This window comes from Nicotiana sylvestris, chromosome 3 (genome assembly GCF_000393655.2).
Source record: "Nicotiana sylvestris chromosome 3, ASM39365v2, whole genome shotgun sequence".
NCBI lineage: Eukaryota > Viridiplantae > Streptophyta > Magnoliopsida > Solanales > Solanaceae > Nicotiana > Nicotiana sylvestris.
Genome location: NC_091059.1, coordinates 123,949,771 through 124,021,859, shown reverse-complemented (window position 1 = coordinate 124,021,859; position 72,089 = coordinate 123,949,771). Strand labels below are relative to the sequence as shown.

Sequence of the window (72,089 nt, the reverse complement as noted above, 5' to 3'; positions counted from 1 at the left end):
GCCCGAGGGGCGGATTTGTTGATATTGTGCCTGAGGGGCAAATTTCTATTTGTTTACTTACCTATCAATTACTTGTTTTATTTGGTGAGAAAGGGATTTTCACTTGAATTTTCATTGTTTTACTGTTTTAAGTGATTTTACTGCTTTAGTATGGAATGCCTTGTGCTTTACATGATTTCTTACTTTCAGTCATTATTTATATTTGTTACTCACTAGGTCGGAGTAGTCACATTACTCCCTGCACCGTGTGTGTAGATTCAGGCATTGTTGGTTTCGCTCCTGAGTGCTGATTCCTCCAGTTCCAGGCGGCTTTTAGGGATTACGAGGTAGTTGTTGACGTCCGCAGCCTCATGTCTCCATTATCTTGTCATTTCTATTCCTATCGAACATTGTACTAGTTATTGGATCTAGCAGACTTGTATTATGACTCGTAGATGCTCATGACTTGTGACACCCCCTGTTAGGGCTGCGTCGGGTTGGATTTTCCGCATTGTTATCGATATTTCTTCTATTTAGTATTATTAATCATGTTTAGACTATTTTGTGTTGATTAGCTTCTTTAAAAGATGAACTGGGTTAAACTGGCTTGCCTTGTCTTCACTAGAGGCGCCATCACGACCGAGTTCAGGGTTAGGGTCGTGATAAGTTGGTATCAGAGCCAAGGTTACATAGGTCTCACGAGTCATGAGCAGGTTTAGTAGAGTCTCGTGGATCGGTACGGAGACGTCTATATTTATCCTCGAGAGGCTACAGAACCTTTAGGAAAAATTTCACATTCTTGAATTCTTATCATGCGTCCTTGATTTAGCTTGAAAAGTAACTCTTTGAATTCTTTCTACGCGTTCGTATGCGTGTATGAGCGCTCGATATTGGATATGCATCGATGGCTTGTGATTCCCTGATCGAGGGGCGAGATGTGATCTCTGTGCGTTGATGTTGGGCTAGTCTGGAGGACTCGAGGCTGGTTGCCTATAGCTTAAGCCCTGAGCTGTTGATTTTGTGAGCGCATATTTCTGGATCCATATGTTCTGTTGTGTCCCTATTAAGGGAGGTGATGACTGGATAGTTACGTGATGAGTGTGATATGAGTGCAAGATGTATTCATGTGATTTGGGAGCGATGAGAAGGGTCCGATGGAGGATAGAAGGACTATTAGGTGCTTGATTTTCATCTTGATTTGAGGTATAGGCACGAGTTATGGGTGTGTGAAGAATCTTTCCATGTTTCCTAGTTGGGAGTGGAGTAAATTTCATGTTGTGGTCTGAGTTCAGACTCAGGAAGTTAAGTGACTGTGTAATGTTTATGACGGTGGAAGGTATACAGAAATGTTAGTTTGAGGCAAAACGGGTGGGGTTATCTCCTGCGGATTGTTCTGAAGTTTGCATAATCCTTTGTGTTATTTATTGGAAGATTTCATTTACAAGTGAAATATATGTGTTGCAATTTAAGTCTGGGTCACTTAAGAAAGTGGGTTTAACTGTTACAAGAGTGAATGCGAGATTTGCATAAGAGTTAAAGTACAGATGGTCTGTGTTTCATGAATTTATGAGGGATCGAGTTTAATCTCCCTATGGTATTATGGCAGCAATAAAGTATATGCATTATGAGTTATTGTGAATGTTTTGGTCTATGGCTTCGAGCTAACTGGGGAAGTCCACTATTAATTAGTCGATTGCACTGTTATGTGCTATGTTGGTTCCAGTTTGAGGCGTTCGAGAGAATCAGTTATGGCTTACAAGGATTTGATATTGAGGATGGATCGAGTAAAGGAAAAGGTTATGTTATGCTTCGTAGGTGTATGAGAATCACGGAATATCTCGATTTGTTTTGAGTATGGTGAGATGGGTCATATATGGAGGTTGTGCCCTCGTCGTTTTGCTAGTTTATCCCAGCAGAGAGGTCAGTCATCGGCTTCAGCGCTAGTTGCATCATTACCACCCGCTCCACCAGCTCAGGATGGAGGTCAGTCAGCTAGGGGTCGCCCTAGAGGTGGAGGTTGATCAGGGGGCGGTCAGGCCCGTTTCTATGCACTCCCAGGCAGACCCGATGTTATTTCTTTAGATACTATTATTACAGGTATTGTTTCAGTTTTCCACAAAGATGCCTTTTATTATTTGATCCCAGTTCCACCTTTTCTTATGTGTCATCATACTTTGCTCGTTATTTAGGTATGCCCTGTGAGTTTCTTGCTTTACTTGTTTATGTATCTACCCTGGTGGGCGATATTGTTGTTGTAGACCGTGTGTAACGGTCGCGTGTGGTGACTATTGTGGGTCTGGAGACCCGAGTGGATCTATTATTGTTGAGCATGGTGGATTTTGATGTCATTTTGGGCATGGATTGGCTATCTCCGTATCGTGTTATTTTAGACTGTCATGCTAAGACAATCACATTGGCTATACCGGGTATGCCACGGATCGAGTGGCATGGTGTGACTAACTATGTTCCCAGTAGAGTGATTTCATTCTTGAAAGCCCAGTGTATGGTTAGGAAGGGTTGTCTTTCATATCTAGCGTTTGTGAGGTATGTCGGAGCTGAGACTCCCAGTATTGATTCTGTCCCAGTTGTGAGGGATTTTCCCGATGTGTTTCCTGCAGACCTGTCGGGCATTCCACCGGACAGGGATATTGATTTTGGTATTGACCTGGTGCCGGGCACTCAGCCTATTTCTATTCTGTCGTATCGTATAGCACCAGCGGAGTTGAAAGAATTGAAGGAGAAGCTTTAGCAACTCCAAGATACGGGGTTCATTCGGCCTAATGTGTCACCTTGGGGTGCACCGGTTCTGTTTGTGAAGAAGAAGGGTGGCACAGTGAGAATGTACATTGCTTATAGGCAATTGAACAAGGTAACAATTAAGAACAAGTATCCTTTGACTCGCATTGATGATTTATTCGACCAGCTTCAGGGAGAGAGGGTGTTCTCCAAGATTGATCTCCGTTCGGGTTATCACCAGTTGAAGATCAGGGATTCGGATATTCTTGAGATGGCTTTCAGGACCCGATATGGTCACTATGAGCTCTTGGTGATGTCTTTTGGGCTGAACAATGCCCCAGCAGCGTTCATGTATTTGATGAACAGCGTGTTCTGGCCTTATCTCGACTCATTCGTCATAGTCTTCATTGATGATATTCTGGTGTATTCACGTAGTCAGGAGGATCACGCGGAGCATTTGAGAGTTGTGTTGCATAGATTGAGGGAGGAGAAGCTTTATGAAAAATTCTCCAAGTGTGATTTTTGGCTCAGTTCATTGGCTTTCTTGGGGCACGTGGTGTCCAGCTAGGGTATTCAGGTTGATCCAAAAAAAGATAGAGGCGGTTCAGAGTTGGCCTAGACCATTCTCAGCCACAGAGATTCACAGCTTTCATGGTTTGTCAGGTTATTATTGCCGTTTCGTTCAGGGATTCTCATCTATCGCATCGCCCTTGACCAAATTGACTCGGAAGAGTGCTTTATTTGTATGGTCGGACGAGTGTGAGGAGAGCTTTTAGAAGCTCAAGATAGCTTTGACCACAGCTCCAGTGTTGGTCTTGCCATCAGCTTCAAGTTCATATACCATGTATTGTGATGCTTTAAGAGTTGGGATTGGTTGTGTGTTGATGTAGGAGGGTAGAGTTATTTCTTATTCTTCTCGTCAGTTGAAGCCCCATGAGAAGAACTACCCCTTCATGATTTGGAGTTGGCTGCCATAGTTCACGCATTGATGATTTGGAGGCATTACTTGTATGGCGTAGCTTGTGAGGTGTTCACTGATCATCACAGTCTTCAGCATTTGTTCAAGCAAAGGGATCTTAATTTAAGGCAGCGGAGATGGTTGGAGTTGCTTAAGGATTATGATATCACTATATTGTATCATCCGAGAAAGGCCAACGTGGTGACCGATGCTTTGAGCCAAAAGGCAGTGAGTATGGGGAGTTTGGCATATATCCCAGTTGGGGAGAGACCTCTTGCAGTTGATGTTCAGGCCTTGGCCAACCAGTTCGTGAGGTTAGATATTTCGGAGCCCAGTAGGGTATTGGCTTGTGTGGTTTCTTGGTCTTCCTTAAATGATCGCATCAGAGAGCGCCAGTATGATGATTCGCATTTGCTAGTCATTAGGGACAGAATTCAGCATGATGATGTTGGAGATGTGACCATTGGTGATGATGGGGTATTGAGGATGCATGGACGGATTTATGTGCCTAATGTAGATAGGCTTCGGGAGTTGATTCTTGAGGAGGCCCATAGCTCGCGGTATTCCATTCATCCGGGTGCCGCGAAGATGTATCAGGATTTGAGGCAGCACTATTGGTGGAGAAGAATGAAGAAAGATATTGTGGGATTTGTAGCTCGGTGTCTCAATTGTCAGCAGGTGAAATATGAGCATCAGAGACCGGGTAGCTTTCTACAGCATATGGATATTCTTGAGTGGAAGTGGGAGAGGATCACTATGAACTTTGTTGTCAGACTCCCACAGACTTTGAAGAAGTTCTATGCTATTTGGGTGATTGTGGAATGGCTGACCAAGTCTGTGCACTTCATTACTGTGTGTACTACCTATTCTTCAGAGCGGTTGGTAAGGATTTATATCCAGGAGATTGTTCATTTGCATGGTGTTCCGGTTTCCATCATTTCAGATAGAGGTACTCAATTTACTTCGCAGTTTTGGAGGGCCGTGCAGAGAGAGTTGGGTACTCAGGTAGAGTTGAGCATAGATTTTCATCCTCAGACGGACGGGCAGTCCGAGCGTACTATTTAGATATTGGAGGACATGTTGCGTGCTTGTGTCATTGATTTCGGAGGATCATGGGATGAGTTTCTACCGCTTGCAGAGTTTGCTTATAACAACAGCTACCAGTCGAGTATTCAGATGGCTCCATATGAGGCTTTGTGTGGGAGGCGGTGCAGATCTCCAGTTGGTTGGTTCGAGCCCAGTGAGGTTAGGCTATTGGGGACTCACTTGGTGCAGGACGCTTTAGAAACAGTGAAGGTGATTCAGGAGAGGCTTCGTACAACGCAGTCGAGACAAAAGAGTTATGCTGATAGGAAGGTTCGAGATGTGTCCTACATGGTGGGCGAGAATGTTCTGTTGAAGGTTTCACCCATGAAGGGTGTTATGAGATTCGGGAAGAAAGGAAAATTGAGTCCTCGGTTCATTGGGCCTTTTGAGGTGCTTCGGAGGATTGGGGAGGTAGCTTATGAGCTTGATTTGCCACCCAGCTTGTCGAGTGTGCATCCGGTATTTCATGTTTCTATGCTCCAGAAGTATATTGGGGACCCGTGGATTTTAGCACGGTTCAGTTGGATGGTGATTTGACTTATGATGTGGAGCCAACAGCTATTTTGGAGCGTCAATGCTGAGTAGATATCCTCACCTGTTTGAGGCTTTAGGTATGTTTCTTGACTCGTTCGAGGATGAACGTTTGTTTAAGTTGGGAAGATGTGACGACCTGGCCAGTCGTCTCATGAGTTACCGCTCCGTTTCCCCTATTTTAGCTTCTTTATGCTTCGTTATCCGTGTTTTTGTGGTATCGGGTTGGTCAGATCGAGTCCAGAATGAGTTTGGTGAAGTTTGAGCCACATAGTCTCTTTTAAGAAGGCTTAAGTTAGAAAAGTCAACTGGATGTTGACTTATGTGTTAGAAGGCTCGGAAGTGAGTTTCGATGGTTTGGTTAGCTTCGGGGGGTGATTTGTGACTAGGAGCACGATCGGAATGGGTTTTGGAGTTATAGAAAAGATTTAGGCTTAAATTGGTGAAGTTGATATTTTGGCGATTTCTGGTTGATAGGCGAAATTTTGATATAGAGGTCGGAATAGAATTCCGAGAGTGACAGTAGCTTTGTTGTGTCATTTGGGATGTGTGTGCAAAATTTTAGGTCATTCGGACGAGATTTGATAGACTTTTTGATCGAAAGCATAATTTAAGAGTTCTTGGAGTTCTTAGGCTTAAATCCTATGTTAAATTAATGATTTGATGTTGTTGTGAGCGTTCCGAAGTTTTGAATAAGTTTGAACGATGTCATGGGATGTGTTGGTACAATTGGTTAGGAGTTCTGGGGATTCCATGTAGGTTCCGAGATGTTTTATGCTAAAATTCATAGCTGTTGCAGGTCCAAAAGGGTTGCAGGCCTCGAAACCCACCAGCGCGGTCAGGACAAAATGAAGTGCGGTCGCGGTAGGTGTTGTGCGGACCGCACAAAATGTAGTGCGTCCGTGGTGGGAAACATTTCACTGGTCCTACTTCGGAAGCTCATATCTTTTGATCTACAAGTAATTTTGAGATGATTCAAAAACAAAAGTTGTAGTCCTTCGTGTCTAGTTTCTAGAAAGATAAAGATATCGCAATTTGGACATTTTTAGCGAAGGTTATGGCCAAAATACTAAATTCTGTCACTGCAGATGAAAACCTGTGCGGCCGCAATCGTTTTTGTGCGGACCGCATTGGTTTTGTGAGGACCGCGATCGTTTTTGTGCGGTCCGCAGAGGTGGAAATCTGTGGGGTAATCTATAAATACAAGGTTTTGTATTTTATTTAATATTTTGATCTAGAGAGCTCGGATTTTGGCGATTTTTCGAAGGTTTTTCAAGAAATTCATTGGGGTAAGTGATTCTAACTCAGATTTGGCTAGAGTACATGAATCTATCATTGAATTCATCATTTAATTCGTGATTTGGGATGGAATTTGAGAAGAAAATTTGTGGAATCTTCCAAAAATATAATATGATAATTTGAAGGACCAAATGGTACCGGAATTGGATAATTTTGGTATAGTTAGACTCGTGAGGGCATGAGGATTCTGAAAATGTATATTTTACTCGATTCTAAGACGTGGGCCCGGGGCTCGGGTTTTGGTAATTTCGGGAATCATGCCCTTTGTTGATTGTTTTCGTTTGGGCTTTGTTCCCTTAGCATATTTTGACGTCCGCGTTCTAATTTTGGATAGATTCGACGTACGTGGAGGCTGATTTGAGGGGCAAAGGTGTCGTGAGCTAGAGATTTAGCCGGTTCGAAGTAAGTAATGATTGTAAATGATGTCCTGAGGGTTTGAAACCCCAGATTTGCACATCGTAGTTCTATATTGAGGTTAGACACACGCTTGATGACGAGCGTGGGGTCATGCACTATTGGGGATTATGACTTGGTCCATCCCGATTGATGATTTTACCGTGTATTTGACTGAAACTTATTTGCTATCATTATGATTTGGGTTGATTGCCATATTTGGGCTTTGTGCCAACTATTTGAACCCTTCAGGGATTTTTATTACTATTTCCTCACTGTTTTGACTTATTACTTGAACTCGGTCATGTTATTTTCCAATGTTTTACTACTCAGCCATTTTACTCAGTTTTGAGACTTAAATGATATTTTTAAATGATGTTTTGGGCTGAGAAATACTATTTTACTATTGCCCGAGGGTCTTGTGATGATTTTTGGACTGAGTAAGGCCGAAGGAATAGTTGTGGGGATACATTGATACTTAATGAGGCCGAGGGCCTGATATACATAAATATGGCACGAGGTGTCTTGATTGATATGAGGCCGAGGGCCTAGATTTGATGCCACGAGATGGCTTGATATTGTGCTTGGGCCGTAAGGGGGCCATCCCGAAGTTTGTACACCCCCAGTAAGCACGGGGTACCCATTGTGATGTGAGATTGAGCACGAAGGGCTGGTATTGTTCTGAGATTTGAGCCCGATGGGCTTGTATTGTACTGAGATTTGAGCCCGATGGACTGGTACTGTTCTGAGATGTTGCCCGAGGGGCAGATTTGTTAATACTGTGCCCGAGGGGCAAATTTCTATTTGTTTACTTACCTGTCAATTACTTGTTTTACTGGGTGAGAAAGGGATTTTTCACTTGAATTTTCATTGTTCTCATGTTTTAAGTGATTTTACTGCTTCAGTATGGAATGCCTTGTGTTTTATGTGATTTCTTACTTTCAGTCATTATTTATATTTGTTACTCACTAGGTCGGAGTACTCACATTACTCCCTGCACCGTGTGTGCAGATTTAGGCATTGTTGGTGTCACACCTCCTTTTTCACCCGCGCCGCCCGTGAAAGGACGCGGAAGGGAGTTTTTCCAATTAAAGGACAATCGAAATGGGATTTATTTATTTATTTCAGAGTCGTCACTTGAGAGATTTATGGTGTCCCAAGTCACCGGTTGAATCCCGAATCGAGGAAAAGAATGACTCTGTTTAACAGTCTGCGCACCATAAATCCGGATAAGGAATTCTGTTAACTCGGGAGAAGGTGTTAGGCATTCCCGAGTTCCGTGGTTCTAGCACGGTCGCTCAACTGTCATATTCGGCTTGATTATCTGATTTTATACAAATATGAACTTATGTGCAAATTTTAACTCTTTACCGCTTTCATTATTATTATTATTATTTTACAGGGAATTGCAACGGTGTGAAAATGTATCTCGAACCACGTCACAATCAATGTACCCGTGGTCGTCGACACACTTTGACTCCGTTGAGATTTGGATTTGGGTCACATCAATGTACACCCACATTTAAGAAAGTAAATTATTAAAGGCGCGCCTAAAGCGACTAGCGCATTATTATTTTTGAGAAGGCCGTGAAATCTTGCTAAAACGGCCCATCCGAAGTTCAATTAATTATTAACCATTTATTGAGAGCCCCGTAGCTTGCGTTTTATTTGGCGAGGCTCGTCTCATTTATTTTTAAAAAGGGCAATCCTAAAGTGACTACATTTCTATTAAGTTTGTTTCTAAAAATAAAGGGAAGAATCCTAGTTAATAATACTTCCTAACTCATATTGCAATTAATCTTAACTAATTATCTACAATCATTCAATTATCCAATTATCAAAAATGCAAGTCCAGAATCAATTTCCAAACTTATTTCCGTTAACAGAGTTAATCAACAAACTATTCTAGGCTAATTAGTGTCAAGCAAATCCAACAGTCAAATTACACCACCCGTTTTGAACTAACTCACAATTGCCATTACTAAGTACAAAACAGTATGACTCCGGGATTGCACTGCCAATTATTAGGACGAGTGAGAACTGTGAATCACAAGATCGCTTTATGTTTTGAATAACTTCTGATTTTTATAACTTAACTACACTAAATGAAATTAAATTACCACATGTTTTAACAAACTATCAAATATCCCGAATAGTCCATGAGTTCGACAGTCCAAACCAATCTAAATTGTTGTAAAACAATTTTAATTACATTCCAAACTACTACAATCCATTATGATAAAATACGGCAAGAACTAAAGCTTTCAATGAAGTTATATTTCCATTTTTCATTTCATTCCAAATGGACAGCTACATGGTTTGAGATTCAGGATATGTACCTGGAAATGGCAATACAAGAAGAAAAGAAGGATGAGTCAGCAACAGTAATAACATAGTAACGCAACAGCAACCCAACCGCAGCAAGTCGAACCAGATTCGAGGCCCGGGAAAGTTTGAAGAAAACCAAGCAAGCTCAATAGAACAAACCCTAAAAGTTTGTAGAAGACTAAACAACAACAACCAACCTCACCACAAACAGACTCAACCACGCGTGTATTAAACCCGAAACTAAACTCGTCCCTCACTTTTTTTTTGTTTTCTCTTTTTAAACTCTCCAACACTCTCTTAAGATTTTCAGAATGTATTCCTCTCTCTAAAAAAAATCCTCTCTCAAAAAAACCTCCCTACTTGTGTCAAAAATGACTCTTATTTATAGCAAGACTCTTGTCTTGAACCACTAACCCGAAATATTCTTTTAAATGCATGCCTTGCCCCCACTACTTAATGTTTTTCTTATTTAATTCCCTTGTCCCCCATGCCTACATGTTTTGTCCCCCATTACATTAAACAAATATATTATTCTCACTCCATTATATCTTGTCCCACATGCCTACCTTAAACAATTATATTATTTCCCCACTACATTATGTCTTGTCCCCCACTATATTAAACAATTATATCAACCCCCACTACCTCATGTCTTGTCCCCCATCATGTACTATTTTAATATTATTAATGCCTAGTGGACGGAGCACTCAGAATAAATAATTGTTCAAATTTTCAATTCCAAAATACCCCTCCGACCTTACTGAAATTACCATTTTACCCCTGAAAATACTGCAATTTATCAATCTACCCCCATCAGCTATAACCAATTCACCTAATCAATTCCAACCAAAATACAACAAATATAACCAAATCCTAAACAAATTCAATTAACAAATTCAAACTAAATCTAACAATATTACAGTCAAGACGAAGGACTAACATATTTCTATATTAAAAACTAAATCCTCTTAAATTAATAAGAACAAACTGAAGAAATAATTAATTGAACTTCAACTTAAAACTAGCAACATTATAATTAAACTAACAATTTCTACATAAAAATAAACAAGAAAAAAAATGAAACAAACTGAAGAAGATAACAAAATGATAAACACGAAATTAATATCAAACATATCTGATTTCAGATCCGAACACATCAAACAAATTACGGACAGAAACGAAACTTAAACCAACTAACCGGATCGGAACGACGATGAACTCGAACGAAAATAAATTTGCCCGGAAACAATTATCGCACCATAATAACTTGACGCCGAAGACGACCACGAACGGACCATCGAAGAAGATGGTCGTTTGGTGTCGTTTGAAAAACGAAGCAGTTGCGAGGAGAACGAAGCTGGACCAAGCAGAAGGCAGCAGCAACGCAGCAGGTGCAGCTGGTTTTGAAGCAGATGCTCGACGAGGCAGTCATGGGAGGTGAAGCAGAAGCGATGGTGGTGGTTTGGGCAATGGTGAGCCGAGGAGAACGACGAAGAAGACGAAGTAGCAGAAGTAGCAGACATGGTGATTTGGACGTGAAACAGATGCAAAAAGGGCAACCATGGGACGTGAGACGTTGGGGTTTGCTGGAGGTCGACGAGCTGTTCGTCGTTGATGGCTGGATGTAGTAGGAGCAGCAGTGGCGATGAAGTAGTGGCAGCGGGGTCGTTCATGGCTGGTCATTGGTTGAAGATGTGAGCTGAGTGGTCGTTTGATAAGATGAAGGTGAAGGGGCAGCCATTGTCGAGCTTGAGCTAGACATGGAGAAGACGAAGCTGAAGGGGAGGTCGTTCATGGCTTGGGGGTCGACGACTGTGTGTGTGCGTGCGTGTGTATTGAAGGAGAAGAGGAGGCATCCATGGTTGGGAGCTTGGAGGGGTTGTTCATGGTGAGGGTGAAGAGAGAAAGAGAGGGGGGGAGGATGGGTTCAGGTTTAGGTTTAGGAAAAAATGAAGTGAAGATTAGGAGGGGTTAGGTCATTTGGGGTTATGGGGCGGACCGGGTCGGGTCGACCTGGTGGGTCTTTGGGTTGGATAAGGGGTTATTTAGTTTGGGTAGAGGTGTTTTGGGCCTAGGTTCAAAATTGAAGAAGAGGCCCAATTCCGATTTTTCTTTATTTTTTTGCTCTCTTTTCTTTTACTTTCTAATTAATAAAACTAAAATTCTAAATTAAGTTATAAACTAAATTAACTTATCAAAAATACTAACTAATTCCTAGCAACATTTATCATACATAATTAAACACTCATTAAAACAAAATTGCACAATTTGACATTGAATGCTAAAAATGCAAACGATGCATATTTTTGTAATTTTCATTCTTGAAAAACAAACTTAATTACTCTTAATTGTAAAATTAAATCATAAATGCAAATGCGACATATTTTGTATTTTTTATTAATTTAACAAATAAACATGCATGGACAAATACAAATAATTATCCTAAAATGCCGCGAAAATTCTCAAAATTGCACACAAAGGAAAATCGTTTTATTTTGATTTTTTTGGGAGTAATTCTTTCATAGGGCAAAAATCACGTGCTTACAGCTGCCCCTCTTTGTCCGAAGACACGAAGGTTTTCGTGCAAAGATAAAGTGAGCGATTTTTGCCCATCCGAGTACTCCGTGTGAAGCATTTTTTTGAAAAAGATTTAACCGAACCTTTGCTTCAAAGGTTTCCTACATATCCCTGGCTAGAAGGGAATCAGGTTAATGTAGTTCAGGAAGTTTTGGTAGCTAGGACTACCATGTGACTGCAATGTTACTGTTTTTGCATGTTGTTATCACTGTTTGCCGACCACCTTATTACACTATGCTGAAAGAAAACAAGAAGCTAGACTGAACTATAGTCTATGAATTACAAAATCTTATCTAGATCTTCAATCATGCTCTTGTGTCTCTTGTTGATTTGATGTCTTGGCGACTCCTCTGGCATTTCTTTACTTCTGATTTGTCTTGTATTCTCCCTTGACTGTCGATCTCGAACTGCTTATGTCCTTCTCGGGAGCTTCGCATTATTTTTCCATCGAATCTTGAACTTCCTTCCTCTGGGGATTTTGGTTGTATTCCTCCGCTTTACTGACTTGAAATGTATTCCTCTGTTATATGGGTGTGCTCCCAACTTCAACCAACAACTTTGAAAATAAAGCGTCATTCTGTTCTTCAGGGGGGCTCCTGACCTCAACAACTTTTAAAAAATAAATCGCCATTCTGTTCTTCAGGGGGGCTCCTGACCTTAACAACTTTTAAAATAAAACGCCATTCTATTCTTCAGAGGGGGCTCCTGACCTCAACAACATTTTTTTTTAAAAATAAATCGACATTCCTTTCTTCAGGCGGGCGAGATTTCAGCAACTTCGAAAAATAAATCGCCATTTTGTTCTTCAGGGAGGCTCCTGACCTCGAAAACAACTTTGAAAATAAATCGCCTTTCCTCTCTTCAGGCGGGCTCCTGACCTCATCAAAAACTTTGAAAATAAATTGCCATTCCTCTCTTCAGGCGGGCTCCTGACCTCAACCACATTTTTTTTAAAAAATAAATCGCCATTCCTTTCTTCAGGCGGGCAAGATTTCAACAACTTCAAAAATTAATCGCCATTCTGTTCTTCAGGGGGGCTCTTGACCTCAACAACATTTTTTGAAAAATTAATCGTCATTCCTATCTTCAGGCGGGCTCCTAACCTCAAAAACAACTTTGAAAATAAATTGCCATTCCTCTCTTCAGGCGGGCTCCTGACCTCAAAAACAACTTTGAAAATAAATCGTCATTCCTCTCTTCAGGCGGGCTCCTGACCTCAAAAACAACTTTGAAAATAAATTACCACTGGCATATGTTTTGGCAATGTTCATACAAGCAGGACCACTCGGGTCAATATAAATTAAACGTCCTTTGGAGAAAAGATTAAATTCAATATCCCGTTCGAGGGCGGATAGACCCGAAATATCCTATTCAAGGGCGGATGAACCCGAAATATCCTATTCAAGGGCGGATGAACCCAAAATATCCTATTCGAGGGCGGATGAACCCAAAATATCCTATTCGAGGGCGGATGAACCCAATTTCTTCAACTTAAATGTAAAGACTGAAATGTATTCCTCTGTTATATGGGTGGGCTCCCAACTTTAAAACTTGAAATTTAAATCGCCATTCTATTCTTCAGGGAGGCTCCTGACCTTAACAACTTTTAAAATATTAACACCTCCATTCTCCAGGCGGGCTCCTGACCTCTTCAACTTAAAATTTAACAACCTCCGTTCTATAGGCGGGCTCCTGACTTCAACAATTTCTTAAATTTTAACACCTCAATTCTACAGGCGGGCTCCTGACTTCAACAACAACTGAACATTGATAATCTTAAGAAAACTAAAAAATGACTCCCTTTTTTTTTCAAATTCAAACTTCTTCTCTTGTTTTTTTCAAATTATCCTAGGAGAAAATTCATCGAACTAGATTTTGATCCTAGGAGAAAATTCACGAACTAAGATTGTATCGGAAGGGAAATCCATCAGACTAGGACTTTTATCCTAGGAGGAAAATGTAAAGATCAAAGCTTTGAGAAACTTACCTTTGTAATTTCTTCTTTTCTTTTCTTTTTCCCTTGCGCTGCTTTGTTCCTGTTTCAACTCTCAAGCAAAGAAAATTTTATCAGTTTTTAAAATGGTGGCCGATTTGTGGCCTTGCTGGGGATGGCTTTCTCCTTTAAAAGCTTGTGTTGTCTTTCCCCGAGACTGCTGGGGATAACACTGCTGGGGAATTATTTACTTACCTATTGGGGGATAATATTATTGGGGGAATCTCCTTTCTTCCCTTTTTTTCCAAAACTACTTCCTTCAAAACTTTTCTCTCTCAACATTGTTAGGGATAAAATGTTATCAGCTGGGGATAACGCTGTCGAGGATAACATTGCTGGGGGATTTTGATTCCTTCCAAACTAGTGCTTCACTCTTCTGAAGGCTGCTGGGAATGACACTGGCCTTTTGCTTTTTCCGAGCCCAAGTTTCATCCTTTTGTTCTGTCCGCTGGGGAACAACTTCCTTCATTAAAACTTGTTATGCTGGGGGGTAACACTGGTTCAAAGACCACTTCCCTTTAGATTGGTGCTATTTTTATTCTTCCCCAAATGGATAATTGACTTCCAGAAAATTTGCTAAATGAAAGGAAAATTTTCTGCCCAAGTTTGATAATCTCCCTTGTGGCATGCATTTCCGTCATCAATGCCATTTCTTTTACCTGTTTCAAATCAAACAAAATTTGTTAGTTTAAAACGTGGTGGTTGGTTGTGATACTCCTACTGGGGATGGATTTTCCCTTTCTCGTTTCCTACTCTGCGTTCCTATTACACTATCAAAACTTGCTTGGGATGATATTATTTGTTGGGGATGATATTCCTGCTGGTCTTAGAACGACTTGCCCTGCTTTGCGTCGTTTGACTATCTTGAAACTTGGGTGATAACCTCCGACCTTATCGTCGAATCCTTATTCACTAACCTCTCAACGTTTTTTTTTCATCTGACCAGGTATCTTTTCAATGATAGTTGATTCCCCTTGAGGATTTTGCAATGTTTTGCTGGTAAACCGCATTCTTTGTTCATTCGTGCCACTGAAAACAACCTTTTCTGCTGAGGATATCCCTCTTCTTTTGTGGCATAGCTCGAAAACTGGCATTTCCACGACCTTTTAGTCTCATATGAATTTCTCAAATCATGCCCATTGCTCTCCGTATTGTTCTTTCTTGATTTGTCCACGGGCCTTGGCCTTGAGGTTTATAACTTTTGATTTCGGCAGGGATATCCCTCTTGACACTCGTCCATCCTTTTGTCAATCTCCTTTTGCTGGGGATATCTTTCTTGACACTGTCCTCGCGCTTGTTCCTTCCTAACTTAGACCATTTGGATGTTCTAATCGGATCTGGTCTTGCATAATTGGAAAGCTGATGACAGATTTTGAAGTCATTTCTCACTTGTTCTGACCAAACAGACTCTACTGGGGAATTTTTCTATGAAAGGAGAAAGATAAACAAAAAGGAACCGAATAAAAGACAAAGGAAAAAGAGGACTCTTTAACAAGAAAAACTATAAATAAAAACCTATCAAACGCAGATACCGACTCCAATGGTCATGACATGCACATGTGGCCTATCCTCTGCCGTCAATCGTCTTTCAAGATCTTCATTTGGCGATTCCCCACCTGATTCTCAATCTTATTCGACTTGTAGTGCCCGAAGGATTTTCACTATCAAGCCTCTCTCATTTTGGTTTTTCTCTCAGCTTTCATCGCCTTATGGTGCCCGTGAAGGTTTTCACCGATAAAACTCTCTTATTTGTATTACTTTCCAGTTGGGGATTGGGGTGTTACTGATAAGACTCTCCTTTCTATTTCTTTTCTGCAGGGGCCGGAGTCTTTTCTGCTGGGGATCAGAGTCTTCTCTATATGTGGACCAGAGTCTTTTCTGCTGGAGATCAGAGTGTTATGTTATGATAAGACTCTCTCATTTGTCTGACTTGGCATCTTTTGAGGACTGATCGGAAGGTCTTTCTTTGGACCGTAATGTGGGTTTTTGGATAGGCTAGAAAGAAAGGGTATTAAAGGCTCAAAAACAAATCAATTTGGGGTTCAAAATTACAACCTTCGGAACCATATTTGTTTACAACAAGCGCAACCCTTGCCCCAGTTTCTTGCTTGGGGATTTTTTAATTTTTTGTTACACTATGACCGAGCCGTGAGGCGCCTACGTATCCTCTTTGAGGAATCAGGTCGAACGTAGTTCACAATTCCTTTGTTTTCTTGTGACTTTTTTTTTGTTTTTTTTTTGTTTTTTTTTTGTTTTTGTTGTTTTCTCTTTTTCTTTTCTTTTCTTATCTTTTTCTGTTTGTGTTTCTACTCTTTGCTACTGATTCCGAAAGAGGGATATGAAAGAAAATAAATAAGGCTCAAAGGGTTAACGAAGGATAAAGTGGTTGGATAGCAGAATAAAAATGCCTCCGTCATTCCAATCTTCAAAACATGCCAATCACAAACAACACAATTAAACATCGCAACATTTTCTGATTGTGCCAGACTTGATAACCATATCCACGAATTCGCCTTTTTATTTGTCATTTTTAAAGTACCGTTGGGCAATACTCTCACTTTCATCACCACGAACGGCCCCCTTGTCAATATTACGGTTTTCTTTATGTTTTACCTCACCCCAGTTTCACACGGTTCGGGCTTCAAATGATCTCAAACTGTTCTTATTTTCAAAGGGGTCCCGATCATCCCCAAATGGCTTTATGATCAACTTTTAAGATTAGGCCTAAACTGTGCGCGCATATCGTGTCACTAGAATCAGCGTTGAACAAAAGCAAAACAAAAGGGTAAAGAAAACTAAACAAAGAAGATGACTGGAGATAATAAAAGACCGGAATTTGCATTTAGACAAACGGTGGAACTGTTTAAACAACAAAACAAACAGTTACAACCCTAAAACCAACCCAGATAACACCACATTAGGTACTAGACAAATAAAAGGATAAGGGGGTTTGACCACAAGACAATATCCGGATTACAACCCTGAAATAATCCGAACGACAGAAATGACAACAAAATAAACCACCAAAACTCCTCTCTGGCTGACCAAGAGATGGAGCGCCTTTCCAATTACCAAGCACGACATTTTAGCCACTGAGTTCTGCATCATTATTGCCAAGACCATTACCAACTTCAATATCATTATCATCAGTTAGCAGGTTCCTGAGAGGATTTGCGTGCTCCCTGTTACTGTCATTGATCACAATCAGGTTTTCATGGGTCTTGTATTTCCGGCTTACCACAAACCGACCACCTCAATTTTCTTCACAATTCAAAGCAAAACAGGTTAGAATGGACTCAGTCAGTCCTCATTATTAACAACATTTTTTTTCATTTCAACATTTTTTTTAGGTGTGGTCGAATCTTATAGAGATTGCCTACGTATCATGACCCCGCATGAATCAGACCTTGCGTAGTTCGGACACATAAAAGGTAAACAACAATAAAACATTTTTGAAATCATTTAAAGACGAACAACAGGATAGAAAGTCAAACGGCCCACATTCTCTAATCCAAAGAAATACAAATTCAAGCAAAATAAAATGACAGATTCCTTCCCTTATATGCAGATTTTGACCAAACGGCTGTTTTTGCAAACGTGGCCCCTTCCCAATTTCACATGAATTTTGAGGCCGGGAAGATTATTTTATGACATTTCACAAACTTGTCCGTTCTTTTACGAAAATAGCCTTTTGAAAATTGAAAGATACTTCAAGGCTATCTCGGCAAGAACGGTTTAAGACACCGCCGAAGTTGGCTCGGCTTATTTTGACTAAAAATCCAAACAGTATTCACCTGACCGCTGACTCTTTATTTTTTCTTTATTTTTTTAATTAAAATAAAAAACCTCGTGTTGCAAACACGGCCTTTCAGCGTCTCGGGTATGAGTATTTTAAGGTTGCGTTAGCTAACCAGCCAAAATCCTAAAAAAATGACCCAAGGTGGCTGTTTATCCAAAGTCAGCCTTCCGGCGTCCCTTTCGGGAACATTCGGCTATTTTTGACAAAAACAGCATCACTCGACTTATTTATGACTCTCTTATTTTATTTTATATTTTTTTTTCAAAATAGAAGACCCAATATTGCAAACACGGCCTTTCAACGCCTCGGCGACGAAGATTTTAAGGCTGTGTGGGTCAATTGGCAAAAATCTTTAAAAAATGACCCAAAGGTGGCTGTTTATGCAAAGTCAGCCTTCCGGCGTCCCTTTCGGGAACATTCGGCTATTTTTGACAAAAACAACATCACCCGACTTATTTATGACAAAAATTAAAATTTTGACATTTTATTTTATTTTTTGGCTATTTTAGCAAAAGGGGAAGTTGGACCCGATTAGGGCTGCCTACGTATCTCACATCCGGTGAGAATCAAACCAGCGTAGTTCGTCATTAGGAATAAAGGAAATAAATTAAATTTATGTTTTTCTGGATTTCGAATTTTCTTTTCTTTTTTACTTTTTTTTTTCAAAAGAAAGACTTATAAGGAAGAAAGAGAATATTTGTGGATGTTATTTTTCTTCAGCATTCTTGCAAAGAAAGACTTTTAAAGAAGAAAGATTTTTTTTTCTTCTGAATTTCGACTTTTATATATATATATATATATATATTTTGTGATAGAAAAACTTCTAAGGAAGTAAAAGAATTTTTTTTAAAAAAAAAAATTGGGGGCCGGAACCGATGAGGTTTGCCTACGTATCTCACATCCGGTGAGAATCAGACCCGCGTAGTTCGGGCGATTAACTGAACTATTTTAAAACAAGACTTTTTTTTCATGGCAAGACAAACTATTTTCCTTTTCTATTTTTGAAAACAAGATAGAACAACGACTCTTTTTTTCTTTTTCTTTTAGTAAACAAGCTAATAAAACATTTTTTTTTATTTTCTCAAAATTTTGGCAAAGTTTCGACAGTATTTGGGCATTGGGTTTTTCAAAAATAAACAATTAACTCCCTAACAGCTATTTCTCTTTTTTTTTGTTTTCCTCAATTTCATAATATTCCTGATATTCAAAAGTCGGTCAGCATGCGGGCGCGAGACAAATAAATGCACGGAAAACAAATAGGATGCATCAGGATGGTCTTTTCATATCAGGTTGCTAGTCCTAGACGGACCCAACCCCTGTGTTGAGTCCCCTAAGTCAAATGCAACGTGATGCAAATAAGCGTTCCTACTAGGGATCCGGCATGAAGTCACGTTATTCTATGTTCAAAACCTGGGTCGGTGTTCTAGACAGTGTACCCGAGCGGACAACTCGAGTTGAGGAAGGAGCTCCTTTCCGGGAACCAAAAGGCCAGCCGGCTTAGAAACTTTCCGAGCCTCTTTTATTTAGGGTATGACACTAACAGAATAGGGAGTCTCAACCAGTGAGCACATCCCCGGAGGTAAGAAGAGAAAGGTTTCGGCACAGTTTATATACAGTTCAAATAATATCAAAGCGGTAAAAGCAGCATTTAGCACATTAGGCTCAGAACATGTAATAATCAGATAATAAATAAAGCCAAATAATAACAATTAATCTAAGCTCGAATTTTGAACCCTGAACCAGAGATTCTGGGTTAAAAATTCCCAAGCAGAGTCGCCAGATCTGTCACACCTCCTTTTTCACCCGCGCCGCCCGTGAAGGGACGCGGAAGGGAGTTTTTCCAATTAAAGGACGATCGAAACGGGATTTATTTATTTATTTCAGAGCCGCCACTTGGGAGATTTATGGTGTCCCAAGTCACCGGTTGAATCCCGAATCGAGGAAAAGAATGACTCTGTTTAACAGTCTGCGCACCAGAAATCCGGATAAGGAATTCTGTTAACCCGGGAGAAGGTGTTAGGCATTCCCGAGTTCCGTGGTTCTAGCACGGTCTCTCAACTGTCATATTCGGCTTGATTATCTGATTTTATACAAATATGAACTTATGTGCAGATTTTAACTCTTTACCGCTTTCATTATTATTATTATTATTTTACAGGGAATTGCAACGTTGTGAAAATGTATCTCGAACCACGTCACAATCAATGTACCCGTGGTCGTCAACACACTTTGACTCCGTTGAGATTTGGATTTGGGTCACATCAATATACACCCACATTTAAGAAAGTAAATTATTAAAGGGGCACCTAAAGCGACTAGCGCATTATTATTTTTGAGAAAGCCGTGAAATCTTGCTAAAACGGCCCATCCGAAGTTCAATTAATTATTAACCATTTATTGAGGGCCCTGTAGCTTGCGTTTTATTTGGCGAGGCTCGTCTCATTTATTTTTAAAAAGGGTAATCCTAAAGTGACTACATTTCTATTAAGTTTGTTTCTAAAAATTAAGGGAAGAATCCTAGTTAATAATACTTCCTAACTCATATTGCAATTAACCTTAACTAATTATCCACAATCATTCAAATATCCAATTATTAAAAATGCAAGTCCAGAATCAATTTCCAAACTTATTTCCGTTAACAGAGTTAATCAATAAACTATTCTAGGCTAATTAGTGTCAAGCAAATCCAACAGTCAAATTACACCTCCCGTTTTGAAGTAACTCACAATTGCCATTACTAAGTACAAAACAGTATGACTCCGGGATTGCACTGCCAATTATTAGGACGAGTGAGGACTGTGAATCACAAGATCGCTTTATGTCTTGAATAACTTCTGATTTTTAAAACTTAACTACACTAAATGAAATTAAATTACCATATGTCTTAACAAACTATCAAATATCCCGAACAGTCCATGAGTTCGACAGTCCGAACCAATCTAAATCGTTGTAAAACAATTTTAATTACATTCCAAACTACTACAATCCATTATGATAAAATACGGCAAGAACTAAAGCTTTCAATGAAGTTATATTTCCATTTTTCATTTCATTCCAAATGGACAGCTACATGGTTTGAGATTCAGGATATGTACCTGGAAATGGCAATACAAGAAGAAAAGAAGGAGGAGTCAGCAACAGTAATAACACAGCAACGCAACAGCAACCCAACCGCAGCAAGTCGAACCAGATTCGAGGCCCGGGAAAGTTTGAAGAAAACCAAGCAAGCTCAATAGAACAAACCCCAAATGTTTGTAGAAGACTAAACAACAACAACCAACCTCACCACAAACAGACTCAACCACGCGTGTATTAAACCCGAAACTAAACTCGTCCCTCACTTTGTTTTTGTTTTCTCTTTTTAAACTCTCCAACACTCTCTTAAGATTTTCAGAATGTATTCCTCTCTCTAAAAAAAATCCTCTCTCAAAAAAACCTCCCTACTTGTGTCAAAAATGACTCTTATTTATAGCAAGACTCTTGTCTTGAACCACTAACCCGAAATATTCTTTTAAATGCATGTCTTGCCCCCACTACTTAATGTTTTTCTTATTTAATTCTCTTGTCCCCCATGCATACATGTTTTGTCCCCCACTACATTAAACAAATACATTATTCTCACTCCATTATATCTTGTCCCCCATGCCTACCTTAAACAATTATATTATTCCCCCATTATATTATGTCTTGTCCCCCACTATATTAAAATATTACATCCACCCCCCACTACCTCATGTCTTGTCCCCCACCATGTACTATTTTAATATTATTAATGCCTAGTGGACGGAGCACTCAGATTAAATAATTGTTCAAATTTTCAATTCCGAAAATACCCCTCCGACCTTACTGAAATTACCATTTTACCCCTGAAAATACTGCAATTTACCAATCTACCCCCATCAGCTATAACCAATTCACCTAATCAATTTCAACCAAAATACAGCAAATATAACCAATTCCTAAACAAATTTAATCAACAAATTCAAACTAAATCTAACAATATTACAGTCAAGACGAAGGACTAACATATTTCTATATTAAAAACTAAATCCTCTTAAATTAATAAGAACAAACTGAAGAAATAATTAATTGAACTTCAACTTAAAACTAGCAACATTATAATTAAACTAACAATTTCTACATAAAAATAAACAAGAAAAAAAATGAAACAAACTGAAGAAGATAACAAAATGATAAACACGAAATTAATATCAAACATATCTGATTTCATATCCGAACACATCAAACAAATTACGGACAGAAATGAAACTTAAACCAACTAACCGGATCGGAACGACGATGAACTCGAACGAAAACAAATCTGCCCGGAAACAATTATCGCACCAAAATAACTCGACGCCGAAGACGACCACGAACGGACCATCGAAGAATATGGTCATTTGGTGTCGTTTGAAAAACGAAGCAGTTGCGAGGAGAACGAAGCTGGACCAAGCAGAAGGTAGCAGCAACGCAGCAGGTGCAGCTGGTTTTGAAGCAGATGCTCGACGAGGCAGTCATGGGAGGTGAAGCAGAAGCGATGGTAGTGGTTTGGGCAGTGGTGAGCGGAGGAGAACGACGAAGAAGACGAAGTAGCAGAAGTAGCAGACATGGTGATTTGGACGTGAAGCAGATGCAAAAAGGGCAACCATGGGACGTGAGATGTTTGGGTTTGCTGGAGGTCAACGAGCTGTTCGTCGTTGATGTCTGGATATAGCAGGAGCAGCAGTGGCGATGAAGCAGTGGCAGCTGGGTCGTTCATGGCTGGTCGTTGGTTGAAGATGTGAGCTGAGTGGTCGTTTGAGAAGATGAAGGTGAAGGGGCAACCATTGTCGAGCTTGAGATAGACATGGAGAAGACGAATCTGAAGGGGAGGTCGTTCATGGCTTGGGGGGTCGACGACTGTGTGCGTGCGTGCGTGTGTGTTGAAGGAGAAGAGGAGGCAGCCATGGTTGGGAGCTTGGAGGGGTTGTTCATGGTGAGGGTGAAGAGAGAAAGAGAGGGGGGCGGATGGGTTTAGGTTTAGGTTTAGTAAAAATGAAGTAAAGATTATGAGGGGTTAGGTCATTTGGGGTTATGGGGCGGACCGGGTCGGGTCGACCCGGTGGGTCTTTGGGTTGTATAAGGGGTTATTTAGTTTGGGTAGAGGTGTTTTGGGCCTAGGTTCAAAATTGAAGAAGAGGCCCAATTCCGATTTTTCTTTATTTTTTGCTCTCTTTTCTTTTACTTTCTAATTAATAAAACTAAAATTCTAAATTAAGTTATAAACTAAATTAACTTATCAAAAATACTAACTAATTCCTAGCAACATTTATCATACATAATTAAACACTCATTAAAACAAAATTGCACAATTTGACATTGAATGCTAAAAATGCAAACGATGCATATTTTTGTAATTTTCATTCTTGTAAAACAAACTTAATTACTCCTAATTGTAAAATTAAATCCTAAATGCAAATGCGACATATTTTGTATTTTTTGTTAATTTAACAAATAAACATGCATGGACAAATACAAATAATTATCCTAAAATGCCGCAAAAATTCTCAAAATTGCACACAAAGGAAAATCCTTTTATTTTGAATTTTTTGGGAGTAATTCTTTCATAGGGAAAAAATCACGTGCTTACAGTTGGTTCCGCTCCTGAGCGTTGATTCCTCCAGTTCCAGGCAGCTTTCAGGGATTACGAGGTAGTTGTTAACGTCCGCAGCCCCGTGTCTCCATTATCTTGTCATTTCTATTCCTATCGAACATTGTACTAGTTATTGGATCTAGCATACTTGTATTATAACTCGTAGATGCTCATGACTTGTGACACCCCAGTTAGGGCTGTGTCTGAATTTTCTGCATTGTTATCGATATTTCCGCTATTCAGTATTATTAATCATGTTTAGACTATTTTGTGTTGATTAGCTGCTTTAAAAGACGAAATGGGTTAAACTGGCTAGCCTTGTCTTCATGAGAGGCGCCACCACGACCGAGTTTAGGGTTAGGGTCGTGATAGTTAGACAGCAGAGAGAATGTTCTAGTATATTTAGTATGGAGCAACAGATGTTTCCAAAATGATAAGGATCTCCTTTATATAAGAGGGGGAATCCCAACATGGTACAAGTGTATTTATTACAAAGATATGGAGATGGGACACCTAGTTAATGCCCCGATACGGGCTCAAACTAGCCTGACAGATTTGTCAGCTCTAACTTCACGCCTTGGGAACTCCCCACTTTCTTTTCATAACCGTTGGTCTCATACAGTCTTGAGGTCAAGCATCGATATCCCTCGAGGGATGAAACTCGACCGTGATTTTGAGACTTCGAGACATTACAACGATGGAGAATTGGACCCTCTGATTTTACCGAATACAGAAGGCTAACCATTGGTTATGCCTTGAATGTCATAGGTGGTACTATTGGTTGTAACGACCTGACTTGTCGTTTTTAGAATTTACTCCTCGTTCAGCTACTAATGTCATAAAGAAGCTTCATAATATGCATTATGACCCGCATGTGTGGTCGAGTTTGCTTTTCGTAAGATTTAGAGTTAAATTTAAAGAAAAAAAATCTTAATTATAAGCTTAAATGGAAAGAGTTGACCGAAGAGTTGACTTTTGAGCAAAAGAACTCAGAATGGAATTTTAATAATGTCAATAGCTTCTTATGATAATTTCAGAGTTAGGCGTATGTCCGAAATTGGGGTTGGAAGGATGTAGAACAATTCGGCACATTTTGGCGAAATTAGAATATTGACGTGTTCTAATTATATTATTGTATGTGCGAACGAGGACTAATAATATGATGGATATCAATTTGATATTATAATAAGTGTACGAGGAATATTATAAGAGATATGGAGTCTAAGGAAAGACCTAAGTCTAGGTCAAGTTGGAAAATTGCATGATAGTCTAAAATTTTGAAGAGTACGCACAAGACCACACTTTGGATGAGCATATCTACATATATATAAGGTGTTATATTATGAACAACCTATCAAATGAAATATTTTTGAGTCTAGTTTCCAACTCTTCAAATTATTCATCATTTGGGCACTCCTACACAAAGTTATGACCATATTACCAAAAGCTGGAAAAATGCGATTCTGCGGCCAATTATGCAAACCGCAAAATTATTTTGCGATCGCAAAATGGTCGCAGAATGGCCCAGTGTAGCCCAGTTCTGGGAACCTTTTTTGTGATCTATTCCGCAACCCACATAGCTATTGCGCGATGCATTCTGTGATCGCATACCTGGTTTTGGAGGCTTCATTTTTCTATTTTCATAACTCGACCCTATTTGATAAATAGGCTTTGGGGTTTATTTTGGGGTGATTTTTGGAGCATTCTAGAGAGAGGTGAGAGCTTTTTATAGAGATAAGGAAGAAACCCAACATTCAAATCATCCAATCTTGCATCAATCTTCAAGAATCAAGAAACACAATCACAAGATCTTCATCTAAGATGTAAGGATTTGATACCCTAGTCTTTAATTTCGAGTTTGGGGGGTAAAGATGGGTGATTAGGAGTATGATTCTTGGTTGTAAGAGTATTATGAATACATGTATGTAAAAATAAGGTTTGTTGGAAGATTGTTGAGTTCAAATGAGTAAAGATTAGGTTGAAAATGGTAGAAATTTTCAAAGATTTTAATTGAAGATTTGAAAGGCAATCCGATGTCGGAATTCGATAATTTTTGTATGGTTGAACTTGTATCAGAACAGGTGTTCGGATTTTGTAAGTTTTTTGAATTCAAAATGTGGGTCTCGCGTCGATTTTTAAATGAATTTCGGATTTTAATCCGGAATATTAGTAATTTCATATGGAATTAATTCCTATGACTCGTATTGAGTATATTGAATTGTTTGTGACTAGATTTGAAGCTTTCAGACACGAATTCGCGAGGCGAAAGTTTATTGGAATCTTGAATTTGGTTGCAAAACTAGGTAAGTATCTTGTCTAATGTTATATGGGGGACTTTCCCTTAGGATTTGAGTCTTCTATATTAATTGTCGTCCGTGTACGCGAGGTGACGAGTGCATGCTCAGACTTATTTGTGGAAGTTGGCCATTAGGGTTCTTAGGTTCTTATATTCACTGTGTATGATGTTGTTCGTGATACGTTTGAGTTTCTATTTGCTGGTTTCACTTCTACATACTTCAATTAGAATTAATTGCCTTAGGATTCACTCTTATTGCCTATTTGACTTAACTGAAGATTTTGCCTCTTCTATCGTCATGCTATCTTTTCACAATTGTTTACTTTTAATTGAAATTATTACTATCTTATCCTATAATTGTTTATTCTTAATTGGAGCTATGATTATCTTTTGCAGCCTACCATTATTTGAATTGTTGAATATCTCTCGCAAATTGCTCAGCCTTAAAAGGAGTTTAGATAACCTATATCTTAGTTGACTTGCCTTTATTTAGGACTGGACTCGTGTTGACTTCCTTATTATTGACTTGTATATGTGGAATCGTTGCTATATAATTGTCTTCCTTTGTTGAACTGTTTCCTTTATGCCTAGTATTCTTTATTGTAGTTATTCCTTGTGAACTGGTTCTACCGTTTCTTTGTGATTTAAAGTTCTTGAGTTGATTTACTCGTCGTACTTTGTATTATTATCATTTTTGCTGTTGCACTTGTTGTAGTGATGTGTGAGGTTTCTGCCATGCTATAACTGTTATTTCTGTTGGTTGCGCTGCATATTTACTTTGGGGCTATGGGACGGTATCCCGGTAGATCCCCCTGTTCTGCATATTTACCTTGGGAGTACGGAACGGTATTCCAATATATCCCCCTACACATTTACGTTTGGGACTACGGGACGGTATCCCGGTAGATTCCCATGTTCTGCATATTTACTTTGGAACTACGGAACGGGATTCCGGTAGATCCCCCTGCACATTTATATTTGGGACTACGGGATGGTATCTTGAGAGATCCCCTATTATTATCATTGTGTTCTAAGTTGTGCTTTTCATTGATCATATCCCTGTGTAAATATTCTACATGTTGTCCGTTCTTTTCCTTATGCTTACTTGCTGGTATGAACCATGTTAGGACACTTGCACAAGTATACACGTGGCTAAGCACCCTTATCGGATAAAAGGCTTCTTGATATTGCTGAGTATAGACGCACACCCTTGTTTATTTACCTTCCATGTGAGAATGGTTCTATTTGGCACGTGAGTTGTCAGTACGATTTTGAGGCGTGATGAGGGCACATGATGTCAAGTGTTAGGGTTCAGGTATTGAGACCTGTATTGTGTGATTATGAGATGAGGTATCACAGGGTAACTTATAACCGAAGGATATTTATTCGGAAAGATTATATCCGAAAGCTATTTATTTTGAAAGAACTATTTTTGAAAATATTTATTTGAAGAAAGTATATTTCGAAATATTTTTAGCACTTGAAGGATTTGACTAATTGATTGGAGTTTGTTGGCCAAGACCTAATGTGAAAACTGTCGTAGTTGCTAAGTTATGACTTGCTTTTATTGCTTTCAGATTCAGATTTGGGTTGTATTTCCGTTCACTCGTTTGTGTCCTTATTATGGTGTTCCACTGTTACTTGCTATTTTCTTTCCTTATTTCAATTATTGTATTGTTAGCCGCATCGCATAATCTTTATATAGATGTCATGTTCTGTTGTTTCTATACTTATACTTGTTCAGTTTATTAGACCAGTAGGTGTCTTGACTGTCCCTCGTCACTACTCCACCGAGGTTAGTCTTGATACTTACTGGACATCGCTGTGGTATGCTCATACTACACTTCTGCATATTTTTGTGCAGATCCAGGTATTGTTCGTTAGTAGCTGTGCGGATTCTTGTCAAGGAGACTCAAGGTAACCCTGCTGTTGCGTTCGCATGCTTCGGAGTCCCCTTCCTATTTTGTATTCACATTATTGTACTTATTTCCTACAGTAGTGTTAGAAGTTGTAGCGAAACTCTGTAGAGCCTAAGACTTAAACTACCGGTTTTGGGAATTTGTAAGTATTGTGAAGATTTCTATATCGAAACTGTTAGACTTTCTTTATTATGGTTGTTTTCAATAAATATTAGGCTTACCTAGTCTTTAAGATTAGGTGCCATCACAAAACCCAATAGAGAAAAAATTGGGTGGATACATTGGCATTGAACGTTTCATGTTTAGCTTCTCTAAAAAAGTCCACTTAAGAAAAATAAAAGCCTCTATAAACAACTTTTCTGCCTATATAAATGTATAGCTCATACTCTTTGCATCCACCATGCAGCATCAGCTCATTCCATTTATATAGGCCACTCATGAGTTGATTAGTCTTGGAGCGAAAGACAATATTTGTTCTGGGATCGATACTTCACCTAGTTAGAAGTATCCTTATATAATGATTTTCAAATAATGTTTGTAGCATCAACAGGCCTAGCAATCATAGGATATAACCTAACATTCCTATGTCATGGTAATTCCCATAATATTGCATGAGATCAATATCGAAAATGCACCAAGTTGTATCAAATATTATTATTTTCTTGAGGAGGGTCCTTCTTTGATTTTATACTATAAATAAGTTTCCTAAAAAATCTTATCTCATTGAAGATTTAAGATTTATACAAATACTAGTATTTATGCACATACGTTGCACGTGCATAAAAAGATGCACAACGTACGTACGTGCATAAAAAATGCACATACACTATACATGCATAAAAATTGCACCTACACTATACGTGCATAAAAATTGCACCTACATTGTATGTGCATAAAAAATGCACATGCATTGCACATATGTTTCACGTCAGCTAATATAAAATTAAAGAAGATAAAATAATGTGACACATATCTTTAAAATTAACTTATATAAATGAAGATTACTTAACCTTGAATTTTAAAGGAATACACTATATAGAATTTTTTTTTAAAGAAGTAAAGATGATTCATTTTCTACATGAAGTTAAATAATTCTAACACTTCATAGAAAAAAAATATAAAGAGAAAAACTACATTCCTGCAATTCCAAATGTAAATAAAAAAGGTAAAAAAGTACATTCATAAAAAATTTAATATAAATAAGTGAGAAAAGTACTTTTGGAAGAAGGAATAAACCAACATCCAATAATTCTTCTTGAATCTCATCGAATGAAATGCCATTGCTGGTAATAGTGACACATTTATTTCTGATATGCCGAGATCAGCTAATGAAGATGAAATAGTTTCTGAAGCTAGTGATGTAGATCGTCAATCACGATTTACTTTAGTCATTGCTAGCAACTTAATGCCAATATTTAGGGGGCTAACCATTGGTTATGTCTTGAATGTCACATGTGGTACTGTTGGAATTGAAGATTTCATGGTTAGATTCTCCAAAGAAATTCACTTAAGACCAATAAAACCTCTATAAACAACTTTTATGCGTATATAAATGTATGACTCCGTAACACTTCGTAAATTCGGATTACAATTCAGTCAGCTTCAATATTTACAGTTCTTAGTTTTAGTTGTTTTACACACCAGTACAATTCAAATGTACCGACATCCTTTTTGCCTGGGGCCTGCATCTCACAATGCAGGTAACAATTTACAGGTTGACGATTCTTCTTGCTCGGACATCTTATATCAGCTATTGGTGAGCCCTAGTCTCTCGGGGCACTATCCCTCCTTTTTTCTCAGTCTTTATAGTATTTCAGTTAGTAAGGTATGTGGGGTACTTTGTCCTAATAAATAGTTAACATTTCAGTATTCTTTCGAGGCTTCGTAAACTAAAGTCTAATCAGTCAGATGTTAGCAGGCTTTTATGTGTTAGCCATGTTAGCTACTCATTATACTTGCAGACTTTTCAGCACTTTCCGTATTTGTGATATTTCAGTCATATTATTTAGTAGATCAAAATGTTGCATGTTTATTCAGCTTACAATTATAGCACATGTTGGTCCAGCCATCCACTTGGTTCGCTCGGTCACAAGCAGTCAGCCACCGAGTGCCATGTTATGCCTAGGTCATGGTTCGGGGTGTGACAGACTCATTCTTTTTGCATCCACTATACAGCTCTCAGCCATTCCATCTGTATAGGCTACTCATGGAATGATGTAGTCTTGGAGCGGAAACCAATACTTATTCTTGGATCGATACTTCACCTAGTAGAAAGTCTCGTTTATACTGGTTTCTAAATAATATTGTGGCATCAACAGGCTTAGCAATCATTGGTTGTAGCCTGACATTCCCATGTCATGGTGATTCTCGTAATATTACATGAGATCAACGTCGAAAATGCACGAAAGTGTATCGAATTTATTATTTCTTGAGGGAGATCCTTCTTTGATTTTATAATGTAAATAAAACTCCTCAAAAATCTCGTCTCATTAAACTTCTAATGCTTATACAAATAATAGTCTTGATGCATATACGTTGCACGTGCACAAAAAGATGCACATACGTATGTACGTGTATCAATAAACATATATATTGTGTGTGCATAATAAATGCACATGCATTGCACGTACATTTTATATTAGCTAATATAAAATCAAAAAAGATAAAATAACGAAATGCATATACCTTAAAAATTAACTTAGAGAATTTTTATAAAGATAAAGATAATTCATTTTCTATATGAAGTTAAATAAATCTAACACTTCACTAAAAGATAGGATCTCCTACTGAAAAGAAGAGACCCAACAAAGAAGCATGCCTAAGCATGCAGAGACTAGAGTCCTCCGTCGATCGAAGAAGTTGTAACTCAAGTAGATTAATTTCTTTTTGCGAAGTATTAGATTTATTTAACTTCATGTAGCGATTGAATTATCTTTATCTTTATAAAAATTCTCTATAGTGTATTTTCCTCTAAGTTTCAGGATTAAGTAATCTTCTTTTATAAGTTCATTTATGTTGGCATAGCATTTGTTATCCCCTGATAGTCTGCAATATTTAATGTTCTCTTAGACTTGTGATTGGATCGAGGCATCCTACTTCAACAAGATCAGAGTGGTAGGTGCACCTTGAGAGACGTGCATAGCTTTGCTCATGCCACTAGTCATGAATCCGACAATTTTGTTGCTCCTTCGTTCTCTCAAAGTTTGGATATTCATGCTTTTTGCTGCTCTGACTCTAGAAATATGCTTCTTAATTTACAAGCTATTACCTGAGAGAGAAAAGAAAGATGGTGAAGCATTAAGGAAGAAATTTGAAAGCAACATTGGCTTTGGAAGAGATTTCTTCCTGAAAATGGCAATGGCAATAACACTACTAAATATTTCTGAAGAATAATATAATGTCATGTGAAAATAACTAATAAAATTGTCAAATTCGGATACACTAATATAAATGAACTCCTCAAAAACCTTATCTCATTGAAGGTGTAACGTTAATATAGATACTAGTCTTGTGCACATACATTGCACGTGCATAAAAATGCACATACATTGCACGTGTATTTTAGTCTTAGGAATAAATTTTGGATTAGCAAAGCTAGAGAAGAATTTGATTTACTTAACTTTTGCAGGTATCATTTTGACGGCTATCAAGACACCTTATATACACAGAAGTAGATAGTTCTATAGGAATTGTGAAACTTTTGGCACCATAGATTTCTTCTTGTTCCAGAACTGCTTAATCGAATCGCCCATGCTATTGCCCCAGCAGTATAGCACAATCACGGCATAAGAGAGAGAATAAGAGAACACCAAACTAGAATTATGCTACAAAACTGCAAGTTAAAGCAATGCCGCAGTTGGAAAATGGGTAATGTCACTACATATTTAGTTTGGCTGAAATTTAGAGAATAATACACCATAGAGAATTTTGATAAAGAAGTAAAAATAATTTTTTCTGTATATGAAGTTAAATAAACCTGACATTTCGCAAAAAAGAATTAAATTATAAAGATAAAAACTACATTCCTACAATTCCAAAAGTTAAATATAAAAAGAGAAAAAATATATTCGCAAAATTTCTAACATAAATAAAAGAAAAAAATACTTTTGAAAGAAGGAATAACCCAATATCCTACTTGCATTTTATTAACGTGATGTCATCGCTGGTAGTAGTGTCACATTTATCCCTGACATGTGGAGATCGCCTAATAAAGATGAAATAGTTTCTGAAGCCTGTGATGTAGAGATTTAATCACGGTTTACTTCAGTTGTTGCTAGCAACTTAATAACAATATTTGGGAGGCTAACTATTGGTTATGCCTTGAATGTCACAGGTGGCACTATTGCCATTGAATGTTTCATGGTTAGATTCTCTAAATAAATTCATGTAAGAGCAATGAAGGCCTTTACAAACAACTTTTATGCCTACATAAATGTATGGCTCATCCTCTTTGCATCCATCTTGTAGCTCTTGGCCATTCCATCTGTATAGGCCGCTCATGGAATGACATAGTCTTGGAGTTGGAAGCCAGTACTTGTTCTTGGCTCGATACTTCACCTAGTTGGTAGTTTCCTTATGTACTGGTTTACAAATAATGTTGTAACATCAATAAGTCTAGCAATGATTGGATGTAGCATGTCGTTCCTATGTCATAGTAATTCCTATAATATTGCACAAGATCAATATTGAAAATGCACCAAAGTGATCTCACTTGCTTTCAGCTCTATGATGCTATGGAGAAGCACCTTGACAAAACGTGTAAAGATGGCGATATCTCACAATTTTCGATACAGATGGCGCTGATCATTTGCATTTATAATTCCAGTTCTTGTACTATCTTTATTTCTTAATGAGACCCCAAGGTTTCTCATTAAGAAAGGGTTAATGGAGGAGGGAAAAGTAGCGCTCATGAGATGAAGGAAAAGTGAAGCAGAAGCAAATTCACATAGATGTTCGCGGGCTTAATAGAAAATAAAGGCAAGGAAAAGAAAGAAGCTATTACACCCACTACTTTTAGTGTTTAATATAGTGTGCAAGTTTTCAAGCAAGTTTTGGGCTTATACTCAATATTCTTCTTCGGACCTTTATTTCTTTAATCAATTGGATACACATATAACTATTTCATTTGTCGCTCCACTCATTGCTGGAGTTGTTCGAGCTGGAATTGCCGGACTTACTTATTTGAGTTATAGCTTCTTCGATCGACAAAGGACTCTGGTCCGCATGCTTAGGCATCCTTCTGGCACATGTTTCTTTGTTGGTTCTCTTCCTTTCAATAGGAGTACTCTTGTCTTTTAGCTGAGCCGACAGAGTGCCTATGTTGGCATAGCATTTGTCATCCCCCTCATAGTCTGCTATTTAATGTTCTATGGGCCTTGTGATTGGACTTAAACATCCTTACTCGATGAGATCAGAATGCTAGGCGCATCTTACGAGCTTATGTCACCAATCATGACTTCGGCAATTTTGCTCCCTTTGTCCTCTCAAAGCTTGGATATTCGCGCATTTTGCTGCTCTGACTCTAGGAATATAATTTTCAATCTACAAAAGGTTACTCAAGAGGGAAAAGAAATATGGTGAAGTAGTTGAGGAAGAAATCTGAAAGCAACACTAGATTTGGAAGAGATTTCTTCCTAAAAAGGGCAATGCTAAAATATTAGCACTACTAAATATTTCCTAAGAATATTATCATGCATGTCAGGTGAAAATAAGTAATAAAATTGTCAAATTATGACTTAATAATATAAATGAACCCCTCAAAAACCTGATCTTATTGAAGGTTTAAAGCTTATGTAAATACTAGTCTTTGTGCATGTACATAGCACATGCATAAAAAATGCAAATATATTGTACGTGTATTTTTACCTTTAGGAATAATGTTGGACAGAGAAGCTACTTGTAGTATAAGAGCAAAAGCTGATTCACTTACTTTCTATAGGTATCGTTTTGATGGCTATCATGACACTTAATACACATAAAAAGCAGACAGTTCTACAATGATTGTAAACTTTTTGGCACCATAGATTTCATCTGTGGTGAGGTGATAACCTTGTTCTATATTGCACCGGCAGCATAATACAATCACGGCACAAGGGAGAGAATTTGAAAATGCTACAACTGAGGTCGTACAACAAAACAGCACATTTGGAGAAAATGGGTAATGTCGCTAAATATTTAGTTTAGTCATGAGCACATTTGGAGAAAATGGGTAATGTTGCTACATATTTAGTTTAGTCATGAGGTGAATTCTCTAGGACAATGGTCTTATATTGGCTGATCATATATGAAGGAGAGAAAATGTTACTACATATTTATTGTTTACCGTGAAAATGGTAATAACAATTAAATTTGTTGATGGGACTCTAAAAATACGTGATCTATTTTTATGCTAGTTTGTTAAGCAATTGATGCTAAGTATATGAGATTTAGAGGCGAAATAGAATTAAGAAGAGAGCTACAATCAAACCGATAGGTCAGTTATTCAGGGCTCGAGCTTATCGATTCGGAGCCTCGAGGTCGATTCCGGGGATCAGACTCGAGCTATCGTGGGTGATCGGATTGGGGCTAACAAATATGAAATGATCAATGAAGGCTCTTTATGGCCAATGATAAGCAATAAATGATGAACAAATAAGAGGGTAATAAATGAAAGCAATAATATCAAGAAAGTATATGAGAGAGCAAAGAGAATGTTTTCTATATTTCTTGTGGAACAATGGGAGCAACAGGGGGTTACAAAGTGCCAAAGATCCTCCTTATATAGGAAGGGAAAAACCCCAACATGGTACAAAATACATTAATGATAAAGAAAACGGGATGGGACAGCTGGCTAACTTCATGATGCAGGTTCAGACTAGCTTCAGAGTAGCCTGACAGATTTTGCTGGCCCCGGCTGCACTCTTAGGAAAATACCCATGACCGTTGGGGTTACGGCCAACGTTATCCCTAGGTCGGGTGCCGATAGACCTCGAGGGAGGGTACTCGGTCCATGGTCCCGAGCCTTCGAGGCAAACTTCCGAGATGCCTTATTAGCAAGAAATTGGTTCCTCCGATTTCGACGTATACATTTATGTTTCATAATTCAAATTCATAAATTTTATATGTTGCCCTATTTGCTGAAAATGGTTTCTTTTAATACATTCTTTATTTCAGTCAGTTTGAAGTCAATTCTAAGTACCTAAAAAGTTTAAGGTTAGACATAAAGATTCTTTCACATTTTTAATTTTGAAACCACACGCAACATTAACTCAAAAAAGTTTAAGGATATGAAAGCATCAATAATGTTATACCGCTTTTGGCGATATACTTTTTTCAAAATTTAAATGAAATTATAAGTTAAAGATTTTGAAAATTAACTTCCATTCACTAATATTAAAAAAAAACTAATAGATCACCAAGAGACAACTGTAGGTACATCAAATGTGAAATAGTAACTTAAAAGATAAATTAAAATCCATGTAAAAAAATTTTGCACTGTCAATGTATTCTTCGATAGCCAAAATCCCATAAAACCACCATTTAAGAAATGAATTCACTAAGGATCCTTCTGTTGTATCGCTGATGTTAATTTTTACGATGAAATTTATTGGAATGGATCAATTCACTGGATTAATCCAAGTGGAAACTTGAATTGTTTATGTTACAATATTGATCTTGAGAGCTTAGCGGTGGTGCAAATGCCACCTATGCCCGATAATTATGAATCATTAACCATTAGCTATTTCGAGCAATCTTGTGACCGTTTGCACCCTATACAAATTTTTAGTATACAAATCCAGTTTAATGTATATCTTCTTTTGTTTTAGCAAAAAAGGGACTATTCCGAATGGTTTGTTAAATACAAGGTTGATCTTGAACCTGTTGCTACTGCTTTTCCTAAGATACTAGTAATACATATCTTGACCCTTTTGAAATTGATTATTATAACTTCGCGATATTATTTCGTGGTTGCGGTATAAGAGAAGATGATGCATTTTTGGTATTGACAATTCCTGGCAATCGTAAGGCAGTAGGTACAATCTTGTTTCTTAGTGCAGCTTGTGCTTTGTATTGTGTTTGACTCAATTGCAAAACTTTCGAAATATCATCTGATTTGATTTATAAATTGTGAACTTCATTTGGTTTGTATTTTAATAGTTTCAAGAATGATAACAGCTAAAGCTGAAAATAGCAAGCAGTATTAAAGTTGAAAATCTGTATCTAAATTTTCATTAGACTCCTTCTACAACTAAATATTCTAATAAATCAAATATTAAACTCCTTCTACAACTAAATAACTATTTATTCTAAACTCCTATTGTTAAGGTTACAACTTTCGAATATCAATGCACTCTCTAGGGCTTCATCTCTGCCGCTGCATGCAACCACCACACCTACCGGAGAATCCAACTTCTTCTTCTGACTGAATAAATGAATGAAATAACGTAACTGCCTTCTATGAATAGGAAATCCCCAAATTCATAACTCTTGGGTCGTCCAATCGAAACCGAATGTTCCGGCAAATGAAGACAGCACAGCTATAAGTCAAAGTATGAAACAACGATAATAAATGCTTATAATTGTTAAAGTGAGTGATCGTCCCATCTTAAAGCTTAAATTGTTAGAGATAATACATTTATAATAACTTAAATTATCTCATTGACATACCCCTAAGGCCCTCATGTGCAGCTCGACTCCTTTCATGGGCCAACCACATGAAAATTTTCTAATCTAGTAACGAGTAGCGATGAGACACAAATTCAACACTTTTATTTATTTATATATATATATATATATATATATATATATATATATATATATATATATGACGATCAAAATGAATCCTTCAAATGGAAAGTTTAACCACCAATCAAGAATTAAAACAGTGGATTAGAGATTAATTATTGTTTAATAGTTCAAAGTTCATACCACTAGTCTAAATTTGTAATACTAGTTCAAAATTCAGACCACTTATATTAACTTTGTTTACTTGCATGGTTGTCTGATGATAGTTAACTTTTTTCATGGGAGAAACAACGGCAATCAAAAATGGTTTTAGAATTCCGTTAATTTTATCATGCTTTAGTACATGTTGATAATTTTACGGACGATAAGTACATGTATAATATTTCCAATTCATTGATATGTGCGAGCACTATATAAACAAATTTATCAATTTTAGAAACAGGAACTAAAATTACGTACCCCATTTAGTAAATTGGCCTATCACATGACATGATTATTGTTGAAGTTTGGCAAAATGCCAAAGTCCCACATTGGTTGGGAGTTAAGTTTGGGGGGATTTTTCCCCTATAAAAGAAGGCCTAATGTTTAGGATTGAAATACACCTCTCATTTGCCTTCTCATCTGTTTAAGGCATTTGTATCTTCTCTCTTTAGTATTATTTCACTTGTATTTTTGGAGTGAAATAAAATATTGGTTGTGTCCGAGGAGTAGGCAAAATTAGCCGAACCTCGTAAATTCTGGTGTTCCCTTTATTGTTGCTTTATTGTCTTATTTATTATTTGGTGGCTGTCATAATTTTGGTATAGTAGTTGTGACTTATTCACACTATATACATTTGGCTTCCGCAACAATTGGTATCAGAGCCAAGGTACTGTCTAAGTATGCTCTGTGGTTGCAGCATAGTCTGATCTTCCACATCAGAAAAGATTTATCTTGGTAACTGAGTCAAGGTTCTGTCTGAGTATGCTCTGTAGTTGCAGCTTAGTCTGATCTTCTACATCAGAAAGGAAATAATCTTGATTTGTGTCGTCAGCTATTAAATAATATTTGTGTCAAATATGGGGGACAATAAACAAGAAGAATCTACATCAAGTGTCAACAATACGTCATCATTGGCATCTTCGCTTATGACAAGAATTGTGTCAAATGCGAAATTTGCGGTAGAAATTTTTGACGGGTCCGGACATTTTGGGATGTGGCAAGGCGAGGTTCTAGATGTCCTTTTTCAACAAGGGCTAGATCTGGCCATTGAAGAAAAGAAACCAGATGTTATTGGAGAAGAAGATTGGAGAATTATCAACCGTGTTGCTTGCGGTACCATTCGATCCTACCTTGCTAGAGAGCAGAAATATCCATACACAAAGGAAACTTCTGCAAGTAAATTATGGAAAGCACTGGAGGATAAATTTTTGAAGAAAAACAGTCAAAATAAATTGTACATGAAGAAGAGACTGTTTCACTTCACCTATGTTCCTGGTACCACGATGAATGAACATATCACCAGTTTCAATAAGTTGGTCACAGATTTGCAAAATATGGATACAACTTATGATGATGGTGACTTGGCCTTAATGTTGTTGGCGTCACTTCCTGATGAGTACGAGCACCTTGAAACTACTCTACTCCATGGAAATGACGAAATTTCTCTCAGAGAAGTTTGTTCAGCTTTGTACAGCTATGAACAAAGAAAGCGAGAAAAACAGAAGGGCGGAGAAGGAGAAGCACTGTTTGTGAGGGGTCGTCCTCAAAATCAAACGAGGACAAAGAAGGGAAGATCCAAGTCAAGATCCAGACCCAGCAAAGATGAATGTGCCTTTTGTCGAGAAAAAGGGCACTGGAAGAAAGACTGTCCGAAGTTGAAGAATAAGGCCAAACATAACAATGGAAAGGCTATTATGGATTCAAATGTAGCTGATTGTGATGATTCAGACTTCTCATTAGTTACAACAGAGTCATCAACATCATCAGACATATGGTTGATGGACTCGGCTTGTAGCTATCATATGTGTCCCAACAGGGACTGGTTCGTGGAATTTCAAGAAGGAGAATATGGAGTCATCCACACAGCGGATAACAGCCCTCTTACCTCATATGGCATTGGTTCAATACGATTAAGGAACCATGATGGAATGATCAGAACATTGATAGATGTTCGATATGTACCGGATTTGAAGAAGAATCTCATCTCTGTGGGAGCCCTAGAATCAAAAGGGTTCAAAATCATTGCAGAAAATGGAGTGATGAGAGTATGCTCCGGTGCACTAGTGGTAATGAAGGCTAATCGGAAGAATAATAATATGTACCGCTATCGTGGCAGTACAGTTATTGGGACAGCGACAGTAACATCCAGTGACGACAAAGAGGCAGAAGCAACCAAGCTATGGCACATGCGCTTGGGACATGCTGGAGGAAAATCCTTGAAAACTCTATCAGATCAAGGATTGTTAAAAGGAGTAAAGGCTTGCAACTTGGAGTTTTGTGAGCATTGTGTTAAAGGGAAACAGACAAGGGTTAAATTTGGTACAGCGATCCATAATACTAAAGGCATTTTGGATTATGTACACTCTGATGTTTGGGGTCCTTCCAAAACACCTTCATTGGGTGGGAAGCACTATTTTGTAACCTTTGTTGATGATTTTTCCCGAAGAGTATGGGTGTATACAATGAAGAGCAAAGATGAAGTGTTGGGAATTTTTCTCAAATGGAAGACGATGGTGGAGAATCAGACAGGCAGGAGAATCAAGTGTATTCGCACAGACAATGGAGGTGAATACAAAAATGATCATTTCAATAAGGTCTGTGAAAATGATGGCATCGTCCGACACTTCACTGTTAGACATACACCACAACAGAATGGAGTGGCAGAACGTATGAACCGGACCTTGCTGGAGAAGGTACGGTGTATGTTGTCCAATGCTGGCTTGGGCAAAGAATTTTGGGCTGAGGCAATTACATATGCATGTCACCTCATTAATCGTCTACCATCTGCTGCTATTGATGGCAAAACACCATTTGAAAAATGGTACGGAAAACCTGCTGTAGATTATAACTCTTTGCACGTGTTTGGCTCAACTGCATATTATCATGTGACGGAGTCAAAATTGGATCCAAGGGCAAAGAAGGCTATTTTTATGGGAATTACTTCTGGAGTCAAAGGATATCGCTTATGGTGTCCTATGACAAAGAAAGTAATATTCAGCAGAGATGTTACCTTTGATGAATTTGCTATGGTAAATAAGGTAACAGAAGATACCAAACAAAATGAAGGTGCTTCTAAGCAGGTGGAGTTTGAGGGAAAATTTATTTTTCCTACACAAGAAGCAGAGGAGGAAACAAATGAAGATTACCCTCTGGAAGGAGAGCCAGTAGAGGAGATTCCAACTCAGGAATCTCAACAACAACTTGAATCAATAGCAACCAGCAGGCCAAAAAGAACAATAACGAAACCTGTTCGTCTCATAGAGACGGTTGCTTGTGCAACCTCAATTGTAGCTGATGATGTTCCTACTACTTATAAAGACGCTGTCCAAAGTTCAGAAGAAGATAAGTGGAGGATTGCCATGAATGATGAAATACAGTCCCTTCATCAGAATCATACATGGAGATTGGCCAATCTCCCGAAGGGAAAGAAAGCAATTGGGTGCAAATGGGTATTTGCAAAGAAAGAAGGATTTCCTAACCAATTAGATGTTCGCTACAAAGCAAGATTGGTGGCCAAAGGATATGCTCAAAAGGAGGGAATTGATTACAATGAAGTGTTTTCTCCAGTTGTAAAACATTCCTCCATTAGAATTATGTTGGCTTTGGTAGCACAATTGGATTTGGAACTAGTTCAGATGGATGTAAAAATTGCGTTTTTACATGGAAACTTGGAGGAGGAAATCTACATGACTCAGCCAGAAGGATTCAAAGTTGCTGGAAAAGAAAATATGGTGTGCAAACTTGAAAAATCGTTGTACGGATTGAAACAATCTTCTAGACAATGGTACAAGCGATTTGACAAGTTTATGTTGCGGCAAGGGTACAAGAGAAGCAAATACGATCATTGTGTGTATTTGCACAAGCTTAAAGATGGTTCCTTTGTATATCTTCTCCTATATGTTGATGATATGTTGATAGCTTCCAAGAATTTGGAAGAAATTGATAAGTTGAAGATTCAACTGAAGAAGGAGTTCGAGATGAAGGATTTGGGTGAGGCAAAGAAAATTCTTGGCATGGAGATAATTAGAGATAGACGTTCAAAGAAACTCTGTTTATCTCAAAAGGAATATTTGAAGAGAGTACTTCAACGTTTTGGCATAGATGACAAGACTAAGCCAGTTAGTACTCCACTTGCTTCCCATTTTAAGCTAAGTACTACTATGTCGCCAATGGATGAAGCTGAACGAGAGTATATGTCAAAGGTACCATACGCAAATGTTGTTGGTAGCTTGATGTATGCAATGGTTTGCACAAGGCCTGACATTTCACAAGCTGTTGGAGTTATTAGCAGATATATGCACAATCCAGGGAAGGAGCATTGGCAAGCTGTGAAGTGGATTCTACGGTATATTCATAATACTGTAGATGTCGGGTTAGTTTTTGAGCAGGAAGACAATCAGTCTGTAGTTGGATATTGTGACTCAGATTTTGCGGGTGATATGGACAAACGAAGATCAACTACTGGTTATGTGTTTACTTTTGCAAAGGCACCAGTTAGTTGGAAGTCTACTTTGCAGTCAACAGTTGCTTTGTCTACAACAGAGGCAGAGTACATGGCTATTACAGATGCTGTGAAAGAGGCAATTTGGCTTCAAGGATTGCTAAAGGAGCTTGGTGTTGAACAAAAAGGTATCACAATTTTTTGTGATAGTCAAAGTGCTATTCAATTAGCGAAGAACCAAGTTTATCATGCAAGGACGAAGCACATTGATGTTCGGTATCATTTCGTACGAGAAATCATAGAAGAAGGTGGAGTCACGGTGAAGAAAATTCATACTACAGAGAATCCTGCTGATATGCTGACAAAGGTGGTGACTGCGGTCAAGTTTCAACATTGTTTGGATTTGATCAACATTGTTGAACACTGAAGATTGAAGATGAAGACACAACCAAAATTTGTTATTGAGAGAGAATTGAAAATGTGGAATTTTGCCAAGGTGGAGATTTGTTGAAGTTTGGCAAAATGCCAAAGTCCCACATTGGTTGGGAGTTAAGTTTGGGGGGATTTTTCCCCTATAAAAGAAGGCCTAATGTTTAGGATTGAAATACACCTCTCATTTGCCTTCTCATCTGTTTAAGGCATTTGTATCTTCTCTCTTTAGTATTATTTCACTTGTATTTTTGGAGTGAAATAAAATATTGGTTGTGTCCGAGGAGTAGGCAAAATTAGCCGAACCTCGTAAATTCTGGTGTTCCCTTTATTGTTGCTTTATTGTCTTATTTATTATTTGGTGGCTGTCATAATTTTAGTATAGTAGTTGTGACTTATTCACACTATATACATTTGGCTTCCACAACAATTATAACCTGAACTATACATTGACCGACTATCACATCATCATCCAGAAGATCAACTTCTAATGGCTGTAAAAGACATACATAAAAAAAAAGTCTCATATGTTGGTTACACTAGCTATATATCCGAGACCATTCATATTCATGTCAAGAAGTAATTACCTTACTCTATAAACTATAGACCAGTATGATTTGATCTTTTTAAATCAACCACTATCACGCTAATGTTATCACAGCTATTCCGTCCCAGAGCAAGCCGAGTCAGTAGCGCTGCTGCTGATGCACTTCGTGAAGAAAACATTGCTCCTTCGCCAACACCTTCTACCCAGGGACTGAAACTATGGTCTTCTTCTCGAAGACACTCTCTGGCCACCGCACACGCCATTTCACTTGATAAAACATCCCACAAGCCGTCGCTGGCAAGGATCAGGCACTCATCCTCTGCTTCCCTTTTTGTGAAGGTTATCTCAGGCTCGGATGTGACATATGGTTTTAGATAATTGTCTCCTGTTTGCAATAAGAAACAAATATTTAACACTATAGAGATCTATGTACCAAACGCAGTACAGAAACGACGTCAAGCATTTCTTCAAAGAAACAATGGAAAAGCAGCTTCTCATGTAAATCTGGTGATTCTGCATTCAACAACTGGGACAACGGTGGAGCCAGAATTTTCACAAAGGGAATTTAAAATATAAAAAGTAAAAATTTGATGAAGCCAAGGGGATTCAACAGTAAGAAAATAATTTTGACCTTGTATATGTAGTATACGAATGAACCCCGTTGCATCCCCTAATTGCGGCTTTGACAGACTAAGCTAAAAGTTAATAAAAAGAAATAATGGTTTGTGCAATACCATCTTTGGATTTTCCTTTTTCTTTTAAGGAGCTATGTATTTTCCTTTTAAATCTAAAACTTTCCAATTATAATATCCACTACTAGATGCAGGTTTTATGCAAATTCCTGTAACTACTCACGCATGGGAGAAAACTACACCTCTGTATCAGGTTTTATATAAATTCTGTTGTGAACAATTAACAAATGATAGCAAAGAAAAAGAGAAAGGATGCATCATTGATATATTAATAGCTTTTCTGTCACTCCTAAGAATAAACACACTGAAGAATTTGAAAAACAAATTGCATACACCAGATTATCCAACACTTAAATGGCTTCTGAAAAATTAAGAATTTTCGTTTGCATAAAATTATGGTTACTAATAGTGAGCACACTTCTTTGCAGGAAAGTCAATGAGCATAGCAGGAAATAAGAAATGTTTTAAGCAAATGAAACATCAATAACACTCTTAATTGCTTACTCCTTTTTCACTTGAGCACGCACAACTAAAGTGTCTTACCTCAAAAGCCTCTTTACTACTTAGGATCCACAACCCTATGAATCCCGATACTCAATACCACCAAAATCCCCGGACATTGAGCATGATAAAACTATTCCAAACGAATTAATGACCAAATCTTCCTTCAAGAACATGTTACTTGCTTCTGACCCAATGAGTTTTGCCCCAAACCTAGGACAATCCGACATGGACCTGACAAAGATTTCCACAGAAGGGGAAACGTCCAAGCACTCATCAAACTATAGCGCACGAGGCATCAAACAGATTCCTCTAACTGAAGAAGACAAGCAGCGTATTTATGAGCCATGGAAATATTCTATCATCGTTAAATTAGTAGGAAAACGTATGTTACACCAATATTTAAAAAAAAAGATTCAGGAACTTTGGCATCCAACGGAGGATTTTTCCCTAATAGATCTTGGAAAAGACTACTACATTATCAAATTCAAAAAGAAGGAAAATATGGAGAAAGCAATTAATCAAGGTCTATGGTTCATCAATGGCCATTTCCTATCTATTTCAAAATGGAAACCAAATTTTGTGGCTATAAAGAAGAAACTAACCACCTCAGCAGCATGGATTAGGCTGCACCATCTACCAACAGAATTTTACGATACAAAAATTCTAGAAAAAATCAGAAATGCAATTGGACGTTTATTAAAAATTGATGTTTGTACATTAACAACTGAAAGGGGACGTTATGCAAGAATTTGTGTGGAAATTCCATTAGAAATCCCAATCCAACCTTTTCTCTATATTGGCCTTCATAAACAATACATTTACTATGAAGGAGAAAACATTTTATGCAAAAGATGTGGAAGATTTGGACACACGATGGGAAATTGTAGCTATGTCCTAAAATCCCCAGAAAATACAAATTCATCCAAGGACCAAGTCATCACAGTAATAGAAAACTCAGAGGAAGAATAGAAAACTGTCTCATTTAGCAAAGGAAGAAAACAAAGTCCAAGAAATCCTCATCCAATTCTCACAAATTCAACCAACTATTCCAAAGGCCAGGTATCTCTGTAAATCTCTTCAATGCTAATACAGGTAAATTCTTAAATACCCAATTATTACAATATAAAACTAAGGAATCCTCAAATTATCAACAACATAGTAAGAACCCGACCACGACAAACACAGACCAAAATACCTTGTCTATGGAAAACCACTTTTCCCTCCTGAAAAGAGAGCAAATGATTTTAGAAGATACCATTGATCCTTTAATTAACAATAAATTAAAAAATGTTAATACAACTGCTTGTGAACACTTGTCTCCTTAAAATAAGGACTTAGCCATGCTGGATAATAATGTGGCAACAAACATTATTAACGAAAATAAAGATAAAAAGGCCATGCAAAATGATACCCAAATGGATGAAAATAACCCTCCTACTAATGATAACCCTATTAAGAAACTAACCCACAAATATGGTAATAATCCTCCTTTAGACAAAGAAAATGAACAAAATCTTTCCTTTAGATATGGAAACATACCCACTCCTGGGCATGCAAGCCAAATGGCAACTCAGACTAATGAAAATGGACAAATGTCATGCGCCCTTGAGGAAGAAATGGATACCATATCCATGGAGGATACTCGTATAAGACGGCAACCAAAGGCCATGCAATCATCACCTACCATTACCCTACCCCCCCCCCAATCAATTGCCTTTTGCCAATAGCCCTAATCCCACGCCTACTACCACTTCTTTAAACCCTCAATCCCCCATTAAAAATGCCAAGACTACCTTCAACCCTAAGAAAAAGGAACAGACTCATCCAATTCCTACGATAACACAGAACACAAACCATGGAGAACCTACCACTCTTTTCTCCACTCGAGAACCCACAAATTGTGTATGCTCAACATCCACAGGCACAGGATTACCAACTTGCCTCGTGGATGGAACTAGGTCTAACGGGTCATGCAATATCCTTCAATGTCCAAATCAATGGGCAAGAAGCGATTGTGATACTCCACAACACTCGGTACCTAGCTCAGCTAGCAACAGAGGGAATGAGACTTTCCATGAACAACTATCTAAATCAAATATGGTTAAACAACATTATCCAATCACTAATGCCTTCCTTAAACCCTCAAATGGTTCATGCAATGATGAATCAATGGAATATGCCACCACAGTTCAACCCAATTCACCCACAAAATACTCCACTAGACATGCCCTTCTTTCCAACAGAAATGTACACCCACCTGAACCCCATATTCCTACCATGAGAGATCAAACCAGTACCCCAAGAACAACCACACCCCCCCCCCATGAAGCAACAAGATCCACCTCCACAGGATCAAGAAAACCAAATACCAGGACCAGTAGAAGCAGCAATGGAGGAGGAGGAAGAACCCATCAACCTAAACTTAGAGCGAGTCCTAGAGTTCTCAAGTCTAGATAGGATAAAGGTATTTCTCTTCAGAGAGATGCAAGAGAAAAGGCATGTGCTTAGTTGCCCACTGGCACTCTTCAAGTGTTCGATGGATATCAGACCACCTCAGGATCCAACAGTGGCCAACAGAGCCATGATCCCAGTGCCATCACTGAGAAGGAATCCTGTGTTTCCAGGAAGGATCAGGGAGAACGGGGAACCAGAAAACTAAACCATTAATCAAGCCATGCAACGTCCAACCAACATTATTATATGGAATATAAGGGGAGGAAACAATGACAACTTAGAAGAAATTTCAGGGAAATGGTGGATACTTATAGACCTTGTTTGGTAACTCTTCTAGAAACAAGAATGGGGAATCATGCAGAATTGCTTAATGATTTTGGCTTTATGGAATTGATAGAGGTTCCAGCGGAGGGGCAATCAGGAGGTATGGTCATGATGTGGAATCATGAAGTAGTTAGTGTCCACAATGCAGTTCGTAGAAACCAGGAGATCCATGCAACAATAGAGGTATTACCTATTCGTAAAAAGTGGCTCTGTTCTTCAATTTATGCTAGTACTAATATCCATAACAGAAACTTGATGTGGGATAACCTAGTAAATATTAGTAAGACATACAAAGGACCTTGGATAGTTGGAGGTGACTTCAATGATATCTTAGCTTCAAATGAAAAATTTGGGGGAAGACCTATCAAAGATAGTAGAGCTAATTTTATTTGGTCTAAGCTAAATACTTGTAACTTAATAGATTTAGGGTTCAAAGGGTGTAAGTATACTTGGTCCAATCTTAGACATAGGAACAAGGGTCTCATCATGGAACGTCTAGAGAAAATTTTAGGAAATGAAGACTAGATTGAATTGTTCCCAAAAAGTTCTATAATTAATCTACCCAAAACCCACTCGGACCATAATACATTATTAATTGAATTAATTCCTAAGAATAGGTTAACACCATAATGCTCCATTTAAACTAGAAACCTTCTGGTGCAAGCATCCAGAGTTTCAAACAATAGTCGAAAACAACTAGCTAAAGAATGACTATTTGAAAGGCAGTAAAAACTTTATAGACAAAATTAAGCCTTGGAAGAATAATACATTTGGTAACATAATGGGGAAAAAAAGGAAGCTACTGGCTAGGCTTCAAGGAATTCAAAATTACAATAGTTACAATACTAGTACTTTTCTTCAACAATTAGAACAAGACTTAAAAAGGGATTATAATGATATCCTAAAAATCGAAGAAGATTACTGGAAGTTAAGGTCTAGGATTCTTTAGCTAAACGAAAGAAGCAAACACTATATTTTTCCATATCTCTACTACGAATAGAAAAAGAAGAAACAAAATTAATTTTTTTAAAGATGATAATGGAAATTGGATTAATAAAGATCACCAAATTATGTCACATGTTCTTAATTACTTTACAAATACCTTCACAACCTCTTATTCCTCAACTAAGTGGAATGCCCCACTAGGAAGTACTTCCTCATATCCTAAGTTAGACCTAATATCCTTAGATACACCCCTACTAGATATTGAAATTATAAAAAGGCTATATACTCTTTCAAACCTTTTAAGGCCCCAGGACCGTATGGTCTACATCCATTCTTTTTCCAGAAATATCGGTTGGCTCGGGTTCGGAAAGGATTTGGTAAGGTTTGAGACACTTAGTCTCTTTTAAGGAAGTTTAAGTTGGAAAAGTCAACCGGATGTTGACTTATGTGTTAGAAGGCTTGGATGTGAGTTCCAATGATTCGGATAGATTCGAAAGGTGATTTGAGACGTGCGTGATTAGAATGTGTTTTGGAGGTCCGGAGTAGATTTAGGCTTGAATTGGCGAAATTAGATTTTTGGCGTTTTCCGGTTGATAGGTGAGATATTGATATAGGGGTCGGAATGGAGTTCCGGGAGTTGGAGTAGTTTTGTTGTGTCATTTAGGATGTGTGTGCAAAATTTTAGGTCATTCAGATGTGGTTTGGTTGGGTTTTTTTATCAAAAGCGTAATTTAGAAGATTTTGGAATTCTTAGGCTTGAATACGATGCGAATTTGGTGTTTTGATGTTGTTTTGAGCGTTCCAAAGGTTGGAACAAGTTTGAATGAGGTTATGGTATATGTTGGTATGTTTGGTTGAGGTCCCGGGGGCCTCGGGTGAGTTTCGGGAGGTCAATCGGACCATTTCATGATCTTTGGAATTGCAGAAATGCTGAAGTATTATACAGAACTAGACCTTCGCATTCGCGAAGGGTTAGCTGGAGAAGGATGAGATTTTTTCCTCCGCGATCGCGAATAAGACTCCGCGTTCACGAAGGGCTGGATGTGTATGCATCGCGTTCGCGAGGAAAGCTCCGCGTTCACGTAGAGGAATTTGGTCAGCTGGGCTTGAGGTGTTTCATTCATCGCGTTCGCGAGAGAGGTAACACGATCGCGAAGGGTCAAGCTGAGGAGCCATCGCGTTCGCGATGGCCAGGTCGCGATCGCAAAGAAGAATTTTTGGTCAAAGTTATTTTGTGCTTCGCAAACGCGAGGCGTTGACTGCGTTCGCGAAGAAGGAAATGGGGCCTCGGCAGAATATTTAAATAGTCGTCTTGTCCGCAATTTTGGTGTTTATTTCTACCATTTTTGAGCGTTTTTGGAGCTTTTTGAAGAGGGATTCAAGGGGAATCACTTGGAGGTAAGATTCACGGACTCAATACTCGATTCTAATGTGAAATATACCTAATTAATCATGGAAATTAAGCTTAAAATTGAAGAACTAGGGCTTGAAATTGGAGACCTAGAAATTCGGATTTGAGGGGTCGTTTGTGGTTGGATTTTTGGTATGAATGAACTCGGGGAGTGATAAGGAATCCATTGATGTGAATTTTATCGACTTACGAGACGTGGGCCCGGGGTTGGGTTATTGTAATTTCGGGATTTAAGTTGTGAATTGATTATTTTCGCTTGGGCTTCGTTCCCTTAGCATATTTTGACATCGTGATTCTGATTTTGGATAGATTTGACGCGAGTGGAGGCCGATTCGAGGGGCAAAGGCATCGCGGGCTAGAGATTTGACCGGATTGAGGTGAGTAATGATTGTAAATGATATCCAGAGTGTATAAAACCACAGATTGCACATCGTTGTGCTATATTGAGGTGACACACATGCTAGATGACGAACGTGAGGTCGTGCACTGTTGGGGATTATGACTTAGTCCATCCCGAATGATTATTTTACCGCGTATTTGACTGAAAACTATTTGATATCGTCATGTTTTGGGCTGAATGTCATATTTGGGCCTCGTACCAACTATTTGAATCCTTAGGGGATTTTTATTGATATTTCATCACTGTTTTGACTTTATACTTGAACTCAGTCATATTTTATTCTACTGTTTTCATAACTCAGCCATGTCTACTCTACTTTAACACTTAAAATGATATTTTAACTGATGTTTTGGGATGAGCACCATGTTTTACTGTTGCCCGAATGGCTTGTGAGATTCTTACTGAGTAAGGCTGAAGGCCTATGTTGTGAGGAAACACTGATTATGATTATGAGGTCGGGGGCCTGAGATTTGTACGCCACGAGGTGGCTTGCTGATATGAGGTTGAGAGCCTAGTGATGATGCCACGAGATGGCTTGATATTGCGCTTGGGCCGTAAGGGGCCCCTCCAGGAGTCTGCACACCCCCAGTGAGTGTGGGTACCCATTGTGATGTGAGATATTTCCCGAGGGGCGGATTGTTGACATTATGCCCGAGAGGCTATCCTTTATGTGTTTATCTTTCATGTTTGCCTGTTAGTTACTTGCTTAATTGCTAAAAAGGCATTTTATGAAGTTTAAACTGAACTCAGTGACTTTACACATCTTTACTACCTCACTGTTTTTACTGGCTTTTACTACTTCCTTATAGCCTCTTATGTGCCTTACGTGATTTCGTACTTCTCAGTCTTTATTTATGGTTATTACTCACTAAGTTGGAGTACTCACTTTACTCCCTTCACCCCGTGTGCAGATTCAAGCGTTGCTGATCCTGCTAGCGAGGGTTGAGATCTCCCGAAAGATTTCAGAGTTCACGAGGTAGCTATTTGACGTCCGCAGTCCCGTGTTTCTCCCCCTTTATCTCTTTTCTATCTCTTTTCCGTTATATGTAATAGCTTGGTAGGCATTTCAGACTTGTAGTGTATTGATAGATGCTCATGACTGGTGACACCTTGGTATCGGGCTGTGTTGGGTTTATTTTCCGCAAACTGTTCGGTTAACTGCTTACCTTTGGATTATTTATTATGTTTTAGACTTATTTGTTATTATTTAATTGCTTAAAACTAGAATGGGAAAGTGTCGGTTGGCATTGCCTTCATGAGAGGTGTCATCACGACCGGGTCCGAGTTTAGGATCGTGACAAATTGGTATCAGAGCCTAGGTTAAATAGGTCTCACGAGTCATGAGCTGGTTTAGTAGAGTCTCGCGGATCGGTACAGAGACGTCTGTATTTATCCTCGAGAGGTTGCAGAACCTTTGGGAAAAACTTCATATTCTTGAAATTCTTATCGTGTGACTTTGTTGATCCGAGTACTAAACTTCTACTATTTTATTCTCTTACAGATGGTGAGGACACGCGCTACCGGTCAAGATGGACGACCACCAGTACTACCAGTTATGGCCACTAGAGGCCGAGGACGCAATCGTAGTCGCGGTTGGGGCAGAGGTGTGGCCAGCACAGTAGCTAGGGCAGCACCTGCAGATCCTCTAGCCACCCTAATTCAGGATCAGATCCCAGTTGTGGACGCTCCAACAGCACCAACTCAGGCACTAGTTGTGCCCATTGTGATTCCGGGTCTTCAAGAGACCTTGGCTCAGATCCTATCAGTTTGCACGGGCCTAACTCAGGCGATTTCAGTCACTACAGCTGCAACTACTTCTCAGGCCGGGGGAGGCACTCAGGCTCCCGTCGTTCGCACACTTGAGCAGGTCGTGCAGGGACTTCAGACGCCGGGGCCACATCCAGCCCAGCCAATTGCAGCTTCTCAGGACTATGTAGTTCCTGCCATGCTAGAGGACGAGCAGCGTAGGTTGGAGAGGTTTGGTAGACTTCAGCCTCCGACTTTCAGTGGTGTAGAGGGTGAGGATGCCCAGGGTTTCTTGGATAAGTGTCAGAGGATGCTTCGTACAGTGGGTATTCTGGAGACCAGTGGGCTCGCTTTCAGTACTTATCAGTTTTCTGGAGCTGCCTTCACTTGGTGGGAGACTTTTGAGAGGTGTAGGCATGTTGGTGCAGCACCCCTTACCTAGCAGTAGTTCTCCATTCTCTTTCTCGAGAAGTATGTGCCACAGTCTCGCAGAGAGGAGCTGCACAGGCAGTTTGAGTGGTTGCGTCAGGGAGAGATGACTGTGACGCAGTATGAGATGAGGTTCTCCGAGTTAGCTCGTCATGCTATTTGGTTGGTTCTGACAGATAGAGAGAGGATTAAGAGGTTTGTTGATGGCCTCACCTATCAGCTTCGTATTCTCATGAACAAGGACAGGGTGACTGGTGCTACCTTTGAGGAGGTTGTAGACATTGCTCGTAAGATTGAGTCTGTTCGCCACCATGAGCGAGAGGAGAGAGAGGCCAAGAGGCCTCGAGGATCTGGTAGTTATAGCGGTGCTCCTTCGAAAGGTCAGTTTCAGCACGGCAGAGGCCGTCCATTCAGGCATGCTCAGCCAGCTCGCCCAGGTTATCGTGGGGCGTCATCGGGTCATGGTTCTCACAGTTTTCTCAGGGCTAGTCATCACTTAGTGCCCTTCCAGCTTAGAGTTCGTCCCGTGCTCCATCAGTTCAGGGCTCTTCTATGCCAAGTGCATCTGCTAGTCATTCCGGTGCTAGGTGTACCCTTCAGTCACCTTCTCCAGCACCTGGGAGTTGTTATGAGTGTGGAGAGATGGGCCATATATGGAGGTAGTTTCCTCATCATCTTGCGGGTTCATCTTAGCAGAGGGGTCAGTCATCGGCTTCAGCACCAGTTACTTCACCACCACCTACCCAGACAGCTAGGGGTGGAGGTCAGTCAGCTAGGGGTCACCCTAGAGAGGGAGGTCGATCAGGTGGCGGTCAGGCCGGTTTCTATGCACTTCCAGCTAGACCCGATGTTATTGCTTCTGATGCTGTTATCACAGGTATAGTTTCAGTCTGCCACAGAGATGCCTCTGTATTATTTGATCCCAGTTCCATCTTTTCTTATGTGTCATCATACTTTGCTCATTATTTGGGTATGCCCTGTGAGTTTCTTACTTTACCTGTTCATGTATCTACCCCGGTAGGTGATACTGTTGTTGTAGACCGTGTGTACCGGTCGTGTGTGGTGACTATTAGGGGTCTGGAGAACCAAGTGGATATTTTATTATTATGTATAGTGGATTTTGATGTTATTTTGGGCATGTATTGGTTATCTCCGTGTCGTGCTATTCTGGACTATCATGCTAAGACAGTCACATTGGCTATACTGGGTGTACCACGGATTGAGTGGCAAGGTTTGATTGATTATATTCCCAGTAGGGTAATCTTATTCTTGAAAGCCCAGTGTATGGTTGGGAAGGGTTGCCTTTCATATCTAGCCTTTGTGAGGGATGTCGGTGCAGACTCCCAATATTGATTCGGTTCCAGTTGTGAGGGATTTTCCCAATGTGTTTCCTGCAGACCTTCCAGGCTTGCCACCGGACAGGGATATTGACTTTAGTATTGACCTGGTGCCGGGCACTCACCCTATTTCTATTCCGTCGTATCGTATGGCACTAGCGAAGTTGAAGGAGTTAAAGGAGCAGCTTCAGGAACTCCTCGATAAGAGGTTCATTCGGCCTAGTGTATCACCTTGGGGTGTGCTGGTTCTATTTGTGAAGAAGAAGGATGGCACAATGAGGATGTGCACTGATTATAGGCAGTTGAACAAAGTAATATTTAAGAACAAGTATCCTTTGCCTCACATTGATGATTTATGTGACCAACTTCAGGGAGCGAGAGTGTTCTGCAAGATTGATCTCCGTTCAGGTTATCATCAGTTAAAGATCAGGGACTCGGATATTCTTAAGACAGCTTTCAGGACCCGAAATGGTCATTATGAGTTCTTGGTGATGTCTTTTGGGCTGACCAATGCCCCAACAACGTTCATGCATTTGATGAACAGCGTGTTCCAGCCTTATCTCGACTCGTTTGTCATAGTCTTCATTGATGATATTCTGGTGTATTCGCGTAGTCAGGAGGAGAACGAGGAGCATTTGAGAGTTGTGTTGCAGAGATTGAGGGAGGAGAAGCTTTATGCAATGTTCTCCAAGTGTGAGTTTTGGCTCAGGTCAGTGGCTTTCTTGGGGCACATGGTGTCCAGCGATGGTATTCAGGTTGATCCAAAGAAGATAGAAGCGGTTCAGAGTTGGCCCAGACCATCCTCAGCCACATCGATTCGTAGCTTTCTTGGTTTGGCAGGCTATTATCGTCTATCGCATCGCCCTTGACTAAGTTGACTCAGAAGGGTGCTTCATTTGTATGGTCGGATGAGTGTGAGGAGAGCTTCAGAAGCTCAAGGCAGCCTTGACCATAACTCCAGTATTAGTTCTGCCATCAGCTTCAGGTTCAAATACCGTGTATTATGATGCTTCGAGAGTTGGTATTGGTTGTGTATTGATGAAGAAGGGTAGAGTTACTGCTTATGCTTCTCGTCAGTTGAAACCCCATGAGAAGAACTACCCCATTCATGATTTTGGGTTGGCTGCCATAGTTCATGCGTTGAAGATTTGGAGGCATTACTTGTATGGTGTGTCTTGTGAGGTATTTACCAGCACTTGTTCAAATAGAACGATCTCAATTTGAGGCAGCGGAAGTGGTTGGAGTTGCTTAAGGATTATGATATCACTATATTGTACCATCCGGGAAAGGCCGATGTGGTGGCCGATGCTTTGAGCCAAAAGGCGGCGAGTATGGGGAGTTTGGCATATATTCCAGTTGGGGAGAGACCTCTTGCAGTTGATGTTCAGGCCTTGGCCAATCGTTTCGTGAGGGTGGATATTTCGGAGCCTAGTCGGGTATTGGCTTGTGTGGTTTCTCGATCTTCCTTATATGATCGCATCAGAGAGCGCCAGTATGATGATCTGCATTTGCTTGTCCTCAAGGACAGAGTTCAGCATGATGATGCCAGAGATGTGACCATTGGTGATGATGGGGTGTTGAGGATGCTGGGCCGGATATGTGTGCCCAATGTGGATGGGCTTCGGGAGTTGATTCTGGAGGAGGCCCATAGTTCGCGATATTCCATTCATCCGGGTGCCCGCGAAAATGTATCAAGATTTGAGGCAGCATTATTGGTGGAGGAGAATGAAGAAGGATATTGTGGGATTTGTACCTCGGCATCTCAATTGTCAGCAGGTGAAATATGAGCATCAAAGACCGGGTGGCTTGCTTCAGCAGATGGATATTCTAGAGTGAAAGTGAGAGCGAATCACTATGGACTTTGTAGTTGGACTTCCACGGACTTTGAAGAAGTTCGATTCTATTTGGGTGATTGTGGATCGGCTGACCAAGTCCGCGCAGTTCATTTCTGTGTGTACTACCTATTCTTCGGAGCGGTTGGCTGAGATCTATATCCGGGAGATTGTTTGTTTGCATAGTGTCCTAGTTTCCATCATTTTAGATAGGGGCACTCAGTTTACTTCGCAGTTTTGGAGGTTTGTGCAGTGAGAGTTGGGTACTCAGGTTGAGTTGAGCACAGCTTTTCACCCTCAAACGGACGGGCAGTCCAAGTGCACTATTCAAATATTGGAGGACATGTTGCGTGCTTGTGTCATTGATTTCGGAGGGTCATGGGATCAGTTTCTACTGCTTGTAGAGTTTGCATATAACAACAACTACCAGTCGAGTATTCAGATGGCTCCATATGAGGCTTTGTTTGAGAGGCAGTGTAGATCTCCAGTTGGTTGGTTTGAGCCCGGTGAGGCTAGGCTATTGGGGACAGACTTGTTGCAGGATGCTTTAGAAAAAGTGAAGGTGATTCAGGAGAGACTTCGTACAGCGCAGTCGAGACAAAAACGCTATGCTGACAGGAAGGTTCGAGATGTGTCCTACATGGTTGGCGAGAAGGTTCTGTTGAAGGTTTCGGCCATGAAGGGTGTTATGAGATTTGGGAAGAAAGGTAAGTTGAGTCCTCGTTTCATTGGGCCTTTTGAGGTGCTTCGAAGGATTGGGGAGGTGGCTTATGGGCTTGCTTTGCCGCCCAGCTTGTCGAGTGTGCATCCGGTATTTAATGTTTCTATGCTCCGAAAGTATATTGGGGATCCGTCTCATGTTCTGGATTTCAGCATGGTTAAGTTGGATGGTGATTTGACTTATGATGTGGAGCCAGCAGCTATTTTGGAGCATCAGGTTCGAAAGTTGAAATCAAAGGATATAGCTTCAGTGAAGGTGCAGTGGAGAGGTTGGCCCGTGAAGGAGGCTACCTGGGAGACTGAGCGGGAGATGCGGAGCATATATCCTCTCCTATTTGAGGCTTCAGGTATGTTTCTCGACTCGTTCGAGGACGAACGTTTGTTTAAGTTGGGGAGGATGTGATGACCCGGCCAGTCGTCTCATGACTTGCCGCTCCGTTTCCCCTATTTCTTCTTCTTATTGCTTTGTCTATCAGTTTTATATATGATCGGGTTGGTTGGCTCGGGTTTGGAAAGGATTTGGTATAGTTTGAGACACTTAGTCTCTTTTAAGGAAGCTTAAGTTGGAAAAGTCAACCGGATATTGACTTATGTGTTAGAGGGCTCGGATGTGAGTTCCGATAATTCGGATAGCTTCGGGAGGTAATTTGGGACTTAGGTACATGATCGTAATATGTTTCGGAGGTCCGAAGTAGATTTAGGATTGAATTGGCGAAATTGGTTTTTTGGCGTTTTCCTGTTGATAGGTGAGATTTTAATATAGGGGTCCAAATGGAATTCCGGGAGTTGTAGTAGTTCCATTATGTCATTTGGGATGTGTGTGCAAAATTGCAGGTCATTCGGATGTGGTTTGGTTGGGTTTTTTATCAAAAGCGTAATTTAGAAGATTTTGAAATTCTTAGGCTTGAATCCGATGCGAATTTGGTGTTTTGATGTTGTTTTGAGCGTTCCGAAGGTTGGAACAAGTTTGAATGAGGTTATGGGATATGTTGGTATGTTTGGTTGAGGTCCCGGGGGCCTCGGGTGAGTTTGGGTGGTCAATCGGACCATTTCATGATGTTTGGAATTTCAGAAAAACTGATGAAGTGTTGCAGAGAATTAGACCTTCGCGTTAGCAAGTAGGTCCTCGCGTTCGCGAAGGGTTAGCTGGAGAAGGCTAAGATTTTGGCCTTCGCGTTCGCGAGGAAGGCTCCGCGTTCGCGAAGGGCTGGATGTTTATGCATTGCGTTCACGAGGAAAGCTCTGCGTTCGCATAGAGGAATTTGGTCAGCTGGGCTTGAGGTGTTTTATTCATCGCGTTCGCGAGAGAAGTAACGCAATCGCGAAGGGTCAAGCTGAGGAGCCATCGCGTTTGCGATGGGCAGGTCACGATCGCAAAGAAGAATTTTTGGTCAAAATTATTTTGTGCTTCGCGAACGCGAGGCGTTGACCGCGTTCGCGAAGAAGGAAATGAGGCCTGGGCAAAATATTTAAATAGTCGTCTTGTCCGCGATTTTAGGGTTTATTTTTACCATTTTTGAGTGTTTTCGGAGTTTTTTGAAGAGGATTGTAGAGGGATTAAAGAGGAATCATTTGGAGGTAAGATTCATGGACTCAATACTCGATTCTAATATGAAATCTACCTAATTAATCATGGAAATTAAGCTTAAAATTGAAGAACTAGGGCTTGAAATTGGAGACTTAGAAATTGGGATCTGAGGGGATGTTTATGGTTGGATTTTGGTGCTTTTGGTATGAATGAACTCGGGGAGTGATAAGGAATACATTGATGTGAATTTTATCGACTTCTGAGATGTGGGCCCGGGGGTCAGGTTTTGGTAATTTCGGGATTTAAGTTGTAAATTTATTATTTTTGCTTGGACTTCGTTCCCTTAGCATATTTTGACGTTGTGATTATGATTTTGGATAGATTTTACGCGGGTGGAGGCCGATTCGAGAGGCAAAGACGTCGCAAGCTAGAGATTTGACCAGATTGAGGTGAGTAATGATTGTAAATGATGTCCTGAGGGTAAGAAACTTCGGATTGCACATCGTTGTGCTATATTGAGGTGACGCACACACTAGATGACGAGCGTGGGGTCGTGCACTGTTGGTGATTGTGACTTAGTCCATCCCGAATGACTATTTTACCGCATATTTGATTGAAAACTATTTGCTATCGTCATGTTTTGGGCTGAATGTCATATTTGGGCCTCGTGCCAACTATTTGAACCCTTAGGGGATTTTTATTGATATTTTATTATTGTTTTGACTTTATACTTGAACTCAGTCATGTTATATTCTATTGTTTCATAACTCAGTCATGTCTACTCTACTTTAACACTTAAAATGATATTTTTAACTGATATTTTGAGCTAAGCACCATGTTTTACTGTTGCCCGAGTGGCTTGTGAGATTCTGAATGAGTAAGGCCGAGGGCCCATGTTGTGAGGAAACACTGATTATGAAAATGAGGCCGAAGGCCTGAGATTTGTATGTCACGAGGTGGCTTGTTGATATGAGGCCGAGAGCCTAATGATGATGCCACGAGATGGCTTGATATTGTGCTTGGGCCGTAAGGGGCCCCTCCAGGAGTCTGCACACCCCTAGTGAGCGCTGGTACCCATTGTGATGTGAGATATTGCCCGAGGGGCTATCCTTTATGTGTTTATCTTTTCTTTTTGCCTGTCAGTTACTTGCTTAATTGTTAAAAAGGCATTTTATGAAGTTTAAACTGAACTTAGTGACTTTACACATCTTTACTGTCTCACTGTTTTTACTGGTTTTTACTACTTCCTTATAGCCTGTTATGTGCCTTACGCGATTTTGTACTTCTCAATCTTTATTTATGGTTATTACTCACTAAGTTGGAGTACTCACTTTACTCCCTCTACCCCGTGTGCAGATTCAGGCGTTGCTAATCCTGCTAGCGAGGGTTGAGAGCTCCCGGTAGATTTCGAAGTTCACAAGGTAGCTGCTTGGCGTTCGCAGTCCCGTGTTTCTCCCCTTTATCTCATTTCTATCTCTTTTCAGTTATGCTGTAATAGCTTGGTAGTCATTTCAGACTTGTAGTGTATTGATAGATGCTCATGACTGGTGACACCCCGGTAACGGGCTGTGTTGAGTTTATTTTCCGCAAACTGTTCGGTTAACTGCTTACCTTTGTGTTATTTATTACGTTTTACACTTAATTCTTATTGTTTAATTGCTTAAAACTGGAATGGGAAAGTGTCGGCTGGCCTTGCAATCATGAGAGGCGCCATCACGACCGGGTCCGGGTTTAGGATCGTGATAGTAATGGGATCCACAACTGACCTCTCAATAAAAATAAGAGATATTTGTAACAAAAAAACTTGGTGCTTTGATAATTTAAGCCTTGACCTGCCTAACAATATCAAGGAGAATATCTCTAACACTAAAATTCGCAAGAAATGGCCTAACAAAGACATCTATATATGGTCCTTAAATACAAAAGGTTTTTTCACATCAAAATCATGTTATACCTTAGTAGAACCACCTTTAGCCAATCAACTAGACTTCTCTTGGATTTGGAACCTAAATTGCCTTAATAAAATTAAATTTTTCTTGTGGCAGTGTCTTTATAATAGACTACCATGCCGGAAATATCTCTCACAAATTGGCATGAATATTGACCCATTGTGTCCTATTTGTAACTGTCAAGAAGAAGAGACTATAATCCACATCTTTCTTCGTTGTCAAGCGGTAAATTCCTTTTGGGAAAAACTAGGGTGAGATAAATCAAATAACAATAACAATAAGCATTGGCTCCTTCAAGTAAAAGGCTTAGATTTTACCCTTGCAAATAACCTTCTGAACTGGAGTTCTTTCTTCCCTTTTGCCATTTGGCATATTTGGCTCAATAGAAATAATAACAATCAAAACAACACGGACTATCCTATTAATATTAACCATATCATCCAAAAAACAACAGAATTTATGCTTCTCACTGAAAAATGCCCTAATACACATACCAAAATCCCCATTCAGATTAAATGGAACAAGCCACCTAGAGGGTGGTTTAAACTAAATATCGATGCTAGTTTTAAAAATCACAGCGAAAAAATTGGCCTTGGAGGAGTAATTAGAGATACCCATGAAAATTGGATAGTTGGATTTGCTAAAACTACCCAGGCTATTGGATCACTACAAGCATAAATGAAAGCACTCATGGAGGGGCTAAAAACAACACAAGAATGGGGAATGTTCCTGCTAGAAATAGAGACGGACTCCACAGAGGTGATTCATTCAATACAACAAGGGAACAAATTATATAACAACATTGTTGATAATTGCAGGTTGTTCATGCACCAGCAGAAGGTGATCCTCCAACACACCTTCAGGCAAGGGAATAGGATTGCACATCACTTGGCAAAAAAGGCAAGGCAAAAAGGGAAACAAGTTTTTGTATTACCACCATGCTATGTAAACTCTCTAGTAGAAAGTGACTAAAAGGAACTCTATGTTTGTATTAAGACTTTATCTTATGATGCTTGTAATATCCTAGCAAGCTTAAGAAATCGAAGTGTCCTTAGTGACACAAACTATGAAGGTTATGTACGCAACTAGTTATTAATATATAATATTCCGGTTTGCTCAAAAAAACATCAATATTCAATACAATTTGCACCGAAGCTGGTCTTTTAGTCGTTGAAGACGACTTTTGTTTCATTTACAAATTCCCCTAGTATTATTGGTACAGTACAGTTTACATATCACAGCATCCAAACATGGTTGATCAAGGAAAGTAGAGTAAAGACTTACATTTAATCTCTACATCCTCTTCTCTCTACGTTGACTCGAGATGAACTTAAATGGAGAATTATGGCCAGTGAGGATTCATATAGCTGACCCAAACCCAAACTTATTTGGGACAGATGCATAGTTGCTGTTATTTAATCCTATTCTCTCTACAACTAATCCACTTCTTCCCCATAAACTAGGATGAGTTTGGCACTTGTATCTGCCATGATAATATTTTTGTCCCACTGAGTGCTACCATTAAATGATAATCAATCTTCTTTATCTCTAATCTTTTCTTCATGCATGACACAAGATGCGTGCCCTTAATTTAATTGAGGTTAAAAATCAGCTAAGGCTTTTATCATAGCTAAACTGCTCCACAACAAAAGGTTGCAGTTGTCCCTTACAGGAGTAAATATTGTTGCTTGAAGAAGGAATATTATCTACGATGCTAAAGGCAATCTGAATTCTTAACTCTTGAAACTAAAGCATGCTGCTAAGAAAGAAAAAACGAACAAGCAATAGTTTCTATGCGAGTTTTTTCGACTGAAGCAGTAATCTGGCAAGACAAGATTAAGCACACAAGTAATATTTCCATATACAACTGCAATTATGTATTGCATAGAGAAACATGTTTTGCAAAAGGAAAAGTATATTACCTATTGCCCTAGATATGGCGAGAATTCCTTCAACTCGTGCTCCATCTGTAAAAACAACTTGGCCTCCACATGCCTCTATTCTGGCACGTTCTTCTTGTCTGTCTGGCTGCAATAGAGTCAAGTTACTTTTAATGAGGACAAATCATTTTCTTCGAGTAGTGAACTACTACATGGTACCGTCAGTCGTTCTCCATGGAGTTAAAAATAAATGGAGACTCCCATACTTCAGCTTGCAACTTTCCAAGGGAGAGAAGGCATGCAGACAGTAAATCATGCATGAACCTACCCATGCTCAACCATCAACTCGATAAAACGCCAGAAGTACGCTTACAGCTCTCTTAGTACATGCTCTTCTTAGGTGCACCATTAACCATTTAGTGTGCTTTGTGAATAAAAGGACCAAAAAGTGTGTATATTTAATTAAGGGTACTTAAAAGGAACAGGGCATGTTATTATACGTTTTTTTTTTAAAACAAGGCATGTTATACGTGTAATTGAACATATGCAGTACAAATAAACTGCATTAATCTTTTATATGACTATGCATTAGCTTGATTTATGAGTACTTACGAGGACCAACACGTATGCTTTTAAGAATTCAATGTAATTTGCATTAATATAATGTTAAGGAAACAAATACTTAATAAATTGCTAAATAGTCTAGTGACTGCATGCAGTCCTGCCATGCGAGTGAGACATACCTTATGATCATAAGAAAGAGGGATGGGACTTCCACCGTGGCTAAGGACGGCGCGTGAGTCACCACAGTTGGCGACAATGATAGTTTCATCTGTCAAAATTGCAACCACGGCGGTGGATCCCGTCAGGCCCAAGGTGTCGGGTGGGCAGCCGCATTGGTAGCCTACACTTCCACACTCGGGACATGTGCATGAAGCCATCTCATCCATTCTCAGAAAGCAGCTTCTCAACACTCTTTTCCATGCCTCCTCCGTCCTCTGCCCTTCTGATGGTCGTCGTCTTTCACCACGTGAGTTGCTGCTACCACTAATGTCTGCGTTGTTTCTTACGCGCATGAGCTCTTCTTCTAGTATGATGTGCATCCTCTTGCTACATAGTGAAGCTACCTGCATTGGCATAGTATATGATACTTAGTAAGCTTTATATGGTTATAATGTACTCTCTAAAGTACAATCTTCAGTTTATTTCCTTTAGTATGATATTTATTCCCAGTTCGCTTCACTTTTTATTTTTGGGATGATCATTTCCTTAATTTTTCAACAATTTTTTAACTGTAACTTACTTAGGCAATTATTAATACAAGTATTATTTAAACAAAGAACGTGTGAGGGGTCTAACTGGGTCACAACCATAGGTGGAGCTAGCTAGGGGGCGGAAGGTTCATCCAAGCCCTCTTCAAATATTAGACTATGTAGGTAAGGCCATGTTTTTTCATGTATAAATAATATTAAATTCCGTCGACTTCTTCGAATATTTACTTTTTAAACTTTTGAATCCCCTAAAAACCCCGCCTTCACCGCTAGTCACGACTATAAGACCATCTCCAACCCAACTTTATTTTTTACACCAAACACTATTTTGATGTAAGATTTGGTGTTTTGGTGCTCCAATCCAAAATCATTTCTTACACCATTTTGATGTGTGAATAGTGTTATACCAGATTTGGTGTAACACTATACATCAACATTATTACTATTCATCAATATTTTATTATTATCTTTTATTGTATAATACTTTTAATTTAACATATTATAAATTTTGTAATTACTTATACTTTTTATGTAATATATTTATAATATTTATTTTATATTTTAATTTTGGTGTATAATTTTTATTAATTAATTTTCGTATATTTTATTTTTATATAAAATTATAAGTTAATTTTATTATAAGTTATAATTGTATATATATAACCATCAAAAAAATGAAAAGTGCAAATCTGAAATATAATACTCCTATGTTGTTAATAAATAACACAATGTTTTGCAAATCTGAAAGGATTTATTTTATGAAATAAAAAAATAAATTTAAATAAAAGAAAATGATATAATATAGAAGGAGAGAAGAATATAAAAGGAATATTCTTTTTTGGTGTAAAAAAATAGTGTAATGGATTGAAGTTAATTTGTATCATTTTAGTGTTTATACCATTTTGGTGTAAAAAAATAGTGCAAGGATTGGAGATGCCATAACAGGTAGATATTCACTTTTAGTTTATCAAGAGTCAAACAACCAGAATTTTTTTTTGTAGATTTAAATCATAATTTAAAATAATATTTTTACTACTCCCTCTGTTTGAATTTATGTGGCGGTTTGTGAATTTCGAGAATCAATCGTGAGTTTGGATATAAAATCTTTAAACTTTTGTGAATTCTTTTTTTTTACATACTCCCTCCGTTTCAACTCATGTGAACCCATTTGACTGGGCACAGAATTTTAGAAAAGAGAGAAGACTTTTAAATTTGTGGTGTAAAATAAAGCACATATATTTTGTGTGGCTATAAATCATTGCATAAAGGTAAATTGTTTCCAAATAGGGAAAGGGGTCATTCTTTTTTGCACGGACTAAAAAGTAAATAGGTTCACATAAATTGAAACGGGTAGTATTTAGAAACTACGATAAAAGTATTACTAAGTCATAATAATTAATTATTCAAATATTTAATTGCTAGATTGTAATTAAAAAAAAAAAAAAGACTTGTTTGGCACACACGGAGGGAGTAGCAGTTATTGAAAAATGGTGAATCTAACTCTATGAAGTGGTAAACGCATGTAAAATTAATGGTCAAACAAAGAGAGAGGTGGAGAAAAACCGTATGGTTTACATGACGTCCACCATGTCCATCGTAAATAGCAAAGAAATCAACTGGTCGGCGGCTATTGATCTCCGGCGAACAAAGATTTGGTCGAATAGAAACTGCATCTTCCATTACTCGCTGCCTTCCTGATACAGAAATTGCACCAACCATCGGCCCTGCACCTGTTGCTGTCTGACTTGCGGCGGCCGAAGACTCCATCTCCACTAAACCGACTCCCACGCGCACTCCCTTTCCTTGGCCGAAAGCTTTTGACGAGGAACAACCACCAGAGGCAAGTAGTTTCGCCTGCAGAAGCCTTCTCATTCGAATTCTACGGCGGCGGTGCTTGGGGCATTTCTCGCTATCTTCGTCGCTGAACATTCCAGTTGTGTAACCTCTACTGACGTTAAATGGCATTTATATGAAAAGAAAATACTAGTAGCTACTTGTAGTTCTGTACCTTCAAGTCGTTAACGTACGATACATGTGTGTGTATACGTGTACGTATATATGTCTGCATGTCGTTTATTTTCATAGAGTGACCAAAAAAAAAGGTGCCGGGCCGGAGTGGTGTGTTTAAGTTGACTAGCTAGGATGCATTACAGAAAATAATATAGGCATTAATATTTGGTATTACTAATTTTTTATTTGGTATATTTTTTTAACCTTTGTATTATCAATATAAGTATTAATTATATAACTTATTTTGTATTATCTTGTGTATAATTAATAGTATATAACAAACCATAATATTAATAATACCAAAGCTATTAATACATATAATAATATGGTTAAAGATAAAATTATCCTAAAAGTCTCTTAAAACTAAATAATATGGGAGGTACTCCCTCCGTTTCAATTTATATAAACCTGTTTGACTGAGCACGGAGTTTAAGAAAAAATAAAAATTTTTGAAATTTGTGATCCTAAACAAGTCAAAAATGGGCCCAGAATATTTGTATGGTTATAAAGCTTCTCATTAAGAATATAATTAAAAATTTAAGCTAAATTATTTTCAAAAGAGATTTTTTTTTTTAAAACGGACCAAAAAAATATATTTAGATAAACTAGAACGAAAGAAGTATTTTTGTAAACAATTACTGAGTACATCTTATTCAACACTACTGGTGTAGACCGTACCAAAGTCCACTAAGGGATGCGTAAAGTGTGTGGAAACAAGCTGTGTACGCAGCAACTTCTTCTTCCAGAGAAATGCCCGAGGTAACCATTTTGAGCTACTGAACTGACACGTCTCGAAGATGACACTTTTATCTTTTCAACTTGTATTCTCCACCTAGTCAAATCCTCGTCGACATCGAAAGTTGCTTGACACTTGTCGACAATGACCTGTACGCAACATTGACAATGAAAAAGTCTTAAGCCAAGAGGTGGCCCACTTTTACTCTTTAGAACTAGCTTTGCCTTTTTTTCTACGTACTTTGCTGAGTAGTCTTTTGTAATAGGGCCAAGTTGCAAATTTATTTTGAAAATTATTTTCTTAAAAGTAATTTTAGTGAGAAATAGTTTGTATTTGGTTAATTAATTAAAAAGTATTTTTAAGCAGCAATTAGTGTTTGGTCAAGTTTTTAAAAATTGCTTCTAAGTATATTTTTCTCAAAAATATTTTTTAAAAAATACTTTTGGTGAGAAACTACTTTTTTCTACTTCTCCTCAAAAACACTTTTTTTCTTCCAAAAGTTTGGCCAAACACTTCCGTATGGGTCTAAATTTTCCTTCAAGAGATTTAAAATGAAGTGGCATTGTGAAAAGTAATATGGCCGAGGTCGAAAGCTAAACAGTGGAGATTATAACTGAGCAGTCGATAACGACTGAGGTCAAGAATCGAAGGCGGCAGTAACAGCTAGTTTTGTAATAGGATCTTTAGAAGAATATTCTAGTGAATATTCTTTGTATTTGTATTTTTAGGGTTGACTGGGAATATGTCCCGAATAAATAGAAAGAGATAAGGCGAAAGGCATGTAATATTCTCTGATAAGAACATTCTTCAAAAAAGCGGACTTTCTCTCTAGATAAAAGACAAACATTACCTTTCTAAAGAGATTCGATTGTCTATTATTCCATAACTTTTCCATCAGATCCGAAAAGGATCCCAATATTCTCGTATTTGTCTTTCATCCATCATTGTCAGGAGAAGGAGTCATCCACCTCATTCAATATTGGGTTAATCATTCTCCTTATTTAATTTAATGTCATTTATTGTTATTTAATTCTTGACATTCCCTCCACATTAATGGTCTTGAAACATTAAATCTTCTTCCATCGCTACTCTACATCACTCTATTAACCGATTATAGAACTGAAATTATTATTATTAACTAAGTTTAACCCCTCATTATATATATTTAATTAATTTAATCAAAAATCTACATTTTTTGGTCAAACAACTCAACTTTGAAACAAAAGAACTTTGTTTGAAAAAAAAAGTGCTTGTAGGATTGAAGAAACTTGGCCAAGTAGACTATAATTCTGGAACTCACGTAGGAATAAAAATTTCTCCCTCCGTTCACTTTTACTTGTTCAGTATTTTAAAAATAAATTTTCACTTTTAGTCATCACTTTTATTTTAATTTTTTTTCTTGTTATACCTGTAAGCATTTAAATTTTATCGGATTTAAATTCATAAAATTATTTGGACTATATTTTAAATTCGAGATATATTGGTCCAAATAAATATTATGGGCTAATATATAAATGAAGTAATTATATAGGTCCAATATAAATGGATTAAATAAATAAGTCTTAATCCATTGGGCTAGCCTATTTAATTGGGCTAAAGTGATGAGCTCACTCCATTAAGCCCAAGATGTCATCTTCCTAGAGGCCCAGTTTGGTGCCACGTGTCAAATGACGTGGCGCGCCAAATCAAACGGAAGAGCCAATAGGATCATTCCACGTGTCAAAGTGACAAGGCATTCCAAGTCACACTAAAAGGCCAATGAAACTGCGCCACGTGTGCAAATGACATGTTCTGGCCAATCAAATGCGGTCATGTCACACTTCAATTTGATTGGTCGAAAAGAGTTTGTTCTTATCACAACTCCTCCTTTCCACAACTATAAATAGGGGTCTTTATAACTCAGAAAAGAGATCAGAAGTTATAGCAAGAAGCAAGAGAGAACTCGTGGATCAAATGCCGTAAATTTCTCTACAAGTTTCAAGCTTCAAGCAATCAAATTCAAGCTCAAGAACGAAGAACAAATCAAGGTCAAGTTCAAGCAATCAAACTCAAGCTCAAGAACAAGATCATCGTTCGTGGCAACAAACATAGATTCAAGATCAAGCTCAAAGGCCCTTGAATTTATTTACTATTGAAAAGAAGAATCAGAGGATTCATAGAGATTGTAACACTCAAATATTCGAAATAAAATACTACGATTGTTGTGATATTTTCGATCTTGATTTTATTTTCTCAATGCAAATTTATTGTCTACAAATTCTGGCACGCCCACTGGGACAATCTCTACCTCTCATCTCAACTTTTCAATCACCAAAGTTCAAGAACATTGAAATGGCTTCGAAGAAAATCAACTCCAGATCAACATCCACCAAGGTTGCTAACTCCAGGTTCTATGCAGATTTGGAAAGCATCCTCGATGTCACATTTGGAAGCTTCGGACCAGTTACGAGGAGCAAAGCAAGCTCTTTAGGACAACAAGCACCCCAAGTGTCGTCCGCATCAACCCCTGTTTTTGGATCTTCATCCTCAAAAGGAGCAAGATCTTCCACAAACGCATCTGAAGGAGGAAGCGATGTTGCTGAAAAGATCAAGAAAACTCTTGCTCTGCTTGACCTCTCCGGCTCCAAGCACTCTACTGTGAAGGAAGATGATGATGCTTCAAGCGATGGATCCTCCCCACTTACACCACATAGCATGAGCCAGTCAAGGATCAATCTGTGTGAAAATCCATGCTACTCTCCGTCATCCACGACAATCATGCAAGCCATGGTGACAAACACTTCATCTATGGAGGAGCAGTTGGCAAACTTGATGGAAGCAATCGTTGGCTTGACCAAATGCATGCAAAATCAAGAGGCTAGAATTGACAAGCTAACAAATAGGGTGGGAATCTTGATGGAAGAAGAATCTACCCATGCACCCGGCAAGATCCCAGAAGTTCTAGAGAGTGACTCTCCCCAAGACAAGCAGCATCCACTAAGGCTATCTTTGTCTCATCTGAAGGGATGATTCCAATCGATCAACTGAAGGAGTTCATCGAAGGAACCATTAAGAACAAATATGAAGTTGCTGTCAAATCCTCCCTTACATATGCAAAGTTGTACACTGCAAAGGTCGATATGTTGAAGATACCTGCTGGCTATCAACCTCCGAAGTTTCAACAGTTTGATGGTAAAAGTAACCCAAAGCAACATATGTGCACTTCGTGGAGACGTGCAACAATGCTAGGACTTATGGAGATTACCTCATCAAGTAGTTTGTCCGCTCGCTAAAAGGAAATGCTTTTGACTGGTACACGGACCTCGAGACTGGATCTATCGACAGCTGGGATCAACTAGAGCAAGAGTTTCTCAATTGCTTTTATAGCACAAGACGCACAGTGAGTATGATAGAGCTTACAAATACTCGTCAACAAAAGGGGGAACCAGTTATCGACTTTATCAATCGTTGGAGGATTGCAAGCTTCAACTGCAAAGACAGGCTTAGTGAAGCTTCAGGCATAGAGATGTGCATCCAAGGCATGCATTGGGGATTGTGCTACATCTTGCAAGGTATCAAGCCTAGCACATTTGAAGAACTTGCAACTCGTGCCCATGACATGGAATTGAGCATGGCCTCCGCTGGAAATGAAAGGCTACCCATCTATGAACCTCGCAAAGTGAATGACAAGCAAGAAGTCAGGAAGTGGGGCAAGTTCGTACCCAAGACTGAAAGCAAAGAAGCTATGAATGTCAATACGTCACCTATGAAGTTCACGATGAAGGTGAGCAAGAAGCAGAGTATGAAATCCACTTCTTTTCAAGACAAGCCAAGTGGAAAGTTGACTCTAAAAGAAATGCAGGAAAAAGAGTACCCATTCCCGGATTCTGATGTGCCAACCATTTTCTAAGAACTCCTCGAGTTAAATCTCATTGAGCTTCCGGAGATGAAGCGACCAAATGAAGCTGGTAAAACAAATGACTCAAACTACTGCAAATATCACCGGTTTGTAAGCCACCCTCTGGAGAAGTGCTTTGTCTTCAAGGATAAAGTCATGGATTTGGATCGTGAAAAGAAGATCGTGCTTGAAGATGAGAAATCAAGTGCAAACCAAGTCTCTATAACCTTTGGCTCATTCAGTCCGGATGACTTATGTGGTTTTAAAGAAAGTAAAGATGAAGAATTATTGGAGAGCGATAAAGCTGAAGTCAATCAACCTGATGACGATGAAGTTTGGACATTTGTGACTTGTCGTAGACACCACAAAAGGAGCCCACAGAAAGAATCAATAGAACAACCAACAAGGAAGATGATGGTAAAAAGGCCAACGAAAAAGAATCCAGTTAGGCATTTGAGGAAAGCAAAAGTGGAGATGCACCATTCTCAAAAGCCACGACATCCAGTAACCTTGGAGGAGTTCTTACCAAGTTGGTTCCGCACGAAGATTTCCCATGAGGGCAATGATGCCTCTTGTTGCCATGCTGACAAAGGGGAAGAAAAGAGTGATGACCTACCATTGGCGCCATCTTCGGAAAAACCCATCAAGTCCACTCCTCAAGAAGTTAATGCTTGTGAGGAAAAGGTCATGTTCACAAATGACGATCTTTTGCTAGGTGACACTCCTCATAACCGCCCATTGTACCTGGTTGGCTATATGCGCGACGAAAGGGTAAATCGAATTTTGGTTGATGGAGGATCCTCAGTGAACATTTTGCCAATACATACTGTGAAAGAACTTGGTATTCCCATGAACGAACTCTCAGAAAGTCGTGTGATGATCCAAGGATTCAACCAAGGGGGCAAAGAGCCATAGGCGCGATCAGGCTGGGAATCACTATTGAAGATATGCAATCAAGTGCATGGCTGCATGTGATCGACGCGAAGACTTCATACAATGTTTTGCTTAGGAGGCCTTGGATACATGAGAATAAAGTAGTTCCATCTACCTACCATCGATGTTTAAAATATTACGAGGGTAAAGTCGAGAAGACGGTAGTTGCCGATGATGAGCCATTCACCGAAGCTGAGTCACACTTTGCTGATGCAAAGTTCTACTTGAAGAACCGCATTGTGAAGGAGCTGAAAGTTGATGATGGTACGAAAAGCAAGAATGACGAACCCATAACTAAAAGAGCTGATGTGACTATTGGTAAATCCAAAACTGTTACTAAGGAGGTACCCGCCAATGTGAATAAATCTCATAAAGGGGGTATTGCGTATTATGGAAAGAAAGTAAGTCATGCACTCCAATATGTCCCTAAAAGGAAGAAAGACGAGGGCGGATCACATAATCTCCAAACCAAGACTCTAAGGGAGTTAACTCTTCCGGTAAAACAAATTGAGGCAGTAAAGTTGTCCTCAAAGCCGCTTGCAGGGTTTGTAGCCCAAAATCGTTTGTAGAATGTGGCACTCCCTACAAAGCGAACAGATGAATGTTTCGATCCTAACGCTTACAAGCTATTTGCAAAAGCTGGATACAATCCCAATGAGCCATCAAAGTTAGGGAAACTCCCATCAGAAGCTGCAATGAGGCAACCACGTAAAGGTATGGGATACAAGCAACCGTCACCAGTGCGCATCTCAATAAGAAGGGCGAGTAGAAATTATATCAGTGTATAAGACGAATCTGTCGCTTCTAACAGGCCTTCTGTCTTTGATCGGCTTGGAAAATCAACTGTGAGAACTTCTATATTTGAGAGATTGGGTCCATTAAAGAAGGGGAATAAGTTCCAGAGAGATCATCAAAATACAAGAACACCCGCTTCACCCAAAATTCAGGAGATCTCTAAGGATTTCCAAAGTTTGGTTCCTTGCAGAATGAGGCGACAAACAAAAACTATTGGTTTCATGTAAAGAAGTTCTGAAGGTAAAGCCATATACTGTGGTCTACACAAAGGAACGTGACGAAAATGAAAAAAGTGTAGGTTCTTCGTATCATGTCACTGTACAAGGCGAGAATGGTGTTTCGTCTTTGATGGAAAATAATGCAGAATTGGAGGATGTTTCATCGTGTTATCACATATCCTTCAATGATGGGGACCCTCAAGAAGATGAAGATGCGAAAGATGCTCCACCTGAACTTGAAGAAGGAGTGAAGACGACAGTTGATGCCTTAAAAGAAGTTAACCTTGGCACCGATGAGGAACCAAGACCCACCTACCTAAGTGCTTTACTAGAAGCTGATGAAGAGAGAACTTATATTGAGTTACTCAAAGAATTCAGGGACGTCTTTGCTTGGAGTTACAAAGAGATGCCTGGCTTGGACCCGAAAGTAGCAGTTCATCACCTTACAGTCAAAAATGGTGCTCGCCCTGTTAAACAAGCTCAAAGGCATTTTAGGCCTGACTTGGTTCCCCTGATTGAAACTGAAGTTAACAAACTCATTGAAGCTGGATTTATTCGGGAAGTTAAATATCCAACATGGGTTTCAAGTATTGTCCCTGTAAGGAAGAAGAATGGCCAGATTCGAGTATGCGTTGACTTTAGGGACCTCAATAATGCATGTACCAAAGATGAATTCCTGCTTCCTATTCCAGAGATGATGATCGATGCTACTACTGGTTACGAGGCAATGTCTTTCATGGACTGTTCGTCGGGCTATAACCAAATTTGCATGGCACCAAAAAATGAAGAGCTTACTGTGTTTCGCACCCCAAGGGTATTTATTGCTACAAGGTAATGCCTTTTGGCTTGAAGAATGCTGGTGCTACTTACCAAAGGGCTATGCAGAATATTTTCGACGATCTTCTCCACAAGAATGTCGAATGCTATGTTGACGACTTGGTGGTGAAATCAATAGAGAAGGGTGACCACATGAAAGACTTGAGGATGGTATTTGAATTGCTCTGGAGGTACCAACTTAGGATGAATCCGTTGAAATGTGCCTTTGGAGTTACTTCTGGAAAGTTCCTTGGTTTCATTGTCCGACATCGAGGGATCGAAATTGATCAAGCCAAAGTGGATGCCATTTTGAAAATGCCTTAGCCTCAAGATACTCATGAATTGAAAAGTCTGCAAGGAAAGCTAGCATACCTTAGAAGATTCATATCAAACCTGGCTGGGAGGTGCCAACCATTTAGTGACCTCATGAAGAAAGGCATTCCTTTCAAGTGGGATCAAGCTTGTGGCAAGGCCTTCGAAAATATCAAAACCTACTTGATGAAGCCTCTAGTTTTAGCAGCTCATATACCAGGAAAGCCATTGATAATATACATTACGGCGCAGGAAATGTCTGTTGGAGCCTGTTGGCCCAAGAAAATAGAGAGGGGAAAGAAAACTCTCTTTACTACTTGAGCAGGATGATGACACCTAACGAGTTGAACTATTCGCCAATTGAAAAGTTGTGTTTGGCGCTAGTCTTCTCAATTCAAAAGTTGAAGCACTACTTTCAAGCTCATGTTGTCCGTCTTGTTTCTAAAGCAAATCCCATCAAGTTCGTGACGTCAAAACCTATTCTTAGTGATCGACTAGCGAGATGGTACCTCCAATTTCAACAATTCGAGATTTTGTACATCCCTCAAAAGGCTGTAAAAGGACAAGCATTGGCAGACTTCTTGGCAGGCGATCTGATACCTAATGACTGGGAGCTAACCGATGAACTACCTGATGAGGACGCAATGGTCGTTGAAGTTCAACCTCATTGGAAGATGTACTTTGATGGTGCTGCGCATCGTGGGGGAGCCGGGGCTGGCGTAGTATTTGTCACTCCTCAAGGTGAAGTCTTGCCTTACTCCTTCACATTGACACAACTCTGTTCCAACAATGTTGCTGAATATCAAACATTAATACTTGGGCTTGAAATGGCCATTGATATGAAGCAATTGCAATTACAAGTCTTTGGTGACTTCCAGTTAGTGGTCAATCACTTTTGGATAGCTACGAGGTCAAAAAGCCTGAACTACGCCCATATCATGATTACGCAAAAAAGTTGATGGGGTGGCTCAGCGATGTGACTATTCAGTATGTACCAAGGAAAAAAAATAAGAAGGCTGATGCTTTAGCTGCTCTGGCTTCATTATTAGCCCTTCCTGACCAAGTGTAAGTTACAGTCTGCTAAAAATGGGTAGTACCGCCG

General features: G+C 39.1%; 1 protein-coding gene across 4 annotated transcripts; it reads right to left on the bottom strand.

The window, feature by feature from the left end:
* Positions 1 to 41,724: 41,724 nt before the first annotated feature.
* LOC104236831 (probable protein phosphatase 2C 75) lies at positions 41,725 to 63,364 on the bottom strand. Of its 4 annotated transcripts, XM_070170995.1 has the most exons (5): positions 62,854 to 63,340; positions 60,763 to 61,146; positions 60,062 to 60,167; positions 41,909 to 42,253; positions 41,767 to 41,815 (listed from the first exon to the last, which is right to left on the bottom strand). In XM_070170995.1, exons 1-4 carry the CDS (start codon positions 63,253 to 63,255, stop codon positions 41,922 to 41,924), a joined length of 1,224 nt encoding a protein of 407 aa, XP_070027096.1. In that variant the 5' UTR covers positions 63,256 to 63,340; the 3' UTR covers positions 41,767 to 41,815; positions 41,909 to 41,921. The 4 variants fall into 4 exon arrangements, with proteins under 4 accessions (XP_009789155.1, XP_009789148.1, XP_070027096.1 ...); XM_009790853.2 differs by having other exon boundaries at positions 41,725 to 42,253; positions 62,866 to 63,343; XM_009790846.2 differs by having other exon boundaries at positions 41,726 to 42,253; positions 62,854 to 63,338.
* Positions 63,365 to 72,089: the final 8,725 nt, after the last annotated feature.

What these genes read in the sequence shown, in the direction of transcription:
- LOC104236831 (XM_070170995.1), bottom strand. Translation starts at nt 63,255, where the DNA reads ATGCCATTTAACGTCAGTAGAGGTTACACAACTGGAATGTTCAGCGAC. An exon ending in CTCTTTCTTATGATCATAAG is followed by an intron (nt 60,168 to 60,762) that starts GTATGTCTCACT and finishes ACTCTATTGCAG; the next exon opens with CCAGACAGACAAGAAGAACG. An exon ending in CGCCATATCTAGGGCAATAG is followed by an intron (nt 42,254 to 60,061) that starts GTAATATACTTT and finishes TATTGCAAACAG; the next exon opens with GAGACAATTATCTAAAACCA.